The sequence below is a fragment of the Salvia miltiorrhiza genome, chromosome 1 (genome assembly GCF_028751815.1).
Source record: "Salvia miltiorrhiza cultivar Shanhuang (shh) chromosome 1, IMPLAD_Smil_shh, whole genome shotgun sequence".
In the NCBI taxonomy this organism is placed as follows: Eukaryota; Viridiplantae; Streptophyta; class Magnoliopsida; order Lamiales; family Lamiaceae; genus Salvia; species Salvia miltiorrhiza.
The window spans coordinates 47,565,911-47,637,999 of NC_080387.1; the positions used below are offsets into that span (position 1 = coordinate 47,565,911).

Below are 72,089 nucleotides of genomic sequence, written 5' to 3' on the forward strand. Positions count from 1 at the left end.
TGCGTACGGTGATGTTTTCCCACTATTGAGTGGTGTTGAGGTCCCGCCTGCATGCGAGTTGCATAATTGATTATATACATATACCTCTTATAACTTTAAAAAAAAAATCAAGGGCTAGCTATGTCTTGTTTGTTTTAAGACTAGGGGTTTGTTTGATACGGAACATATCGTTAGATACAAGAGGTAGCTCGTTATTTTTTTTTTTGATAATACAATATTAAATAAAAAAATTAAAAGGTCGCGCCACAGGGGATTTGAACCCAAGACCTTTGGCTTAGATATTTATTTGTGCGTGTTTGATAGGCTGGTTATGCATTAGTTAAGGCCTACTATTGACCAAGGGCCCGCATACTTTTTATTGTTACACTTTGAAATTGTAACTCTCGTCCCCCTAGTTACACTTACAAGCCTTCTACAGTGATCAATGTTAGTTTTTGAAATTACTAATTTACCCCTTCAATCGGTTCAAATCCTCATTTTTCATGCCCCGCCAAATTAAACAGTTGTTGTGGATTCGTCTTTTCCATCGTTAAGATCTGAATTGCGACCAGGTAACAGTCGTTGGAAGGAGATTAGCGATATTCCACCACCATCGCCCTCGTCGACCCCGTCCTCGCTGTCCACAAAATTGAATAAGAAATGGTGCGGAGATATTGGGGCATGGCGATGGCAGTGCGATTGGGGCATGGCGATGCAATTAGGCGGCGCGATTGAATGTTGTAATTAGGAGACGAAAGTGTTGGGGGGCGGCTTTCACCTATTGAGGGTGGCAGAGTGAATTTTTCTTCTGTTTACCCGATATATTTTGCTCGGGGAAGAAAGGGGGTGGGAGGGAAACGTGTTGGCGGGCAATGGAGTCGCCGAAAACGTTGGGGGTGGTGAAATCAACGAAAACTTCAGCAACAATTTTTGTATGCTTCATAAAAAGAAAGGGGACGGGGGTTGGGGTCGAGCTTGAAAAGAAGAAAAGGGGTGGGGGGTTGGGAATTTGGGATTTTGGACACGTTAGTTGATAGGTTTTTTTTTTTTTTTTTTTTTTGATTTCTTAAATTAAGGTCAAAAAAGTAATTTGTTAATTTTAATTTTTTTTGAATCAATTTGTTAATTTAGTCGTAATTTATATATTATCTACCAAACAAAAATATTAATAATATATCCTATCATACGGGGCCTAACTCCTAAGAGGTTGCAGTAGCCCATCAATATTTATTATTAATAGTACTATGAAACTCATGCCGCAAAAACAAATGGTCCTTCATGAAAATTTTATACTGATTTTTTGGAAAGCAAATATTTATATTGTTAGACGCCAACATTTGGAGTGTTTTATTTTTAAGGTCATCTGCATATTTTATAAAATTTTAACACACACACACACACACACACACACACACATATATATATATATATATAATTGTCAAAATATATATCATTATTTATGAATTGGATTAATTGATAACCAAGAATAATAACTATTATCTTATTTAAAAGTAATATATTACAATAGGGATATTTGCCGTAAAATACACGAACTTTCAGCAAATTCTGGTTTTTCCCATAACCTTTAAAATTTGAAAAAAAATACACCACCTTTCGATTTTTTCTGATTTTTCCCATCAGTATGAAATAACTCCAAATAGAAGTTGATTTTAGAACTTTTGACTTAGATTTGTTGATACCTAAGCCGATGCATCGACTTTATTATGCCACATTTATTATCCGTCATGTTTAGAGATCAAAAAATCTAAGTCAAAAGTCCTAAAATCAACTTTTATTTGAGGGTATTTCATACCCGTGGGAAAAATCAGAAAAAATCGAAAGGTGATGTATTTTTTTTCAAATTTTAAAGGTTATGGGAAAAACCAGAATTTGCGAAAAGTTCATGTATTTTACGGCAAATATCCCATTACAATATTATCATCTTCATGAGTATAATATTAAACTTAGTACTATCATATAGTAATAAATTAAATTATAAAGAAAAAAAAGTAAATTTACGATAAATTAAAAAACACAATTTGAGATTTTAAATATATATATAAATGCCAATTTAATATTAAATATAATTAAGAAAAGATAAACAAATAAGTTTATATAAATGAACAAATAATTATTACACAAACATAACTAAAAGTTAAATTAGTCTAAATTTTATTTGAAATTGTATTTTTTTAGATACATGAATCAATTCCTGTTTTTTAGATATATAACTAAGTATCCATCTACAAATTTATATTACAATTAATCTAAATTATTATTTTTAAAAATTTTAATCTTAAAACTAAAGAGTTCTAAAATGAACAAATATATATAATCCTTTTTTCCTATTACAGTTGAAAAAAATAGGTGTAACTAAACAACACAAAGATCAATATCTAACAAAAATACAGAAAATAAATAAATTTAATATAAAGTGGAAAGCAAATAGAAAAAAATTACTTTAATATTTTAATGAGGAAAGAGAAAAAAAAACATTAAAACCTTAATTTACCATAACTTATTTATTCCAAAATCATTTTTAGATGATTTTCCAAATTAAAGATCGTTTTTGAAACTTTTAGAAAAGAATGAAAACACAAAAAACAGAGGAGAAGGGAAAGATAAATTTATGTAAAAATGTTATACGAATTGGTGGAAAAATATTACCATTAGAGTTGTGTTTTTATATATTATATAAATATAGATAATTATTGTCAGATTTTTGCTATAAAGAAAAGAAAAGAAAATTCTGCAAATAAATGAAAAGAAACCAAAAACTAAAAGAACGAAAATATAAAAAATAAATTAATAAAAATGAAATAAAATCAAAAGATAAAAGATAATATGCAAAAATAATAGTAGAGAGAAAAATATAAGTTTGATACTTTTAACTTTTATAATATTTTTATTTTAACCTCATTTCAAACATTATATATTAAATTAAAGCTCTTGTCATGATCTTTAATTTAATATGTATATTGAATATTTTATTATTAATTAATTTATACAAATTTTAGAAGAAATAAAATAACAAAAAAATAACAGTAAAAAATAGAAAAAAGGTAAAGATTATTTTAGAATAAAAAGCGGTAGTCATTAAAAAAAGGGTTAATAGCCGGAAAATACACGAACTATTTTGAGATTTGCATATTGCACATTACCTTCAAAATTAGCCCCAGAATACATGACTTTTCAATTTAATCGCAATTTACACATGGCGAAAATTCCGGCAACTCTTAAGTTTGACCGACGATGGCATGGACAGCCACGTGGCTATTTTTACACACTGGCAAGCCACGTGAGAAAAACGACGTCGTTTTGATATTTTAAAGAATTTTTTTAAAAAAATCCTTGCTTTTCCGACGACCTTCTTCCTGCTCTAGGCGGTCCGCCACGCTGCCATCACCATTTCCAGAATCCGGCGAGCCATCACCGGCCTCCCCTTCCGATTCAAAGGCTGAGCAACATGACTCCGCCCCTTCGTAACACAACCACAACCACCGCAAGCACTGTTTTCCCTCACCTCCACCATAACCACCACCACAAAAATCTCCACCACCATTGTTTTGCCAAAGAAAATCAAATACCAAAACTTACCAAATCGATTGGGTCCGCGACGGCGCAGATGTAAAGGTTGGTTGTTGCGACGTTGACTGCACAGGGCGATGGAGTCACTAGTCAGTTGGAGGAGAGATCGACGACGGCGAGGCGGGGCGAGAGGAAGAGGGGGATGGCGTCGGAGAAGTTGTTGCGCCGCCTCACCTCCACCATAACCATCGCCACAGATCTCCAGATTTCCAAATAACCACCACCACCGTCCCTTTGAATCGAAGAAATCAAACATCAAAATCAAAGAAATCAAAGAAATCTCCAACGCCCCTTCGAGCATCTGCCTCTCCATCAGAAGAAACTCTAACCCCTTCTCCCCCCGCCTGCAACTCCGACGTCGACGCAGCAGCAGACCGACGCCCACCTTAGCCTCCCTTCTCCCTGCAATTCTGATTTGGGGGTCCGACGGTGATAGTAGCAAGCACAGATCTGATGTGCCCTAGCCCGAAAATCTTAAAATTGTGAAGTAAGAGAGAGTGGTGAATCTCGGCGGCGCGATTGGAGGAGCGCGGTGGTCGTAGTACAGCGCCAGAGCAGTAGTGGCGATGGAGTTGCTCGGCGTCGGAAATTAAGGCCACGCCTTTCGCGGTTGGCTGGGGAAGAAGGTGGCATTGGAGTGATGGAGGTGGGCGGAGAGGCGGTGCGCGGTGGTTGACGGACTAAAGCCGCTGTGGAAAAACTGGAACAAAAGGATTTTTCCATTTTTTTTTATTATTTTAATTTAAAAGAGCTTGACAAAACGACGTCGTTTTACTATATCAGAAAATCGTCCACGTCAACAAAATCCGACGGCCACATCACCACCGATCAAAGTGTTAGTCAACGCGGGTGCAAATTGCGATTAAATTGAAAAGTCATGTATTCTGGGGCTAATTTTGAAGGTCATGTGCAATATGCAAATCTCAAAATAGTTCGTGTATTTTCCGGCTATTAACCCTTAAAAAAAAGAATAAAAAGCGGTAGATGTGGTAGACTTTCCTATCGCCTAAAAGAATTTTGACTTTCCAATAGTGGAAAAAATAATAATAAAAATTTAATTTTCGTAGGATTGAATTAGACAAAATAGGCATTATTAGTTAAATTTTTTTTATCTTTTTTTTTTAAATGACGGTAAAAAAAACAGTCTATATTTTCATATATATATAAATTTTAGGATAGTTTGTAAGTTAAACCTATCTATTTTTTTTGCACAAGATTTAATTAGAGATGATGTGATGTTGAGATTCAAAATTGATTAAGGGCTTTGAAAGCTCTTCGCATGAACACTATCGTGAATTTCATCATCAAATGTCCAACGAGTGAATCTTAGGTACAAGGGCTGGTCTCCTGTGCGACGGTCGCACAGGAGTGCGACGGTCGCACAGGAGTGCGACGGGTTGACCCGGCCCAAACCCGCCCTCCTGACCCGGAACCCGCCCAAACCTGGAACCCGCCCAAACTCTTAATTATTATATTTGTGTATAACAATTGTTACTTTTAATAAGCATGATATATACATTTGTTCGCACAAATGTATACTTATATAAATATAGGTATTTTCCTTCATTTAATATACAGTATTATATTTTCTAAACCCTAAATTCTATAAACTAAACCCTAAACCCTGTAAACTAAACCCTAAGCGTGAACACTAAACCCTAATAGGTGAAAACTAAACCCTAAGCATAATATATACATTTGGTCGCACAAATGTATACTTATATTAATATAAATATTTACCTTCATTCAATATAAAACATTATACATATCAATATACATTTATATGAACAAATGTATATATTATGTTTATGAAAAGTAACAATTGTTATGCACAAATGTAATAATTAGGAGTTTGGGCGGGTTCCGGGTCAGGAGGGCGGGTTTGGGCCGGGTCAACCCGTCGCACTCCTGTGCGACCGTCGCACAGGAGAATTTGCGTAGGTACAATTGATTAAGGGGTTTGGCGCGACATATTTAAGGCTTCACGATGATGTTAACCGTTAAAGTGGATTAAACAAGATGACATTTCAAATAATAAGATTCGAAACAAATTTTAAATGAAGTGGTCTTAGGTACAATTGGGTGTACCGTACAATTGGAGCGACCTGAATCCAAATTCTGACCAGCATTTTGATCCGAACCCGCATCCTGACCCAAATCGTGTAATGACATTATTTGGTTATACAAATGACACTGTCTATAATTGACATTATTCTGTTATACAAATGACAATGCGTATAAATGATACTGTAACATTATAAATGACACTATGTATAATTGACACTATTCATAAATATAAATGTCACTTCCTATAATTCACACTATAAGATTGTAAATGACACTATAACATTTTAAAATGTTACAGTGTCAATTATAGGCAGTGTCATTTGTATAACCGAATAATATCATTTACACGATTGGGTCATAATATAGATTCGAATCAGAATGCGGGTTAAGGTTTGAGTGCGAGTTAACTTGATTGTACGGTACACCTGATTATACCAAAGTTTTTGTGATTTTAACTTTTGATGTCAAATGAATATCTAAAAGTTAACTATAATATCATAGAGAAAACTTGGCATGTCTAAATTACATCATAGGCTAATGTTAATCTTTATTAGTATTAAGTTTTAGTGCCAAATGTTTGATCTAAATAGCAAATAACCCCATATGTGTAGAGTACCTACAAGCAAAGGTGAGCAAAATACCCGAAATTTAAATATTTGATTTGAATCAAATCGAAATTTTAAATTTAGTTTTGAATTTTTCGGATCGGATTAGATCGAATTTTAGACAAATTTCAAAATTTTGGATCGTATCGAATTGATACTTTTAAAATCCAAAATCCGAATTATATTTCAAATATATATATATATATATATATATATATATGGTCGGTTTCTAAAAAGACACCCCCCCTTATAAATAGAATAGAAAATAAATCATATCCGTTGGTTCATTAGAAAATACACGGCTGAGATTAATTGCACAAATCAAATCCCGCAATACTCTCGTCCCTTTCTGTCATTCCACTTTTTGTTCAAAGACGTTTATGAACATACTTGTCAATCCATTGAACTTCTGTGAATGCGTTCGTGAACATACATGTAAGTTCAAAACATACATTAAACACGAATATACTCTAAGTTCAAAATAATGAAAAATGTTCACTCAACCATGTGTGCACGTTCGTAATATATACCAGAGCACAAATATGATTTGCGGGATTTGATTTGTGCAATTAATCTCAGCCAAGTATTTTCAAATGAACGAATGGATATGATTTGTTCTTTATTCTCTACACATTTAGATGTTTCTATTAAACCTTTGCACATGTATATATATAGATATAGGTATATAGGGTTAAGTTAAACAAAGAATGACCCTATGTATAGAGAATAGAGATTAAATCTCATCCCTTAAAATTGCTGAATCGTGCGGCCCAAATCAAATTCGCATGCAAATTTTAATTAGCATAACTAGTGTTCAAAAATATATTTAATTAGAATTAGGGCATTTGAGTAACTTTACAAACTAGTAAAAATGGCATGTCTGAAATTTACTCCCATTTCAATCCTATCGTCTCCCAAATTTACGTATTCACCAAACAAATCAATTCAGATCTCCTCCCCCCTTGCCGCTACAGCCGCCACCACTGCACCTCATTTCTTCCTCCACCCTAACCACCGGAGATCCAGCAAGATCATCGTCGTCGTCACGATTTTCACCATCCAAAACCTCATCTCCCTCTCTATTTCAACAGCGAGCGGCGAGAGTTGCCACCGCCCCCTTCTCCTTCGGTCTGGCAGTAGCGACCATCAACTATCATCGCCGCCGCGACGAACCACCATCACCACCACCTCTGATTCTCCCTGAGTCGCCCTCTCTTCTCCCCCTGAATAGACCAAACGACCTAGATCTTGAAGCATCGCCGCTGTTCCAGACATCCTGCCCGACTACTCGCCGAAGCCCCCCAACCAGCCACACCATCGTCGCCTCCTTCTTTGAGCCTAATCCGCTGAGCAGCGTCAATTAGAACCGCCACCCTCAATCCCTGACTCCCTCGATTCTTCCCCATCAACTCAAGCCCTGAAATTTTAGATCTGGAATTTGAGAATTTTAGGAGAATCCTTTTGGTGTGCATTTTTTCGTCTGGGGAATTTTGCTGTTTATAGTTGTTGTGTTCTTTTTGTAAATGTGTATGTTCAAATAGTTGTGATTTCTGTTTGAAATGTACTAATGTTGTTATCAAATGGAGTTTCATTTCATAGGTGTTGTTGTGTTCTTTAAGCTAGTTAGTCTGTTCAAATATTTGTAAGGTCTGTTAATGGTTTCGATTGAGGTTTTGAGGAGACGAAGAGACGAGTCGCCGGATGGCGGACCCATGAGAGGGGCGTGCAACAAAGAAACAGGCGGCGGCATCTCAACACTCCTGGGTGACGATGTCACTGAATTGTAGAGAGAGGGACGACGACTATTTGCGGATCTGCAACTCATCGGACCCCCTCTCCCCAAATCGATGACGCAGTCGTGACATTGGCTTCATTAGAGAGATGAGACGACATCACTGATATTTCTTGTTCTGAGCGGATTTCTGCGAAAGCCAGAGTGTGGACGGAGGTTGTTTTCAGCCATGACTTTGAATGAGCAATTTTAGAATTTTGCACTGATATTTTTTGTTCGTCACTTTTATTTTCTTTTCGACGGATTGAATGAGCAATTTTAGAATTTTGGGTGCGTCCAGTAAATCTGAATATATCTGTTCATTTAGATATTATGTTCTGTTCATTTATAAACTGTGTTATGTTCATTTATGTTCTTGGCGAATCGCTTTTATTTTCGTTTCCGCTATGAAATCTGATTTTTTTTCATTTTTTTTAATATAAAATATTTTGAACACGGTTTAAACAATTACGAACACCTAAAAAAACTATTTGAATTTATCTTACTAACATAAAATAGTTAACATAAAGCTTTTTGAACAAGCGTACAAAAATTACGAACACCTTAGTAATATATTTAAAGTTTTCAATGTTGTATAATTTTTTGAAGTTTTAAGAGACTAGCGTGAAAAAAATTTGGATCAAAATATTTCGAACAAGCATTAAAAAATTATGAAAACCTGAGTAATAAATTTGAAGTTGTCAATGGTGTATAATTTTCTTAAGTTTTAACAGATTAGCGTGAAAGATGTCAGACGTGGTTGCACCGATAGAAAAACTTAAAAGATATGGATGAATAAAATCTTTCCAAAATAATAGGATAATTAAATATTTGTAAATCTTAATTAACGGCTGTATAGAATTGTTCAATTACATATGTAGCCTTTTCGGCTATAATTATGGAAAATAATTAAAAGAAAATCGGACCCTTGGATTGGCAGATTTGGATGCTCCAGATTAATTCTCTATTCTCTACATATTTATCATTATCTGTTTAACCTTTCTTTAGGTAGATATATGTGTGTGTTCTTAAATACTTAACTATTTATAAATTCTAACTCCAAACACTCATAGTTGTCGATTATAATCAATGATTTATTAATTAGGACTTTAATTTGACCGAATTTGTCTAATTAATTGATTAGGCTTGTATGTATTTCAGATTTTTCGAATTTTGTTGATTTTCAATTTTTTTTTTCTTTTCATATTTCAATATTTTGATTCAAATACGATTTTATCCGAAAATTTTGATTCAGATACAATATTTTGATTCAAATACGATTTCAATAATATGACTCAGATTGAATTTTTTTTAAAAAATTTAAATTTTCAAATCAAATCAAATTAAATGAAAATTCAATTCGGAGTCTAATTACTCACCCCCGCCTAGAAGTAACCAAAGGCCTAGCCACAAGTTCCCAATTTCTGGGTCTTTAAGTTGCAAATAACTCTTAACTTTAGTATACAAGTACTTACATTAAAAAAAAAATAGTAATAAATTAGTCTAATCATTTTCTGAAATTTAAAGTCACCTTCCTAACCCTTAATTTTATGGAATTGTAGACATCTATACTCTATAAGAGCATCAACAACCGTGCACCCAGTCCAGCAATGGTATTGCATTCGTCCGGACTCAATAGATTTTAATTTCATTTTCTTTTTACTTTTATTCTTTTTTCAATTTAAATTAAACAACTTCAATTTTAACAACATAAAATTCATTCAATTAAAAATCCAAACATTACAAAAAAAAAAAAATATTTAAAACATCCAATTTTTGAAAAATTTAAAGCCGTTGTTGGACCCAGCGACTCCAAAGAATGCATGCCAGATCCGTTTAATTTTTTTTAATCCGTTTATTTTTTTTAATTACGGAAATGGGGCGCGTGTAATACACCCATCCCCTTCGCTCCACCTTCGCAGCAGGAGCGTTCCATCGCTCCACCTCCATTGCACCCGGGTGCGGCATCGGTTGCGGGTGCGATAGATCAGGATCGATCCCGGCTTCGCACCCACCGATGTTGATGCTCTAATATATTTAAAAGATAATTTTTAATTTAAAATTAATTTTAAAATAAGTGATAATTTTGTAGTTATATTAAAATGTTTATTTATAAATTATATTTTTTCTTTTATATTTTTCTTCATCTTCTTATTTTTTAAATTTATTTCTTTCTAAAATTATGAAATTCGACTAATTATAAAAGATTGAATATGCATATCAAATTAAAGATCACGATAAAAACTTTAATATAAAATATAAAAGTTATATTTATTTAAATATTAAAATTTAAAAAGTTCTCTCTCCTCTCTCATCCTTTTTGAATAAATCTATTTTTCAATTTTTTGTTTTTTTTTCATTTTCTTTACTTTTTTTTGCCTTTACACAATATCAATTTTTATTATTGATTTTTTTTCAATATTTATCTCAAATATACTTAGTTTTTTTTTTTTTATTAAAATGCGATTTTATTAAAAAAGGAAAAGAAAAAATCAGAGAAACCCTTGAAAGCACAGGAGAGGCAGACTAAGGGCCGAGCCTCGTTAAAACTTTTCTACGGAAAACTCATAGGGAAAAACCGTAGAAAGGAAAAAAGAGTACCCGTCTAAAAAAACGAAATGATGTGGGGTGAGAGCGGAGGGTTAATTTTCCGAAACTCCGGCCTAACCATCGTCCCCAAACCAACCCGGCTCTCACCCCGCAAAAAAGACCAAACAGAGGCAACTGGCCTGTGAGACGCCGTTGCCAAGTAGCCCAAAAATGAAAGCTATACGGCCGGTTAGACTCCGTCGCCGTTAGCTCGAACAAAGAAGACAAACAAAAGTAAGCAACACACCCGGTTAGATGCCTTCGCCGTGAGTTTACCACAAAACCACGATCATAGCTAAAAAGGTAAAACATCGGCCGGTTATACTCCGTCGCCGAGATTACCACCCAAACAAAAACCTAAGAAATAAAACGAATAGTTTCAGTCGGATTGAGGTCGTCGCCGGAAGCTAAAACGCCGTGAAAACTCCGATTGCGCGATCTGCCCAACAATCAATGACCACGGCAAAAGCAACTCCAAAAACCAAAGCCGCAGCGCAGCTCATCAATGCATCCCCTCCAAAACTCCCACGATCGCCATCCAAACATAAAATTCCAGCTAACCTGCGATCCGAATATGACTATGACAAGAAATATCCAGTCTAACAGCATCATGAATCACCTCAATCTCATGCGGCCACCAGCCCTCATGTCGCTCGTCTGCGGCTAAAATATTAGCCACTTTATTCCCCTCGCGATAGATATGAGAAATTTGAATTTGGAAATCCTTTAGGAGCAAAAGAATCCTTTTCCAAACAGCCGCAAAGCGCCACGGAACCGAGGTTGATCTCTCATGCAGGAGATGCACGATATAGGTTGAGTCAGACTCAATCCAAAGTTGACGCCAGTGTCTTGCATGAGCAATCTGAATTGCCGTAATCACAGCAAGAAGTTCAGCTTCAAACGCAAAACCGATGCCGCCTTTCACATGAAAGCAACCCCTAACCCAACTGAACTTATCTCTGAAGACACCTCCGACACCGATCTTGCCAGGAGCACCTAGCGCCGAGCCGTCGGTATTAACCTTAATCCAATTATTGACGGGAGGCCACCAATAAACATTGATAAACTCCGGAGGAGGAGACGCCCGCGGTCTGACCCCAATCTTTTTAACCACCAAAAGATCATCACAAGAATTATGCATTGAACCTAATTTAGTGAAATTATTCTCCATATCCAAAAAAGTTACCTTGACCGCCTGCAGGATACGCATATGGGCAAAGCTCTCAAATATACTTAGTTAAAAACAAATTTTTAATTATTTTTATAAATATGATAATTTAATTGGTACCAATTTTATAAAAATATAAAAGTATTTTATATGAATTGCACGAGGTGTAAATGCTAGTATATTTTTAAAAGAGAATATAAACTAGTACGTGTTCTAAAGTTTTGGAGATAACTATTTAAAATAAATAATCGCAATTTAAACATCAAATACCCGACCTTATTGTAAATTAGGCTCAAAATTTAAAATGTTTTAATATGAATATATCTATATCTAACGAGATACATAATAAATATAAGAAACATATATAAATTTAGACCACATGACCAAACAAAAATGAAAATATACTAACTTTTTGATTTGTTGTAAATTTATCAATTCCATGCACTTGCACGAATTTTAAATTGGGATCTAAATATTCATTAACATCGAAATTCAAATTTTGTTGAGAACTTGAAAGTTCATTGTCAATTTTATTTGTATTCTCATTGTTGGAGATATGGTGATCGAGTAATTGAGCTAGGATTCAAGAGTTGAGGTGTTCGAGTTAGAGCTTTTGATGTTTTGAATTACAATTTCCTAGCAACGAATAGCTTATAACAAATCGATTTTGTCTTCTACACATCCTTATTCGAATCGCACAATCTAACTCCTCAATAACAATAAATAGAGGATAATTCTAGTAATGAGCTTCAAAACTCTTAAATCAATTCTAAATTTTTCGATGTCATATGAATGTCTGAATTTAAGCTTAAAACACGTGTAAAAAATAGAAGAAACAAATTTAAATATTGATATTATTAAAATGCTTTAAAAATTAAATTTTAATTACAATAAGGTCCAAAATTTGAAATTTAAATTGAAATTTCATAACAAAAAACAATACTATTAGATTAGAAAATTTTAAGAGAGCATTCAAAACGTTTTAGAATGGAGTGTGATTTATATGAAAGGGTGCAAAATAAAATAATAGTAAAAAAACAATTTTTCTGGTGGGAGATGCTTTGTGAAATTTTGTTTGGATGTAGACGCAAAAGAGAGGATGAAATACAGACATACGATTTAAAACTCAGATATTTCTTCCTTAAATATATAAATATATAAAAAGATGGTTATTTAATGAAAACTTGGCGTCTGCAAGTCTTGCAAAAAAAATAAAAAAAACGACAGTACTTCGATCACATCAGCTTTCTCTCTCTATAATTTCTCTCACTGCCTCTCTCAGATTCAATCAATCAGAGTCAGAGTAGCCCTCTCGTTATTTTCACCACCCTCATTCTGGAGGTCGCCCCACAACCACAGTCGGCTCTGCTCATCACGGAGCCTCTTCTGTATTTCTGGATTATCTGTATAAATTTCTCCGAAGCGGTAATTGATACTCATTAGCATCCACAAACACACATTTCTCCAGCTGTGTGAGCCGAAGGATTGAAGCGGGATGGCGGCGTCATCGGTGGTGTGCTCGTGGCTGATGGCCGCATGCATGTCAGTCGCTTGTGGAAATGACTCCTCCATTTCCATGCTGTCGACGACGTCGTCTAATCCCTCGCGCCTCAGCAAGTGGGCGCTGCGTCGCCGGAGAAGGGCTGTCGCCAGCTGCGCCCCCCAGCTGTCCGGCATTCGCAATCTCATGAGCTCCTGCTTGGCCTTCGAGCCCTGCGATCGTTTCTGCGAATCCTCATCTGCCTCTGAATTTTTCTTTGGTTTCGGATCCAAGGATGATGCTCCGGGCCACCGCAGACGCCGGAAATCCCACCGTCCAGCCGTTCGTTCTGGTGATTTTTTTTCCTCATCTTTTTTTATGCGTTTTCGTGCTTGTCTGGACGAACTGTTTGTCAGTGGTTTTATGTTATGATTCCGATTTTAATTGAATGTTTATCTGATGGGCCTTGTTTAAATTTCGATGTGCCATACTTCAATTTTATTTTATTTTATATTAGAACAATTCAGATTGAGATTTACTGAGCCTGAATTATTGGGGACCGAGTTTTATACGATTATTGTTCACTACTTTGTTGTTTGAGCCGCTATTTGATGATTGATTACTCCTTTGTTGTTTTTGGTCTCTTAATGAAGCAATTGAACAGCTTCACTGGACTGAACAGTAATTCTGGTACATTTGTCGCATTATATAGCCTGGTCAAGTTATGCTCCTGTCTTTGATATTGTTGTTGTTGAGTTTTATCTGGTTGGGGGGAATGATCATTGGGATCGTACCTCAGGCTCAGACCTCATCCATATAAGGGACGAGTGATGCTGCTAGGGTTCAAGGCTAGTGCCTTTCGATTTTCGTTTGTATGGTTAGAAGATTAGTTTATCACCCATGTGCATCAGAGACATAAATGGGCAAATTTCACACCTGTATTAGTTTACAGAAGGGTGGGTGAGCTTGGATTTTGGTAGATTTGACATTTGCACTCTAAGTGTTATTTTTTCCTACTTTCTTTCTCACCTCCATCCAATGCTTTTCAGGCAATAGTCTGTCTTGAATAAATGGGTAATTAGTTTGTTATGACCTTATTTATCTGCTTCCAGTTATGATTTTTGAGATTTCTTTGCCATGCATCAGCAAATTGGAATGCTTTCGCCAGACCATGAAAGTGCATTGTTGCTTTCTCTAACTACATTAAATTTTAGGAGAAGCAATGGCCATAGCTGTGCATCCTATCATGGAAAGTACACCCAAGACAAAACCTCCAACCAAGCAAAGAAGAGTGGTTGTGACAGGTATGGGTGTGGAGACACCACTTGGTCATGATCCAGACGTCTTCTACAATAATCTGCTTGAAGGAGCCAGTGGCATTAGTGTGATTGAGGCTTTTGATTGTTCCCAGTTTCCAACAGTATGTTTTGCTCGTTGTTCTCTTTTCATTTTGTAAGGTTAATGAATTCAATTTCAACTTAAAGTGATTTTGACTTGAACTTAAAAACTGTAGAGAATTGCTGGGGAGATCAAATCATTCTCAACTGATGGCTTGGTAGCTCCCAAACTTTCCAAGCGAATGGATAGGTTCATGCTTTACATGCTGACAGCTGGCAAGAAGGCTTTGGCTGACGGAGGAATTACAGAAGATGTCATGGATGAGTTAAACAAAGCAAGATGTGGTGTGCTGATTGGTTCAGCTATGGGTGGCATGAAGGTACGACAAAATTATTCTTTGCATAAAAGTTAGTAGAAGAGGGTTATGGGCAAACAGATTACTACACAGAGGCCAGTTAATGATGGAGGAATTGCAGAGGCCAGGCATTGAGCTGGTTAATGCTCCTGTTTTATGGATTTGGTGTCAGTCCTCAGAAATGTGACTGTATGCCGTTTCTTCTACTTATCCTGTTCTCTTCTGTTACCAGTTACCACGACTAAATATTGGTGCATAGACATCTTTAGCACTTTCTCTATGAGGTTACATTGTTATACCATTTTTGAGCATCTGATTCTTTGCATGAAAGTGAGTATCTGGCTTGAGTTCAAACCCTCTTTAAATTGTAGAAATTCACTAGTGGATTTTAGCAGTATCTAATTGTTTTAGTCAAAACTCTCTGCTTTCTCATCATATTATATAGAGATAAATTTAATCCTCTTTTTGTTTTTTGACCAGGTCTTTCATGATGCCATTGAAGCTTTACGAGTCTCATATAGAAAGATGAATCCATTTTGTGTACCATTTGCTACTACGAACATGGGTTCTGCTATGCTTGCCATGGATCTGGTTATATAACTTCCTTCTTTTTACCATAGCAGCCTCATTAATGCACAACCTATTGAAGTCATCCTAAGCTCGATTAGTATATTACAGGGATGGATGGGTCCTAACTACTCAATATCTACTGCTTGTGCAACAAGCAACTTTTGTATATTGAATGCGGCAAACCACATCATCAGGGGTGAAGCTGTAAGTGTTGCCTTCTTCTTTCAAGCTTCAGACTAGTGTTTCAAATTTTACTTCCATTTTGTTCCATAATATTAGAAGAATCAACTGACAAATATCAAAATATACACCCACACCTTGTTCATTCGTCTTGCATGCTGATACTTGCTGAGAATTTGCAGGACATGATGCTCTGTGGGGGATCAGATGCAGCAATCATCCCAATTGGTACTAGTTTGTTTCTTACTTAGGTTTCAAATGGTCCTCCGGTTTCTGATCATAGACTCTGGTGCAGGATTGGGGGGCTTTGTTGCATGCAGAGCACTGTCACAGAGGAACACTGATCCCACCAAAGCCTCACGCCCCTGGGATAACGTAATGCCCTTGATTATTTTTTTCCTTAATTGGAAGTTTGGATGCAGTTTATAATCTAGATGACCCCACATATTTCATGTTTCACTGACTGAAATGCCCTTATGCTGCCTACTCCTGTTGCTGTCATTATTTGTTAGGAGTCAAATCCTGCTTTAAAGTATTATCTTTTCAACAGCCAGTGTTATGAATGAATTGTCTAAGATGTCCACTGAAAAATCTATGCTTAATCGGTAAAAGTAGATGGCAGCACTGTATGGCTGTTGATAACTTTGTGCTTTTAGTTGATATATTAATTCATATCATTATTAATAAACTGACTATATTGTCCACTTAACATTGTATGCTTTTGATCTAAAAGTCTAGTGAATATCTTCAATTTCTAAATATTGACATTTTTGTCATATACGTGATTGTGCTCTGTTCATTATATATGATCTGGGTTCTGGTTTCATATTTCTGGACTGTTTATATTTTATATCCTTAGGACCTTATGATTGGAAAAAAACTACTGACTAAAAATAACCATCAAATGGGGACTGTGACACTAAGATGAAAAGAATCCAGTTTAAGTTCCATGTTCAATACATGAACTCATAACTTCATAACACACACATACTGTCACTTCCCATGCGAATTAATTCTGGTTTTTGACAGGGTCGTGATGGATTTGTTATGGGAGAAGGGGCTGGAGTATTACTTCTGGAAGAACTTGAGCATGCGCAGGTGTCAAGAGAGTCCAATTAGTACTCAACTTTTTTATTTATATGCTGATGTCTTCCCTGGTTATTCTTGAACCGTAATCTTTCAAATTATTTATGAATGATCAGCAAAGAGGGGCTACTATCTATGCCGAGTTTCTTGGTGGAAGCTTCACTTGTGATGCTTATCACATGACAGAACCTCATCCAGAAGGTGCATCCCTCTTTCTTTGTACCTAGATTAACATGTTGTGAAGTGAAAAATAGGGTGTGCGAGGCTTAGAGTTAGGGCTGGTTTCTCTATTCCCTGTTAACATATGTCTGGATTTGCTTTAGTGCAAGAATGGTCTCACACCCTAATCCACCTTACAGACTTCCATAATCTGGTCATCCTTTATGACTTTTAGTTCCATTCTTGTATGATTTTATGAAACTTACCAAAATTGAATTTGCGAGAAAACAGGATTTAGCTGCTGTCTTGCCATCTTGAAAAGTTGGAAGATTTGTAGGGTTATTTTTTTTGTGTTTTGATTTCATTTTTCATTAGTGTCCTCTAAGCCTCTGAACTCGTATGCTCCAACAAAGATGTGATTATATTTTTGCTAAATAACAATTTACTATTATTTTCAGTAATTTAAAGATTTTCTTGTAATGAGCTAATGAGCTGCTGCTCCTGTGGCTTTTCTCTTGCAGAGGTAACAAGAAAGAAAGTATAATCTAAGAAACAAAAGAATCTAAATCCAATGACATTTCAAAATCTAAGCTCAGTTTAGCTAAATTCTTGTCACTTTTGGAACAGTTGACCAGTGAACTGTATGATTTAACTATGATCTGTTTTATGGCCAAAAACAGTTCTGCTCATTATAATTGCTTTATGGTAGTTGTGTGATTATTGCACACGCGACGTTCTCCATTAACTCAAACAGTTGTATTTTCTATTTCTTATTTCCTTTTTGACCAACTTTAAATTACGAAAATCCGAAACTGAGTAAATATGTTGATTGTGGTCCCTTCGATCATATGCAAAAACAGGAACTGGTATAATTCTCTGCATAGAGAAGGCCCTGGCTCAGTCAGGAGTTCCTAAGGAAGATGTCAATTATATAAATGCCCATGCAACGTCTACTCCAGCTGGTGATCTGAAGGAATACCAAGCTCTTCTACATTGCTTTGGGCAGAACCCTGAGGTTTACTCTGCACACATTTCCTCTCATTTCATACTATGTTTTTACTGCTGAAGGTTTCCTGAGCAGTTTGTGCCTAATTTGGATATTTTGCAGTTGAAGGTGAACTCTACAAAATCTATGATAGGGCATCTACTTGGTGCAGCTGGTGCTGTGGAGGCTGTTGCAACTGTGCAGGTGTGTTGTGGATATCATTAGTTTACACATTCAGAAAATAATTGTCATAATGGTCCACTAAGGGGAGGGTTGGGGGGGGGGATATGTGTAGGAGAAGTAAGGTATTTGATGGTCTTGAGTAACTATTGTAGGGTCACTCAATTCTTTTATGAAGGTTAAATTAGAATTTTAAAATGAATGGGATGTTTTAGTTTTAGGCTTTCATACTTGGGTGGTCAATTTCTGTTCCTTCAAGTTAAGAGTCATTGGTTCTAATTTGTTGATGATCCTTAATCATGTTCTTCATTAACAAGTTTTCCTTACTTCTTAGGGTGCGTTTACTTTGATGAATAAATTTATTATGGGAAAAGGAGGGTTTGGAGGGATAATATTATCCCTCCTTGAAGTGAAAATAAGGAAGGAAAAATGGTGAACTTCTCTTTTGTATAAAATGTGGGAAAAGAAAGGAGGCATTTAAAAGCATAATTTTTTGTGATCCCTCTTTTTCCCATGATAAATTTATTCATCAAAGTAAACGCACCCTTATAGTTTATTGGTTCATAAAAATAAATAACTGTGGTTCCTGTCCCTGACTCCCTATTAATATGTTATTTTCACTTCTCTAGAGTTCATGCTTTGTGGGGATGTGCACCTTACTATTATTAGCTAATTGTATTTGAATAATGATATTTATACTTAGTCCTTTATTAAAGTACATGTTGTCTTCTTGTGTAGGCAATAAGAACTGGCTGGGTACATCCAAATGTCAATCTTGAAAATCCAGATGATAGTGTGGTATGTCGTTTCGCTCTTAATCTTCAAACTTCATGCGCAAATAGATGATTTTTTTTTTCATGTTGTGCCTTTGTTAATCTGTCAGTTAATTATAAAAAATCATGGATGAGGAACAGGTGGACAAATTTGCTGTTGGCACTAAATGCACAATATAAAGATGATAATATGCATGAACCAAACTTTGAGTCCATCTGCATTTATTTTCAACATCTTTCTATAGTGACAATTGACAAGTGCTGGAGTTAATTTGATATTTTGGTTTAGGCTCTTTATTGGCCACATGAATCTGCTTAGCTTTTATGGATGACCGAATAATGTTTATAGTTAGTTAACCCATTACTGTTTTTTTTAAAGCTATACGCCTATATTGATGACCCGTTCTTGATCCAGGACACAAAGGTACTTGTTGGACCAACAAAAGAAAGACTCGATGTTAAGGTTGCTCTGTCTAATTCTTTTGGGTTTGGTGGCCATAATTCATCAATTTTGTTCGCTCCATTCAAGTAGTTTTATGGCGCTTAATTCTAAAAGGAATAACGATGGAGGTATATAATGTAATATTGTACTTGTTTTCATCTCAAATCTAGTAAACCTTTTCTATTAAGAAGCATTCCCCCCCTCTATTTCTTGTAGGTGGGGTTTTATTGCTATGACTATTGAACGATGATCCAAACGAAGTATTAGCGATCCTCCAAATTGTAGCTGTGTTACTCTTTTGCGTTGACCGGATACAGAAAACAATCTCTTCTGTAACTAATAACCCTTGATTAGCTACTTCCAGTATCCTACTAAAACAGAGATTTCAATCTTGTATGATTAAATTTTGATTAGAATTATCATTGATGTGATTGAAAAGGATTCTGCATCTGCAATTAACCGAAATTTTGTGATTGTGGGTGGACTTATTTGTTCATGACATGTAGTATATACAGTGTGCGAGTTGGAACTGAATTGATAGCTACTGTTGGAACAATAAAGTGGGAATAATTTTGAATAGTAATATTAGCATGTGACGTAACATTCTAACATTATTGTTGAATTTAAACTTCAATAATGTCTACTTGCATAAAAATCCGTATCTTCATCTTTATGTGACATTAATTATGGTGGGTGCTACAACATAATCAGTGGTTCTACTTCTACACGAGCAACTTTTGAGAATTAAGTAGCCGAAAATGGCAAAAGCGAGATTTTAGATGGATAGTTTACTTATTTAACACCATATTTTCATTTCGAGTCTCATTAAAGCATCCACATTGGGGTTACATGATAACCTAAATGATAGCTTACTTGATGAGGGGGGACCACATTGTGTAAAGTGGCTGCATTGGAATTACATGATAGCCTACATGATTTTTTTAGTTTTGATTTTTCCATTTTTAATTTAAGTTCAACTGCATAAATTTAAATCACACAATTTAATTCAAATTTAAATTGCATTAATTTTGAAATCCTAAAACTTGCATAAAACTTCACTTAAATTTAATTGCTCAAATTTAAATAACACATTTTACTAATAATTAAAATTTCATTAAAAAAGTGAGGAAGAAGAAGAGGAAAAAAAAAACGGTCAAAAATTGCACGAAAATCGAGGCAGTCAAAGCTGCATATTCAAATTCAATTTTTTTTAATGGCGCGTGTGAACCATGCATCGCCTTACACGATGCGAGCTCTACACGAGTAGGCCGCCATCGTGTAAGCGATGCGGATGCTCTTATTACCTTTCTTTTCTGGTTGTTGCCATTACAATAAATATTTATAATATGACATTTGTTTATTTTAGGCTTAATTGCACCAAATATCACCAATTTTGCCCTAATTTTATTTTTTCTCATAATTTTAAAAAATTTCATTTTTTTTATCACATATTGAATTAGTCGTTCATTTTTTCTCACGATTTTTTCCCTTCAGATCGGAGTTGACGTGACGCTGATGTCGCTCGCCGGCACACGCCACACACGTTCCACTCCGGCGATTGTATGATTTTATTATTTGAGTAATTTTAAATTAATATATATTCCACATCAATGTTATGTGTAAATTTAAATCCACATCAGCGCCACATTAACTTTCCGGTCACCGGAGCTAAAAATCGTGAAAAAAATGAACGATTAATTCAATTTATGATAAAAAATAGAATTTTTTAAAATTATGGAGAAAATAGAATTCGAGCAAAGTTGGTGATATTTGGTGCAATTAACCCTTTATTTTATAACTGATTAGGAAGGTGAAAAAGAAAAACGAGAAAAAGGCGTGCATACAATGTTTAGAAAAGACAAAGCTCATTTTGCTGAATGAGAGAAAGATAACAGTGACTACTTTGGATTTTGGAACCATATAAATATTAGTCATTGTTATAATAATGGCCCCCCAATAAAATAAAATAAAGAGTAATTTTATTCATAGCCTTCATTTTACACATTATAGCCTTCTACATAATATAATAATAAATTAATTATTTTATCCCTACAGCCCCTGAATTATTTACCTAGTAAATAAATTTAGCTTTCCTCTTCGATACCACAATTAAATAGCTTTTGAACAACTTATGGGTCATTATATTGATGTACAATATGATTAAGAATTTGTACAAGAGAATGGCTTCCAAGAAGCTGATAGTTTTGGCCTACAAATAAAAAATGTTTGCCGTGTTTGTTTCTAGAAATCCAGATTCAATTTGGCAATTCTCAATTTCTTATATCAAGTACGCTGCATAGTCGATGATATTTGATAATTGTCGTGCAAATTTTTTTAGGTATGATTATTTAGTAACACTGTATGTGAAAAAGTAAACTATCCATCTAAAATCTCGCTTTTGCCATTTTCGGCTACTTAATTCTCAAAAGTTGCTCGTGTAGAAGTAGAACCACTGATTATGTTGTAGCATCCACCATAATTAATGTCACATAAAGATGAAGATACGGATTTTTATGCAAGTAGACATTATTGAAGTTTAGCAAACTCTCCATCTCTGCTGTTTAGTTTTTCTTTGAAAAGTCGATTATACTCCCTACATAGTTGGTATTTGGTAACATCACATCCCACTTTCTGAGTTTTTTGTGTAATGATAATCTTCAATCTTGGAATAGTTCTCCCTTGGGGCTTCAAAGCAACGAGAAATTACTGGGTTTAATTTTGGGTAGAATAGTCAAATTTTTTTATTAAGGGGCTATAAGTGAATAAAATGGAGGCTATGTATAAAATCACCCTAAAATAAAATATAAAATTCTGACGGGATCCTTGTTATTTTGGCTAATCAGCCAATAAAAATAAAATACAGGTTTACGTCATAAAATCATAAAAAGTAGTATTAAAAAATAAGAGAAATATTATCATTTACATAAAAGTGATTGATTAGTATTTTTATGATTTTAAACTTACAGTTACTACCTATCTTTAAGCATGCCTAAAAAAAACTATCACTAAACAAAATGAGTAATTATCACCGTTTGCAAAAGTCTATTATTGGTTTTAAGTGTATTATTGATAAAAAAAAATATTTATTGATGAATAAAATAGTAGTAAAATGAAAAAATGTCTGAGCCCGGGTTCGAACCGGGGACCTCTAGTGTGTGAGACTAGCGTGATAACCAACTACACCACCCAGACAACGTCGTGTTTGTTTTTAGTTTTAATTAATTTTATAGTTTAAATACAGTATGAAAATATAGTAAAGCATGAAGATAGCAGAATGAGCTACTTCACTTTTTATCTTTTTAGTAAATAGGAGTATTAAACAGATTGAGTTGATCAACGACCAAAAAATTCAAAAGGTACTCTCCACACAAGAAAAACAGCAATTTATCGATTATTATATCGGGTGTCAATTGTAAATTAAATTCCAGTCTTTCATTTTTGTAAAAATGTTACAATATCATCCCAATCTTTCAATTTGTAGAAAATTATTTCTTCCTAATTTTGAACGAATTTGGACTTGAAAATTCATTGGAGGCTTTAAAGGACATTATCTAGGTTGCCCTTTTGTTGTGTGGTCAATTTCGTTATTGGACATTTTACAGTTAAATAATTAAGTCGAGAATTGGTAGATTGGTACAATGGAGTTAGGGCTCCCTGATAGTTTGAATTGTAATTTTGAATGTCCAATAATAAAATTAATAGCATGTATGGGTTTTCAAATGCCCTCGATCATTTTGAATAATTTTGATATTAGATGAAAGTCTAAATCTTAATTCTAAATCCGTACATAAATTTAGATTTAGAAGAGAGAATTTGCTACAAATGTAAAAGTTGAAACATTATTGCAACTAGGGGTGTAATCGAACCGAGCTGAACCGAATAGTGGTGTGCTCAAGTTTGGTTTGTTAAGTATCGAATCGAATCCCGAACTTTACTTACCAAATACTTTGAGGCTCACGAGCGCCTCACGAGCCTCATCGAGCCTATATGAACTTTCTAAATTTATATTTATATTCAAAATATTGATTATTTTATTTTAAAAATAAATTATTTTATTTAAAATAATAAATATATTAATTATTTTCTTATAACAAACAAAATTAATTAGAGATTTAATACAATTATTATTAATTTTAGTGGATAAATATAAGTTATGTGTACTAATAATTTATATTTTTCAAGCTGAATCACTTGACGAACATGTTCACGAGCTAACGAGCCGAATACTACTAAGCTCAAGTTTGGTTTGTTTATTTTACGAGCTTCTCTAAACGAACTTGAACGAGCTTTTTTCGAGCCGAGCTCCGAATAGTTCACGAGCGGCTTAGTTTGTTTACAGCCCTAATTGCAACATTTTAAAAGTTAAGTTTATTCTATAGAAACGCTAAAAGGTTGGGATTCAATTTGAAGATCTATCTATTTTTTTAATAGGGATAACAATATCTTACTATATGATATGTGTTATATTGTAGTTTACAACACACAGAAACTCCAAAATGCCCTTAAAATATTTCAAGACGACAAGTTAATCTTAATTCTTAGATATAGAAATCTAAGCTAGACTTATTATTTCTAATTGAAATCCGCTATTCACTTCTTGTCTGTTTCTCCTCTCAATCCTTCTCACACAACATAAATTTTGTCACACTCTTTTATCTACTCTTGGGATAATTGATTTTATTTACCACAAAACACAACTTTTTAAACGAAAAATAAGAAATTCCTACCAATCAACCCCATTGCAGTTGCGCCTAACTAGAGAAAACCGGCAACTTCGGATAAGCGAATCGATAAATCGACTTCTCAACTAAAATTTGACATTTGAAAATAAATATAATGGATTTAAAGGAATTTACAGTTTTAAGACTAAAATGTAGTATATAAAATGAGCAATAGTATTGATATAAGTCAAACTAAAGACTAAAGTGGTTTACTAAAGTTTAGAGTAACAAATATAACAAGTAGCCAAGAAACTAACGTACCATGAAAGAGACTTTTAATCATGTAAATTCATGCAAAAATGGATTTAAATATTATTCCATTATTTTCATATTATCAATTGTTTTATCTAATTTTTCATAATCATATCCGAGAAGGTTGGGAATTGTTAAGCGTGCGCTTACATGCCTTTCTTTTAATATGTATTTGAAGAAAATGTGCATCGTCACTGTTTGTTACTAATATGATTCTGCATCTAATCGTAGCATATGATACTGACGAAAGGAAAATGGAGAAAAATTAGGGAACTAACCTCAAGAATAAAATAAATAATCCAGATAAAGCAACCTGCTGACTCAACTGAAATTCCATTGCTAATCTTACTATAACTACAACTCTAATATACTAGAACAAACTAAATTCTGCAACAATCAAAACAGTATATGATAATTCTTTTGTTTTGCTTTTTTCTTTTCTAAGTTGGAATATACTATACTTAGGGCTGTAAATACACGTAGCTACTCAAGATTCAATTAAAAAAATCTTATTTAAAGCTCGATTCGCTAGTAAACGAGTCGAGCTCGAGCCCAACAGTACTCGGCTCATTAAGCTCGTGAACAAGTTTGGATTTGATTATTTGCTAACATGTTTACAAGCATGTTCAAGAACCTTAAATCGACCATACAATTGAACTTTAAACAAGTCGAATTCAACCCTAATAACATTAATTAAGAGAGGGAAATCTTTTTATAGCCCTAGTTCATAAATATACAAGTAAGATAGCCCTAGTTTTTAATATACAAGTTATATAACCCTTTTTTGCTTAAAGTACTATTATACCCTTATTTATTTTAGAGTTTACAAAATAAAAATTCAAAAAACTCATCCCCTCACAAATTTATCAAATTTTTTCTAACTTTTTAATAAATTTGAATTCGAACATCATGTTTACAAACATCTAACGAGCTGATCTCAAGCTCGAATTCAATATTATCAAGTATCACACAAGACGAGCTCTAAACGAATTCGAGCTCTATAAATAGGTGACGAGCCAAGCTCGATCAACAAGGCAGAAGCTCAAACACCCAAATATTTAAACGAGCAAAACTCTAACCTGCTAGCAATTCAGCACGGCTCAACCCGATTATAGCCCTAATTATACACTTCAATTTACATGATAATTAAGTACAAGGACGCTATAAGAGTCGAAACTAAACACCAGAAATAACTGTTTGCCTTCGGACTACAATACATTAACCCCAATCAATATGACATTCAAATTGAATGACACAACAATAATTCTATATGAGGAAAAATAGAAAACCTCAAAGAAGACCACAAAAACCTCACTACATGTTTCACTTCCAATATACTACAAAACTGTGAACCTCTCATCTGTTATACAAAACAATGCACAAATATTCATGTTTACTTGAGACCACCTTTCTTCTTGCTCTTTTTAAACATTGCTCCCTTCATGGAAAGGGCGTTTGATACGCTTTTCCCTTCCATCTTCTTGGTTAGCTTCACTACCCTTGCCATACCACTTCTGGCGGCTGCCCGGTGCTCCGGTCTTCGACTCACCATTTTGCGGTCAAGTGGCCAATACGCGTAAGGTTCGAGCTTGTCCTTCCTCTTCACATCACCACCAGCCTTTTTACTTGCATACTCCTTGCCTGTGTATGCCCACCCAGAATCTGATGTCTTTCTTCGCTTCTGTGTTTTCTGCGTGCTTGCAGACTTGTGGCTTCCAGCTTGACTCCTTCCATCGACCCCATCACCATCCGAGGTTGCCTCTCGTTTCTGTTTCCTGTCCGATTTACTATACTTGCCTTCCTCATGAATAATCATGCGGCCTTCAGAATCTATGCACGGTTCATCATCTGAATCAGACTTTATCTTTACCGGCGCTGATGATCGAAGAGCAGACCTCATCTTCTGACCATCCAGCATGTCAAGGGGCTCATCGTCTAATTGATCAAATGAGTCTTCTTCCAATTGTTTTGCTGCCTTGCGTGCTTTCTTGGATCTGGTTCGTGTTATAGTTGATAGTTAAATAGAAAGCAAATATTTTTCATGAGCACACTAATGTAAGTTATCCACTCAATAGTTGTAACAAACATCAACCAACTGACCGTAACAAAGTAGCTTTGGATTGCAGTCCTGAGGAATACTTGCTCTGCCTACCAGAAATACTCTTTTCGTTCCCAAAGCCACCGTCACTAATCCTTGTTTCTTCATCCTCAAAATCAGAAAAGATTCTTGTATGATTCCATTGGCTCATCCTGTGAAACATAACAGGTATTATTGGACCAACTAGATTAGATTATATGAACAGAGAAACCAAGGAAATCAGAGGTAAATCAAAGAGGAAGTCAAACAGCATATAGATATAGCAGATAGTAATACAAATAAGTTTGTTTCCCCAAATTTCAGAATATTGGATTTTTGTAAGAAACCACAAATTTGAAGTCCAATCACTTGTCTTTAAGTAGTTGTGAGCATGAGGTGAAAAGGGAATACCTGGTTGTAGTTGCCTTCGATAGCATGGACCTATCTTCTGCAGATTTATCAACCTGTTTCTTCTCTTTCCGCTCCTTGAGCTGCTTACAAAAAATATAAAGTGTATATTATAGTACGATAAACAAAGAAAAAGGAAAAAATCATGATCTGTAACGATCAAAACCTTTCTTATATTAGTTAGCAGCTTCATATGCTCTTCAGGCATGACTTCCTTGACAGCATCCAGACCACATTTCTTTACAAGCATTTCAAGAAGCTGTTTGACCTACAGATATAATTAAAATTACCAAAAGGTAAAATCTTCATACCAACAAAATTTCGATGTTTCATGGAGCCAATATTAACATGCAAGTTCGCCTTATTATGGCAGTCATAAACTGTGGGACGTTTCCCATGAATTAAAGCAGAGAATGTAAGTTACCGCCATTAAAACTTAAGAAACTCACTTTTGCTTTGAAATGGTTTTTGCCGCTATCTTGCCACTTAAGCATGCCTTCCACCATGCCTCGCAGGTGAGCATGCAGGGCTTCAGCTTGTGATTTGGCAACTAATACCTTCAGCAAACCCAAATTAGCCTGCAAAAATATACAGCAGAATAGTCAACAATGGATAGCAAGTAGTGACGAAATGAGGAGGTACTATCTCAAAGAAGTGAAGTGGACCTTAGTAATTTCTTTGTTTTTTCTTTGCAGGAGAAGAAATGTCGAGGGAAGAATATTATAAGCGGCAGAAACAAGGTCAGAGAACTCATAAGCCAAACGGGCTAAGCCTGTCATAGCAGCACTGATCATATGAGGGGTCTCCCCTGCCAGGCCCCCAGCAACCTATGCATAAAGAAAACAAGACAATTATAAAAAGGAGTTGGAAAAGAAAAATCCACAAGCTCAAAAGCAAGTACCATGGTGAAAAATTGTTGCAAGGTCTCCTTCTTGCCAGATTTCTCCTCATCTCCACATGCATGACCAATTTGGACAAGAACATCATATGCTCTATTTCTTGTTTTCTTGTTAGTCTAGCAAGATAATAACCAGTCAACAGAGACCACACAACACAAGTACACAGATATAACAAGCAAGGCATCAAACCACAGAAAGTCAGTATAGATTGCAAATAAGTTACATAGAAAACATAGTTTTCCATCTTTATACTTATAACTGCCTCAGAAAACCAGACACATAAGTGACGAACAGAGCAAGCATACTGCAGCTCAAAGATCTGTAAACATAATGGTTTTCCATAAGGTGCCGAATGATGAGGGCAGCTACTTTTTTTCCAACTTCTATTTGAAAGGAAAATGCAAGAGAGCTCAGAAACATGACAGGTCTCCAAACATTAACATGCAACAAATTAGTCACAGCAGGAAGAGCAACTAGAATAATAATAGACAGCAACATAATTAAGTAAGGTGCCATTCAGCAGTGACGCTTCAAGAATAGCTATTCTTCTTTTGCCTCTCCGAAAAATTCAATTCTTTTGAACTAGAAAAGTAATCTACCATTAATTACACCTGCATTTGACTGCAGACTGTACAATAAAATTGGAGGTATAACATACCAATACTCTTTAATGCTAGAGAAACATGATCCACATAACAAATGCAATAGAATGTCGAAGCTCAATATTATAATGAATCCATGTAAACATAACATCTACAAATGATACACCATAGACCATACCTCTTTTAGGGCAAGTATAATTTCAGTAAGGAAAGAAGCAGTAATGTCATGCCTCCTCTGTTCATATCCTTCCTGCAGGGATAGGCAAACAAATAAAATTAAAATGAGATAGTCCTTTACATAATAGTACAAAGTCATATCAAGTTGAGCAAGGGAGCTGGAAGGAATACTAATTAGTGCTTGATTACCTTAGAAATGTGAATGATCAGGAAGTATAAGCAGTCAAGTCTGTGACGTTTTGCAGCAAAATGACAAGAGGGCAACGCTTCAACCATCAAAGAGAGAACTTCTTCGAGTTTTCTTGAAATGAAGTCATCGGAGTACTGTCCAATAATTTTCATTCATGTTCTCAGCCCAAATCTCAACAAATTATGCTAAGAATAAGTATACTATGTAATAGTACCATCCAAACTCAATAGCAAACTAATATCTCATCAGTATCAATACAAAGAATGTTGATCAATTACAAATAGAAATACTATAAATTTTATAACAATGATGAGAATAATAATAGAAATAGATGATGCAGAAGGATTCTAAGCAAATAAGATGACCCCAATGACAATGACCCAAACACTACATAGGATAACATGATTAACTTGGAAATTAAAGTACCTGTAATATCAAAGATAGCACTCTATAGGCCTTCTTCTGGATCAAGCCATCAACATCCTGATAAGAAAATGTATTTAGTTGTACATTTTATTAGATCTAAAGAATGAATTATCTTCCATCACATGAAAACAGTCAAAATGCAAACAAAAACAAGGAGAACCTTCAATGCCCGTTTCATTTCCTCGAATAAAATATCAATTTCGGTGGAACCTAATCCAGGTAAAAGGGAAACTGCAACATCAAACAACTGTACCCTGTACACAGCAAAAGACTTTGATTACCATAGCAGTAGGATATAACATTAGTTAAGCAGGCAAGCTCACAAAACAGCTTACCTGGCAGCTGACAGTGAACCATCATTTGCTGAATTATCTATCTGCATGAGATCTGAATTCTTTGTGTTCTTTGATTTGTAGGCTTCCTTGGTAACCTTCACAAGCTTCATCATGGATTGTTTGAAAAATGAGGAGACCACCTCCTTATCCAATACCGAAGCAAGCTCACGGATTGTAGTCTGCAAAAATACGCAAACTGAGAAACTAACTACAACCCGCCTAGCACATGTAATTTTTGTTTACAATCTTTGATGCAATCACTTATTCAAAAATAAACAACCTACTTGCTTAAGCTATCTTTCCTAACTTTATTTTCCTTTCATCCAACGAAATTCCATAATGGATAATTTGTGGATATGTGAAAATTAAATTGAGATTTGCGTATGTGGAAGTAACTTCGGCTGTGACATAAAGATTGCTGTGCAGACAATAAGATCTGATAAGGAATTGAAATATATTAGGCAGTAACTAACATGAAGCAAAATCCTAATGTATCACAGAACATCATTCAGGAAATTGAAAGACACACAACCATATCTCGTGCTTCTATGACCTGCAACATGTCAATTCTGGTCGCAAGGCATGAGCGGAAAGAGAGTTCGAAGGTCATAAAGTGTAACGCATCCACGAAGATTATACTATTTAAGGGTCATAATTATTTATTAGAGCCAAAAAAAAATGAAAATGAAAATAAGAAGAAACGTTATAATTACCTGCAAAATTCCTGCAGTATCTTTAGAGCATTTGAAATAGACTCCAGCCAGAACACGCAACAGAGCCGATGATTTCAATGCATTCAAATTAAATTTAGCAATATCTTCAGAATACAAGGCAACAGCTTGTTGTTCTGCTACACTTATTTCAGTATCAACGGTATTCCCCTTCCCTTCCAGAATTCTCTTATTCTGCTGAATAAGAGTTTGTATGCTGGAACATATTATACCACGAAATTCATGTTCTTCTTGGAGAGTAGTGCATAACGCTCCCTCAAGACCCTTGAAACTTTCAGCAGTGTCAACAGGATAGTTGCAAAAGGATGGCAGTAGTGACCACAAGGAGTATACAATTCCATCAACACTCCTCGCTGACTGTAGTTTTCCTTCTTGTTCAAGCTGGGTAAATATTTTTACTGTTTGTTCAGCACTCGCAATAAAATTCAACAAAAGAAAAGAGTAAAGGGAAAAGGTGCAAATAGAAAAGTAACACTTTTGGGGGGCAAAATTTTACATAATAGCATTTTTGGGGGCAATTCTGGCTGACAAATATCAGCCAACTTCCTATTTTTCTCATCATCTATTTGTTTTTTACAAATTCCAAATTCTCATTAATCTTTTCGTTTTTTTATTTTTAGCAGGTTCCATATTAGTCTTAAGATTTAAGAAATAAGAAAAGAGACCTCAAAATTATTTGTCATATAAAAATCTGTCTATATAAATGTAAGAAATAAGAAAAGAGGCCTCAAAATTATTTTAGTCATATAAAAAACAGTTTCTGGAAAATAGAAACCTTGCCCACAATAACGCTAGGGGTGTATCTTCCTTAAAAAACATGCAAATAAAGTACTGTGGAAGATGCTTATACCATTGCTGACCTCCGCTTCATCTCTACAGCCATGGGTAAGATTGAATTGGTAAAGAAACTCAAACGAGCACCAACAATATACTGTTTCAGGATTGGAAACAGCCATAGATTGCTCTCGGATAGATCTGGAACACCCAAATTAAGAGGTAGAAGACTCAAAAAGTTCTCAGGTCCCATAGCGCCAAGAGCTGTTCCCACACACTCATGCAACTGCAAAAATTAATTTCAGTGCCCCATGAATTCAAATTTCTATTTATTAAAAAGAAAAGGGAAGATTTGGTGATGAAATTCCAAACCGCAAACCAGTGCCAAAAATAAAGAGCATTGGCTATGTTGAACTTCAGCATAAATTATTAAAAAGTGGAACCTCAATAGACAGTAGACACATACAAGAGAGAAAATAAATCACATTGAAAGGAATATAGAACCAAAACATGACTAACAAACTGAACAAAACAAGGAACAATCAGAAATATGCCCATAGAAGAGTAAGTCACATACACCAACAAAATGACTAGGAAACCCATGTTACCTCTTTCTTGAAACCAAAGTCTCCATCTGGCAATTTTTGCATATCAGCTAAACTCTTGAGTGTTCCCTTCATAAAGTAAACAGAATTTTTACCTGCAAGGCCAATACGCTTTCAATCAAATTACAGGGACAAATTTCAGAAGCAAAAACCAAATAACCTCAATTTTTTATGGTAGATATGAGTAGTTAACATGTCATGGGATGAAGCAACTTTCTATGCCCCAAGGATCCACAAAAGGAAGTATATCTCAATACTTGTGAGATGAACATAAACAAAGTCCATATCAGTTGTGCAGACTATTCATTCAATGTGGTTAAGCCAGGATGACCCAAGTGCAACTACCTAATTTTTCAAACATCGCAGAAACAATCTGAAACGACATATCCCACACTGCTTCATAATGATAATCAAGCAGGCTCTCAATTGTTGCACATATTTTTTCAATGACAGTTGGGCCAGATTTCCTGGTGACTGAATTGGCACTGGCAGTAATCTGATCAACACCCTGTTTAATCATGTTCTCATCTACACATGAATGTAGTAAGCTCTTGAATGTTGTCAAAGCTGCTACCAAAGCCTCCTCATGTCCCGAAGTCAAAAAATCTGAGGAAGGTTTCAAATAGAAATTTTAGCACATAGGATTTCGAAGACATGGCATTATCACACTGTCAAGAACGAAAAAAGGGAAAGGTACAGAGTGAGAATAGGCAATCTCGTCAAGAATTTCTCAACCCGGATCCTATGAACAACAGTAAAGAATAGAAGGAAAAAGTTTGACCTTTTAGTGCATTAAAAACAAGAGGAAGCTTGACGACACATATTTGCCTGTTTAGTGAGTACACTCTTTTCATCCCAATGTCTAGCAAGCGAATCGTTGACGTCATGCTATCAGCAGATGAGCCCTCTGGAGAGCCTGAGCTGACTAGAGAGCATAATAGATCAAGCAGTATTTCAGCAGATATTTCTGCACCCGGATGGAGACACAGGTTTTTTAAACCATCTGTTATAGGTATAGTGACAACGCGCTGTTTAAGCGTCAAGAGAGACCTGAAACGCTCCAGTATGTTTGATGTGGATTTTGATGACATATAAGGAAGACAAATTTTTAGAGCATCCAGAATTCTGAGAACATTCCGTGCTGTTCCAGACGCTTCTGAAATACTTTCATTTGATCCTCCAGCAAGCAGAAGAAACCTCACAAAGACATTTGTTATGGCTTCACTTGCAGATGCTAGTAAGTGAGAAAGCGTGGGTACTAACTGAAAATATTTCAATACATCACGTAGACATGAATGTGACCGTTTCCTTACCTGCATATACCATCCAACCATCATTGTCAATTGAAAACCACAATTGTCAATTGAAAGAATGTTGGTAAAGTAATTATCTGAAAGAGGTGAATGCTACTAGGGAAAGCTATCAATACAATCAGGCAAAACATAAAACATGATTTAAAACATAATTTCATGACTGTTTAAATCTACCAATTAAAATGATACTCATACAAATGGATTTTTCATAGCATACTGAAAGCAAGGAATAAGGAACCAAGGTGAAAAACAACAAAGGTATCAAAATTCGGACCATTGAACAATTAAATTAATCGCGTGCTGTAGACATTCAGAAAAAGTTAGAACTCTCCCCGACCTTGAAGCGATCCTCAGTGATGTAACCAATCAGAACACCATACAGCTCGGCCACATCTTCCCACGCCGCCTTCTCTCTCAGAATCAGCAATCGCGAAACGCAATTTAATCCAGGCACAACACCCTCAGCTCCAACGGATTTTACTCCAAGAATCTTAATCAGCAGCTCGGAGAGATAACTGTACTTGGATGTCAGAACAGCTGGTGGTAATCGGACGACGACGAGGGACAGAATCGTGAGCAGGGAGTCGAGGATAGACGCGGAGGAGTCGGTGCTCGACGAGAGGCGGTCGAGAGAGGAGCAGGTGGCGCCGAAGTAAGTGATGGGGGTGAGGGGGAGGCGTTTCTCCCGGAGTTCCTGCGACATGGCGCCGATGGTAGCGCAGACGTGAAGGTGGTGCTCGTTGGTGGAGTTGCTGAACTGGGAGAGCACGGCGGAGGAGAAGTCCTCGGAGAAATCTGGCGGCGACGCCTCCATGTCGCCTGGAATGAAGAGAGGGATTGAGGTTGGCGACGGGGGGTTTTAGGGTTCTTGCTGATTGGTTTAATATAGAATTTGCCTAACTAAATCAATTTATTTATTATAATAATAATATAATATCATCACCCAATTCGTAGAGTTGGATTTGAAATTTGATTTTATTTATATTAAAGCATGTAGAATTAAGGGTTAAGGTGCACATCTACCCCTGAGACCAACATTATCGGTTCCAAAAATGAGACCAGGTCTCTTGCCACATCATTAAAGGAAAATAAAAATAAAAAACAATTGAAGATGTAAAATTGAGAGAGGTCGACCATGAAAAAAAAGAGACCATGCGCGGTCTCTCTCTCCTCAAACATGGATTAATGGTATCTTGACACTTGTCAATATTTAATTGATAGAGTAAATTTTGTTTGGATAATTAATAAAAATTAGTATATCTTTTATATAAAATATTAAAAAATATATATATGTATATCAAAATTTATATTTTTTCATTCTCTATAAATAGAGACCACTCTTGCTATATTTCAACACACCTTCAAAATCTTCTATTTTTCCTCTCTACATATGTGGCAAAAGTTTGGCGATGATAATTAAATGCTAGTAGTATGTATTATTTTTTTTTTTTTTCGAGTTTGAGTTGTTGTAATTTCTATTTTTAGTTCGTCGTAATTTTTATTTTTATTAGTTTGTTATTTTTTTATAATATTTTAATATTACTAAAATTATTATTATTAAAAATAATAACAAAATAATTATATATAATGTTGTGGTTGGATGGTTGGGTGGTCATTGATAAACCAATAAAAATAGAAGTGGTTGGGTTGGAATGAATATTGGTGATGTGGAAGAAAGAGAAATTAATTAAATATTGAAGATGGTTGGATTGTTGGGTGGTTGGGTGGTTGCTGATAAACATAGTCTGAACTAGACCCCCCTAGAGCGTTTAGCTCCCCATTCTCGACCTTGGTGCAAAAACCTCCCCCATAGTCTAGAATAAGGGTGCATTTAAACCCATGAAGAAAACGGCTGTTTAACGCCGTTACCTTTATTTTTTTTTTTAATTTTGAAGTGGGTCCCACCATTTTCTTGTCTGTCCTCTACCACCGACCCCTACAACAAAGTCGTCGTCTTGTGGAGGTGGACGAACTCCAGGTGATCCAGCCCTACATCTGCCATCATCTCCGAGTAGATATCCACCACCTGCCCCCGCACCAGCCCCTACGCCCCGATCGACTTCGCCAGCTCCCCCAAAGCCCTTAAGATCCTCTCTGGCAGTGATCCCCTCGTCGCCACCGCCACGTACTCGAACGCCAACGACAGGAGCGCGACGGCGACTAGGACTGCAACGTCTTCGCCGAACACCTTGTGGTTCGTCGGCTTTCTGTGGCAGAGGTCGTCGTTGTCCTTGCAGGGGAGGTCGTCGTGCGTCAACGACATCGTGTGGATCTGGAACACCATTTCGATCTGATGGATTTATTTCATGAATTTCGTTTCTGTGATTTGAGAATCTGGAGATTGTGAAATGAATGTTGATGTATGTTGTGGTGGTGTTGGAATCTGATTTCACATTTGATCTAGTATTGTTTTATTTTAAAGTTGAATTTTCGCGTTTCCGCGCTTCTTGGACGGAGAAGCTGTTGGAGCGGCAGGGGGTGGAGGAGCAGGACGAAGAATCTGTTGGGGCGGCGGGGGGTGGAGGAGCAGGACGGAGAAACTATTTGGGCGGCGGGGGATGGAGGAGCGGCGGACCTGCTTATCCCAGGTGGCGCCGCTGCCGTAGAAGGCGGAGGAATGGAGGTGGTGGTGGTGGTGGGAGGAGGAAGAGGAAAGGGACTAGAAGAGAGTAGTTGATTTGTTTAAGGTGGGACCCACTACAAAATAAATGAAAAAAATAAAATAAAAAATCAAGGAAACGGTGTTAGAAGTCTGTTTTCTTCGTGGGTTAAGTTGCATATTTTTTTATGTACTATAGGGGAGGTATTTGCACCAAAGTCGAGTGTGGGGGGCTAAACGCTCTAGGGGGTCTACTTTAGGGACTAATCTGCACCTTTACCCTAGAATTAATGATAGCAAAACTATTTTTACGTCTTAACTATTTGATGTGTCTCCAATTATACAGTGAATTTATTTATATTTATTTTAACGACATTTTATTGATTAAAAAAAGTGTAATCAAATCGAGTCGAACTAAATAGTGGTGTGCTCAAGTTTGATTTATTTAATATCGAATAGAATCTCGAACTTCGTTTAACGAATACTTTGAGGCTCACGAGCTTAATCGAGCATATACGAACTTTCTAAATTTATATTTATATTCAAAATATTAATTATTTTCTTTTAAAATAAATTATTTCATTCAAAATAATAAATATATTAATTACTTTTCTATAACAAACAAAGTTAATTAGAGATTTAATATAATTATTATTAATTTTAGTGGATAAATATAAATTGTTTCAAGCTAAATTACTTAACGAACTTGTTCACGAGCTAATGAGCCGAATGCTACCAAGCTCGAGTTTGATTTGTTTATTTATCGTGTAACACCCTAATCTAATTAACGTATTAAAATATGAATGTACATAATTTTTTTTTGACAGCGGAAATATCATAAAATAAAGATTTGGATTTATTATCAAATAAATAAATTTTTAAATAAAATATTTTGAAAACACTTCAAAGGGAGAAAACCCTAAAAAAATTAAACTTTTAAATAATGTACTCAAAGGCTAACTTTGATTTAAAAATCGACAATCAACCTCTTATTTCAAAGCATGACATAAAGATGTCATCAAAATATCCAAGTATTAGGTAAAACTTGTGCTAAGCAAAACTTTAAATACTTAAATTAGTTGAAAATCAAATCAACTACTTGATAAATGTCTTGAATCTCGATGCGCCCATTCGACCTTCCACGCGTCTCCAACGTCAAAATACCTGAAATGTTTAATATGGGATGAGCATACAGAATATACTCAGTGTGAGAAACATGCAATAATTGTCCACGTTAATACAATGGTCAACACATACGCACTGCACTGTACTGATAACTGAAATTCGCACGGTGGCATACCAAGGACTTTAAAGTCCTGGACCCATTGAGCAGGCCCCTGGCGAATAGGTTGCAACCCTAACTGTAACATGAAATCGCATTGTGGCATACCAAGGACGGTGAAGTCCTGGACCCATTGAGCGGGCCCCTAGCGATATAACTGAATTTACAACACATATGGCAAACACATAATATTAAAATGGACAAAGATTAACCACAGCATGTACTGAAATAAATCCCACACCTGAAACTTGAACTTGATAACTGACTTGAATAGTTCAATGAAAAGTTATGTCCTAGTCGCGTCGCACCTAGTCAGATAAATTCAAATAATAAAATATAAGGGCCTAATTGAACTTTAAAATAATAATAATAGTAGTTTAAATCTTAAGAATTTATTATCATAAAATCATTTGGAAAATAGTTGGTCTAATGAATCAAAATATAAAATGCATGCTCTTATTAAAATTTGAGTTGGGATTTAATAAAAAATAATCAGGCCCAACTTAATAATGCAATTTAAAATATGAAGTCCAGCCCATTTAAAATAAGAGCCCAACAATTAAATAAAAACCAACCCTAGGCCCAAGCCCAAACTTCCAACTCTTGCCCTAACTTAAATCCTACAACTTCAACACACACTCCACACTCACGCAGCTCACTCCCTCTCTTATTCTCTCCCTCTCGGTGCCCTGCCGCCGCGCCACCGGACGGCCGCGCCGTCGTCGGAGGCCGGCGGCTCATACCTCCTCACTCTCCTTCCCTATCTTCCTATCTCCCTTCATCCTCCCCTGCCCCTGTCCTCGCCGTCCCAGCCACCTCCTCCTTCGACCGGAACAGCACAGCAGAGCCGAGACCGCGCCGCCGCCCCTGTCTCCTCCCTTCGGCCGCTGTGGCGCACAGCGCCGGCGGCGCTGTTCTTCAGCCATCCCCCCCTCTCTCTCTGCTTCCCCTCAGCCGAACAGCCATCGGGAAAGCCGATGCTGCGGCGCCTCCTCTGCCCCCTCCTCTATCTTCGACCGACCGTTGCCGCCACCGCCGCCGCGACGGACAGCAGCAGTTGGCAGGTCGCCGCCTCCTACCCTCTTTCCTGCTCGACAACAGCTGTTCCCCCAAAATTCTCCCATCTCCACTCTACCTCTATGTCTCTAATTTCATTTTATTGGTTTTAGATTATGCGTGGGCAGTTTACTGGGTTTCTGGATTATAGAACAAAAATTGTGTTTCTGTAGAAGCTAAATGAAGAAGAAAATGAAAGTAATAACTTTGTTGTGTCGGATTAAAATCATAAAAATTTCACAGGATAGCAAGGTTACCAGTTGAATGAGAAGAGCAGAATGAAGAGCAGAATGAGAATTGCTGGATTTACGGTTTTGAAATCTTTTCAATAAAATGGAAAGAAGTAAACATGATAAAAATGAGGCGGTGGAAATTTGTAGATAAACTTTAAATAGAATGAATTATTTGTGCAGAAATGATAGAACTTGTTTCCCAAGTAAAACATGTGGCTGAGGAAATAAGCTTTAGCTAAGAAGATTTAGAAATTGTGGTTAAAATTGATACAGATCTTGGATGAGAAAGAAAAACACGTATTGCTCTGATCTTGTAAGATGTTATGGGCTTTTATTAAATTTCAGCCCAACAAGAGTAAATAAATAGTTAAGGCCCAACATAACATTAAATAGCAAATAGTTTTATTTAGGCCCAAAATAAATTAAAAGTAATTGAATATATCCTTCTATTTCCATAGATATAATCTATAGTTCAAAATCATACATCTAACTAGGGGCACGACTAGACTAAATTTACGAACTTGACTTACAGATATATATATTAATAACTCGAAAATATAACAATTTCCAAATAAAAATCTACAAAGGAAATAAACGGTTTTGGGCTGTGACAAACCTACCCACTTAAAAAAAAATTTCGTCCTCGAAATTTAACTTAATAGGTTCTAAATGGGAATAATGAGCTAGGATTTCTCTTCTCATTCTCATGTAGTTTCTTGGGGTCCGTGCCTAGTTCACTCTATATTTGACTATCGGTGCTTCTTGACTTCGTAAAGCTTGTACTTTTGATCTAGTATACTGATTGACTTCTCTTTGTACGCTGATGAATGATGTGGCTGAAATCGTGCAAGTATTTCGCAATCCTCGAGACACACATTTGTACTGCTGACCGTTGTAGCGTGAAAGCTAGACGGTAGGCTACGTCATCCTATTCGTTCTCGAATTTTAAACGAACCTATAAATCGAGGTCTCAATTTTCGTTTCTTTCTGAACCACGGGACTGTATTTATCGGTGCTACTTAAGGAGAATACTTCCGCCAACCTTGAAATAGAACGTCGAAATAGAACTTCTTTCTTCTATCGGTCCCGTGCCATTTTGATCCTTTTGTCTCGCAATTACTTCGATGGTTGCTTTCACGATTTTTGGGCCTAACACTTATCGTTTGCCAAATACATCCCTAATGTAAAGATGACCTACACTTTTTCCTATATAATGCCTCGTATAGAGCCTATGTTGATAGTAGTTGGAAAACTGCTATTATTCGTGAATTCTATCGACGGTAATTGAGTTTCCTAACAGACTCAACTATCGTTTTCTTCTTTCATCTTTAACATCTTGTGAAGGTCTTGGTGTTTCCAGGGCGTGCCGTGTAACTCGTGCGATGCTCTTGAAAAAAAAATTTCTCCATCAGTTTAATGTCCATGGGGACCCGAATTCTGTCTACCTACTAAACATTCTATCACTTGCCAATATGAATATCCATATTATCGTCTCTTAAATCTCTATTCGTCATTCGGTGGAGAAAAGTCGTTGATTTCCTGAGCTTCCTTAAGTTAATCTTGTATCGTGAACACTAATGTTGCTAACTTAACTTTCTGAGTATTCGAAGTTACTACGTCGAGTTTCTACCTTTTGAATTCTCTTATCAAGGTCTCTTGTTGAGTTATCATCCAAGCGAGTTGTCTTTTATCTTTTCCTGCTAAGTGCCACGCCACCACATTAGCTTTTTCTTGGTAATGTTGTATGGTGTAATCGTAGTCTAACACAAGCTCTAGCCATCTTTTCTGTCTCCTGTCCAGCTCTTTGCTTCAATGTGTCAGTGTAGATACTGAGTTGTCTAATCCAGCTGGTATGGTCAACACTGGTACTGTCGTCAATCTTCTCTTCAATTCTTGAAATCATGCCCGCACTTGTCAGTCATTTGAACGTGACTGATCTCCTTGTTAATCGTGCCTTGATGAATCTTCTACAATAACCTGCGAGTCCTAAGACACATTTTACTCACTAGCATTTGTAAGCGTCCTCCAATTATTGATAGCTTCTGCTTTAGCTGGGTCCACTTCGATTCCTTGAGCAATTACTACGCGAGCGAGAAAGACTACTCGATTTAACGAAAACTCGCACTTCTTAAATCTACATAACGTTTCTCACTCGATAATGTTTCTAAAGCGGGATTGAGACGATCTTCATGATGTGCATTGTCCTGTGAGAATATCAAAATATCGTTGATGATGAATTTGCTCAGCAACAAGTAGAAAACACGATTTAATCAAATCCATAAACACCACTGAAGCTTAGGTTAAACTAGTGCCACTACTACAAATTCGTAAGCACCATCTCTAATATGAAAAGTCATTTTTTGGATATCGCTCTTATCTTAAGTTGATGGTAATCAGACCGCAAATCAATCTTTGAAATCAATTTTGATCCTTTGAGTTTGTCGAATAAGTCTTTTATCCGTGGCAAATGATACTTCTTCTTGATGGTAAGTCGATTGAGCGTGTGATAATCGATATACATATGCATCGTATCGACTTTCTTCTTGACAATTAAGAATGACGTTCCCTATGATGACACGTTTGGTCAATAGTAAACCTTTATGTCTAAAAGCTTTGAAATTGCGTTTTTAACTCTTCTCATTTGGCGCCATCCTATACAGTGCTTTGAAATTGGTGCAACTCCAGGTACTAAATTGATCGTGAACTCCACTTGCTTATCTAACGGCGGTATTCAAGCTAGATTCTCGGGGTAACGTCGAGGAAAAATCACGTACCACTGGCACACTCTCGAGGGAAAGTTCTTCGTCTTCTTTTCCTTCAACGTTTACTACACGGCCCTTCCTAGAATATTGATCTAATATCTTCATTGCTTTCATCACAGATATCGTCGTTGCTGAGTTCCTCCACAAGTTAAAAGATATGACAAAATACTTTCTATTCGTTGATACAATTGATGTGAGTGAAAACTCGTTCTAGTCCTCCAGCTCTCTTCGACTGTTAACAGCCTATCGAGTCTACTGAATCGAGGCGAGTTGTAGTTTCGAAGTCATTCAATAACATGATCCGTCGTGATATGAATTTGAGTTACTATAAGTCGCGTAGCTTGAGCTTGAGTTTGTTGTTGGATAAATCCTCGCAATGCATTCAAAAACTAACTCATAAAACCACGCCACTAGTTGGACGAATTTCTTGCTTCTTCTTCGTGATTCGAAGTAGTGTTCTCGGCATAGTGGGAATATGCACGTGATTCCTGATGGTTCTATAATCATGGCCACTATCGATTTCTAACTTACATATCCTTACAGAAATAAAAGAATATAGAACAAGGCCGTTTCTAGGAAAATTTATAGGTTATTCCTAATTCGAGGACTACGTTTAAAAATAAAATTTTTCACAACTCATACTTTAACATCATGGACTGTGAAATTTCAAAACAAAACTATAGTTGCAATAAACTTCAACATGATTACTTATAAAATGAACTTTCTCATAATATAACCTCAATTTCATAACTCATGCTTTGACATCAGGGACTGTAAAATTTCGAAATAAATTCATGGCTGCAATTGATCCTCAACATAATAACTTGTAATATGAACATGAACTTCCTCAAAATAACTTCAACAATTGCAGCAATTTCAATAGAATTTCGGAATATAAACAGTTTATACTCATCCCCATTAAAATATTTTGAAATACATTTACCTTTAAGTCGGAGCGCGCAGTGGTCGAATGGCTTTCTCACACAAAAACTTTAAGAAAATTTTATTTTGCAGAGTCTACAGGAAAGTAGACCTGCTCTGATACCATGCTGTAACACCCTAATCTAATTAACGTATTAAAATATGAATGTACATAATTTTTTTTTGACAGCGGAAATATCATAAAATAAAGATTTGGATTTATTATCAAATAAATAAATTTTTAAATAAAATATTTTGAAAACACTTCAAAGGGAGAAAACCCTAAAAAAATTAAACTTTTAAATAATGTACTCAAAGGCTAACTTTGATTTAAAAATCGACAATCAACCTCTTATTTCAAAGCATGACATAAAGATGTCATCAAAATATCCAAGTATTAGGTAAAACTTGTGCTAAGCAAAACTTTAAATACTTAAATTAGTTGAAAATCAAATCAACTACTTGATAAATGTCTTGAATCTCGATGCGCCCATTCGACCTTCCACGCGTCTCCAACGTCAAAATACCTGAAATGTTTAATATGGGATGAGCATACAGAATATACTCAGTGTGAGAAACATGCAATAATTGTCCACGTTAATACAATGGTCAACACATACGCACTGCACTGTACTGATAACTGAAATTCGCACGGTGGCATACCAAGGACTTTAAAGTCCTGGACCCATTGAGCAGGCCCCTGGCGAATAGGTTGCAACCCTAACTGTAACATGAAATCGCATTGTGGCATACCAAGGACGGTGAAGTCCTGGACCCATTGAGCGGGCCCCTAGCGATATAACTGAATTTACAACACATATGGCAAACACATAATATTAAAATGGACAAAGATTAACCACAGCATGTACTGAAATAAATCCCACACCTGAAACTTGAACTTGATAACTGACTTGAATAGTTCAATGAAAAGTTATGTCCTAGTCGCGTCGCACCTAGTCAGATAAATTCAAATAATAAAATATAAGGGCCTAATTGAACTTTAAAATAATAATAATAGTAGTTTAAATCTTAAGAATTTATTATCATAAAATCATTTGGAAAATAGTTGGTCTAATGAATCAAAATATAAAATGCATGCTCTTATTAAAATTTGAGTTGGGATTTAATAAAAAATAATCAGGCCCAACTTAATAATGCAATTTAAAATATGAAGTCCAGCCCATTTAAAATAAGAGCCCAACAATTAAATAAAAACCAACCCTAGGCCCAAGCCCAAACTTCCAACTCTTGCCCTAACTTAAATCCTACAACTTCAACACACACTCCACACTCACGCAGCTCACTCCCTCTCTTATTCTCTCCCTCTCGGTGCCCTGCCGCCGCGCCACCGGACGGCCGCGCCGTCGTCGGAGGCCGGCGGCTCATACCTCCTCACTCTCCTTCCCTATCTTCCTATCTCCCTTCATCCTCCCCTGCCCCTGTCCTCGCCGTCCCAGCCACCTCCTCCTTCGACCGGAACAGCACAGCAGAGCCGAGACCGCGCCGCCGCCCCTGTCTCCTCCCTTCGGCCGCTGTGGCGCACAGCGCCGGCGGCGCTGTTCTTCAGCCATCCCCCCCTCTCTCTCTGCTTCCCCTCAGCCGAACAGCCATCGGGAAAGCCGATGCTGCGGCGCCTCCTCTGCCCCCTCCTCTATCTTCGACCGACCGTTGCCGCCACCGCCGCCGCGACGGACAGCAGCAGTTGGCAGGTCGCCGCCTCCTACCCTCTTTCCTGCTCGACAACAGCTGTTCCCCCAAAATTCTCCCATCTCCACTCTACCTCTATGTCTCTAATTTCATTTTATTGGTTTTAGATTATGCGTGGGCAGTTTACTGGGTTTCTGGATTATAGAACAAAAATTGTGTTTCTGTAGAAGCTAAATGAAGAAGAAAATGAAAGTAATAACTTTGTTGTGTCGGATTAAAATCATAAAAATTTCACAGGATAGCAAGGTTACCAGTTGAATGAGAAGAGCAGAATGAAGAGCAGAATGAGAATTGCTGGATTTACGGTTTTGAAATCTTTTCAATAAAATGGAAAGAAGTAAACATGATAAAAATGAGGCGGTGGAAATTTGTAGATAAACTTTAAATAGAATGAATTATTTGTGCAGAAATGATAGAACTTGTTTCCCAAGTAAAACATGTGGCTGAGGAAATAAGCTTTAGCTAAGAAGATTTAGAAATTGTGGTTAAAATTGATACAGATCTTGGATGAGAAAGAAAAACACGTATTGCTCTGATCTTGTAAGATGTTATGGGCTTTTATTAAATTTCAGCCCAACAAGAGTAAATAAATAGTTAAGGCCCAACATAACATTAAATAGCAAATAGTTTTATTTAGGCCCAAAATAAATTAAAAGTAATTGAATATATCCTTCTATTTCCATAGATATAATCTATAGTTCAAAATCATACATCTAACTAGGGGCACGACTAGACTAAATTTACGAACTTGACTTACAGATATATATATTAATAACTCGAAAATATAACAATTTCCAAATAAAAATCTACAAAGGAAATAAACGGTTTTGGGCTGTGACATATCGAACTTCTCTAAACGAACTTAAAGTATTTTTTGAGCCAACCTCCAAATAAGTTGCGAGCGGCTTGGTTTATATGTGTGTGTGTGTGTATAATTAGATTACTTTGAGAACTTTATATTACAGTGAGAACTAAAATCAATCATAGATCCCAGATTTTTTTTTTTTTTTTTGGTAATTAGAATGACTTTTATTACAAAGTGAAGCATGTAAGCAAAACTTTACAACAAATAATCCAACAAACTACTCAATTCTATCATCTACTCTAACATCTGTGACTTCAAATACTACATCACTTTGCCATATGAATCCCCTACTGTGGCAATGAATAATTGACATTGTTTTACCACTCTTTCCATTGTACTACTCTCATCACAAAACTTTATTATATGTCTCTCTTTCCAAAGCCAATACAACCACTGTCGATACAACCAATCTGTAAATGAATTGTTTACCAGATTTGGTTGTGCAGTGGGTCTTCACTCTTCATCTATTCCAGCTCATCCTGGCATTCATATACATGAGTATGCAACCCACACCAATCAGCAATCTGTCTCCACACCATCAAAAATAAAGAGTACTTAAAGAACAAATGGTCATGGGACTCATTTTCTTGTAAACAGAGACAACATTCTTACTCACATTGAACCCCAAACTCTCTAAACAATCACAAGTAAACAATCTTTTCATAATTACCAACCAAGTTATAAACATGAACTTGGGACGAACAATGTTTCTTGTAATCATCATGTGCCATGTCACACTTGGCGCTTCTCCTTGCATTTCCAGATATAGCTTCCTGGTGGAGAATTTAGCTTAAAACAAAGTATTAGAGCCAGTAGTATTGTTAAATAAATGAGCTCTATAACTCAGGATTTTTTGAATTATCCATGAAGCTTGAGTTGGAATCTGTATTGTATTGATGTTCTAGCCTTAGATGTAGTATTCATGGACCCATTTTATCCACATACAATCATTCTTCTTGGCTAGATTCCAAAGGAGCTTACTCACTAATTTTTTTAAATTCTACGGGATTTTTTCTACATTCTCATGTTTTTTGGGTGGAAAAACTAATCCAATGAAATCCCAAAAATTACGCCACCTTCCATATTCAATTAGATGCCAAATTTATTTTCAATGAAATTCCTGTGAATAAATATCAATTGGTCTTGAATAACACAATAAAATAAAATGAATTTTGCCCAAATTCATTTTCAATCAAATTTCCGTAAATAATTACAGTGTTGAGATTAAATAAATATTGATTGACTGTTAAAAATCACAATATTTAATTAAGATTAGCCATAATTAAAATCACTAAGAATCCACTTATTTAGGAAGGGAACAATTTATAAACACTTAGGGGGGTGTATTAGTTCAAGATTTATGTAGATTTTAAAAGTCCGTGGATTTTAAAAGTCTATAGAATTCTCACGGATTCTTCATGATTTTGAATGAATTTTTTGTCAGATTTTTAATGAATTAGCAAGAATTTGGCGTGATATTTTCGGACTTGAAATCCACAAACTCAGCGAGCGTGGAAATTGAACGAGCGCTAGACCCACTTCCAACGGCCGCTAGGGGCCCATGATCGATGGATACCCAGCGACCGCTGGGTTCCAGCGACCGCTGGGCTCGCTGGAGACCTAGCGAACGTTATCTTCCAGCGATCGTTAACTTCCCAAACTAATACAACTTGATATACAAGATAAGTTGGCTTAGCATATCATGCATGCATATAATAATTAGCCTAAGCCCTATTTCATGCAGGAACCCACAAACTTTATTATATCAACATATAATAATGCTTCTCAATTTGCTTCGCTTTGTTATATCAGGATAAGCTCGCATAGTATATCATGCATGAATGTTTTAATTAACCTAAGCCCTATTTCAATAATTGTTGTCAACGAGCGCTAGGGTAGTCCAGCGGCCGCTGGCTTCTTCAGCCGCGTCCGCTGGTACCCAGCGAGCGCTGGAAACTCTCAAGATTTGAATTCTCGTAGTCCGAGGTCAGATTTGTTCATGTGTATTTTTTGAGTGAAATCCATGTAAATCAGTTCAATGTTAAAATCCGTAGATTTTTAAATACACCTAGATTTTCATAGACTTTTAAAAGTCTTGAACGAATACACCCGAATTTTTATAGACTTTTAAAAGTCTTGAACGAATACACCCAGATTTTCATAGACTTTTAAAAGTCTTGAACTAATACACCCAGACTGTAAAAGTCTGCAGAAATCTATTAAAGTCTTGAACTAATACACCCCCCTTAATCTTATGACAAATCAATCGTCAGAAAAAGGCCCAACGAGGGCTGCCAGAGAAGGGATCGTGTGATTGGGATTGAAACTCTAAGGTTGGGGCCTAGGAGTTCAAAGTTCTTTTTTCTTAGTTTAGTTTCAGTTTTAATTTTTTTAGGTTATTAATTATAAAATATAACTATATGTTGCATAAATAAAAAATAATTCAATTATTCAAGTATACTGATAATCGCTCGGGTATACTCGATAACCGATAATACGTGGGGTATAAACTTGATACCCAAACCGAAATCATGTAATGTTGTTATCGGTTACCCGACCCGAATAACGAAAACTTTTTTGCCATCCCTACCTACAAGTGGTCTCGCAACCATTCCTGAAAAAAGAAAGACCACTGAGTATTCGTTGTGGACTGACGTACACTTGAAGAGTGGAAGAGATAAAATTACGTTTTAGATCCAAGAAGAACGGATCTAAAAGGACATAAATACCCATCTGCATCCCGATTTGAAATGATCAAAATGCCCCTAACTTAGAATAGCCTATAAATAGAAGGAAAATATTTAGAGCTGTCAAAATTAATCTGGCCCGATGGGCCGGCCCAACCCTTCCAGATTTAGGGTTGGTTGGGCTTGATAAAATAGAGGCCCGAAAAAAATTGGGCCTAAAAAGCCCGCCCAAACGGCCCGCTGGGCCGACTAGGCTTCGAGGCTAAAAAGCCTGCGGTTAATGGGATTTTTGGCCTGCCCAATTTTTTTAATTATTAATTTATAATATTTACTTTATAGTTATATATTTTGAAGTTAAAAAAAAGAATTAAAAATAGATTCATGTTCAGATTTCACTCTTATGTTAACTCATTAATTGAATTTTTTTATCTTATGAACCCTTCATGAATGAATTAATTAATTAATTAATTATATATATATATATAATCATATTTCATTCATTTAAAGTATTTATTTTATGAACCCCTTCATGATATAATGAGTATTACCATTTTTTTTTTACTTTGTCGTGATCGTGAGTTTGCCTTTTTTAGAATAGACTTTAATTAGTGTAGTATTGACTGTGTATGTGTGCTTTCTTGATTCAAATAGAATTCAATTAATTGTGAGCTTGTTGAATATATTTACTATTAGTACTTAAATTTATTTAAATACTTTGAAGTGTTATTTAATAAACCATCTATTATAAAATATTTATTTATTTTTTGTTGTGTTTTGATTTACAATAGTATAATTTGAAATTTTTAATTATATTTGTGAATTGCTGATTTGATTTGATATGTTAGTCAATTTAATCTAATTTATTTTATTTTTTATTATTTTTATAGCAAAATGATTAGAATTTTAGGAAAAAAAAATTATTGGGAGGGTTTGGCCCGACCGCCCGATGGCCCAATAGAGATTGGGTTGTGCTTGCTATTTTGAGGCTCGATCATATTTCGGACCAGTCCGACCCAACCTGATATAGTTTGAAAGTTCGATGGGTTGAGTTGGACTGGCTTGACCCGACCCATTTGACAACTCCACTCTATTGTATTCACGTTTTCTCTTTATAACAAATTACTACCAAAATCAATACCCCATTTAAGCTTCTTTGTGTCGGTTATTGTTATCATTGCAATTCCACACATCAAAATTCAAAATCTCATCCATGTCACTATTATTTTAAGAGGAAACCCAATGTTCGTGTCCGTGATGAACATCATCGGAGCTCTTTTCCAACAAAGATCCATTTTTCAAATGTTAAAGTTAAAGAAAAATTGGTAATTTAAAAACTTAACATGTTACATTTTTCTCTCATTTTATGTGAAAACATTAGGATTTGTTTAAACCACCTTCAGTAAGAAAGGTTGAAAATAGTTTTCCATTTTTATTTTATGTAATACTTCCTCAGTCCCTGAAACATCTTCTTAAGGAGAGAGAGACAGATCGAATTTTAATAAAAGTTAGTTGTGTGTTTGATGAATGGAGAATGAGTCTCACAAATTAAAAAAAAGTGATGATAGAGACTAATGGACCAATTAAAATAATAAAAAAAGTGAGTCTATTAGTAATAATGTGTATAAATATGTGAAAATTATAAAGGTAATAATTAGTGAAATTATTTAAAAAATGTATTAAAAAGATATTTTAAAAATAAGACGAAAAAATAAAATATTTCAGGAATGGAGTAATTCTTATCTTAACCTCTCCGTGTATATATATTAGGTCCGTTCTTATCTTAACATTGTAAAAAGCATAATAACTTTTTTACGATGGTTATGTCCTTGATAGTCACGTTTTTTTCTCTAAAATTGATGGTAAAAGAATTATCGTATGAATTTCAGTATTAAATAAATTATTAGTTTGTTATCATTATTTTTTCATTCAAATTTATTAAAATGTTCCATCATGGTCAACCATTATGTATTAATGTGGCAGCATACCTTTATTATTAGTTTAATTAGGAGACAAACAAAGGTCATATATAAGGACTACAACGAGAATTTTGTAGTACAATTATGAAGCAATCTCATGCGATATCCCACTGCTATTTAACTTGGCTAATCACGTGATCAACAACTTTTAATATTCGCCTTCCAATTGGCTGACAGATTCCGTCAACCAACAGTATTAGTGTCGGATCTACCGCAATATTCACCAATGCCTTCCCAACATCTAATAAAATCGTCACATACCAAATTTTCTAACCTTTTATTTTATAACAAATCTCTATAACATCATACGTATATACCTTCAGAGCATGTAGAATGAAATATTCTTCACTTATTAATGAATTATCTCGTAGAAAATGTGGTATTAAATTAATTAATTAAAGTCCGTTTTTTTTAAGTTGTGATAACATTTTGTAATTTAAGAGGCAAAATATAGATGGATCCAGAGTATGAGTAAATTAACATGACATTAGAGGTAGAACATATATAATACATCACTCTGAAATATTTATATTTAGAATAAGTTGCAAACAGGGTGGAAATTCATGAGCTACATTATGCACACAAACGCAGAAGTAACAAGAGAATAAAAACTAGATCATTATCGTTCTTATAGTATATGTAGAGAAAGAGAGAGAGACTAATCGTCGAGGAGGTTGATGAGATAAAGCGCGTTGCTAGTAACCCTAGCGACATTGGTGAGCTTCTTCCTTACATCGGAGCGCACCTTGCCGTCGATCTCCTTGAATCCGTCGAGGCACGTGTCCTCGTTGGTGAGCGCGGCGCTCACCCACGTCTCCGCATTGCTCATCTGCCACCGGAAGTCCGCGCCGCGCCGGAGGTGCTGGAGCGCCGACATAGTCTTGCTCAGCTCGTCCACGGTGTCCGCCATCTGCTCCACGCAGTCGTTCAGAGCCCCCTGCTCCCGCCGCCCGGTCCCCTTCAGCTTCGTCAGAAACTCCGACGCCTTCCGCACGCGCGCAAGGCTCACCCGCACCGCCGCCTGCGCCAGATCCCGCGGCGTGCTGGCCGCGCCGCCGTACGACGACAGCGTCCGCAGGCACACGTCCGGGTAGCTCGCGTGGACGCACGACCGCCGCACCAGGTCGTGCTTCGGCGCGGCGGCCGCGGCCGTTGAGAGGAGGAGTAGGAGAGAGAGAATGAGAGGCGTCGTCATCTTCTACGGCGGCTGTAATGGTGGTTGTGGCGGTGGCTGGCCTAATTATTAATTTAGGGCACTGAGTTGGTAGAGAGAGAGAGAGAGGGATAAGTGATAAGAGAGGGTATGGGCAGTAGGGATGTTTTTATACAAGTTTGGCCGATATTTTGCGCTTGGTAGACACTGATTAGTGAGATAGATCGACGCAGACATTAATTTGTCGTCTATTTGGACGTAATTAAGATAAACTAACCTTTTTCTCGAAAGGGAAATTGGTTAGGCAGATTCTTTAATTTGGGGCCATTACTACTAATTAATACGAGATTTAGTGTTAGATTTTCGATTATATATATATAAGATATAAGATTGGTATCGACATTATAAATTAAGATGCGAAAAATCTAGGCCGAGGAAATGGCCAGTAATTGTGGTGATTTAAATGTTGGTAGTTTGGGCAGATATGTAACTTAAATATTGATCATGTGAAGGAGCTGAGGTTTTTTTCACATTTGGAGGAATACAAGAGAGGCGGATCAGTAGCAGTACAATTACTATTTGGCAGCCAATACATCATAGACACTTGTCAATCATCAAGTCCCCACAACAAGATTTACAACCCAATTAAACTCTCCCTTTTATAAATAAATTCTATATTTAAAGTTGATCCACAATTGAGGATTGTTTTTTTTGATTTTGATGGGAACTTGAGCAGTCAATTTTGGTGAGCAACATTAATAGTTGGGATTCGATTGATCTCAAGAATACTTACGCTTCATAATTAATTTGAGAAAATTATAAACAATAAATCTATGCAGCCACATTGTGGCCACCCACACACTAATATAATAAGGATAATTTTGATTTATTTTATTTATTTTTTAAATAAAAATAGGATTTAGTTATTTTATTATATTCTCTATATTGTACTTATTTTTTAAATTTTTTTTTGCATTTTTTATTTTTAATTTATTTTTTAATAAAAATAAAAAAGTTACCAAAAAATTGCAAAAAAATTACTATAATGTAGAGAATATGATAAAATGACTAAATCTTATTTTTATTTTAAAAAATAAGTTAAATAAATTAAATTATTTTCTACTTAAGTAAATTGTGGGCAGCCACAATGTGGCTGTTTAGCATTACTCAATTTTAAATCTATGTACACATACTATGTATAGATATATATCAATTATATGTGACAGTTGAATCAATTAGTATTTTTTTAATCATTTTTCCTATATTATACCCATCATTTATTATAATTTTTCCTTTTTCCATGAAAACGCTGAATTTAATTGCTATGTGTCGCATAATCAATGGATTTTTATAGTAGTATATAAGAATTTTAGAACTTGGCGATGTAAATTAATGAGTTGGTTGAATTTGGCACAGTTGGGAAAGCAAAGGTGATTATTGGAGAGGATTAGCATTTAGCAACGTGGTTGCCTAGTTAGGTAAGGCATGCAAACTACGTATTAATTGTCCTTTTCCAGCACACATGATATTTCAGCCTTTCAAAAGGTTGTAAATGATGAAGCTAGCTTTTGATGATATATATTTGCCTATGTTTCAGATGATCATATATAATGTCACAAACGAACTCCATACTGTGCCAAATTTATAAGGAAGGCCAAAAGATTTATTGTGGTCTCTGTGTTACATTTTCTCATTTTAGGTTTAATTGATACATTATAAATGGTTTGTTCTATAAACAACAGAAATTAACTCTTGAAAAGGTATAGATTCTATTATTTTTAATCAATTTATATATTCTCCTTAATTCTCATATTTGAAAGTTTTGTGCCACTTATAATGAGGCAAAGGAACAAAGAAGTATAATTGCAATAAAAAATATTGTACAATATTATATTATATAATAAAGGATCCGGCTTGCATATATATGACCAACTAGTTTAAACCAAATTCAATAATTGTGGTTTCAAATTTTCAACCTATGACAACACCCGAAAACAACAAAATATCCAAACTAAGATTATTGTTTTATGCAAAGAAGAAAAAACAAGACTTTTATCGTCACTAATTAATTCATAAAATCGAAAACATTTATTAATCCTACTTGTTAACCAAGAAGGAGATTATTTGGTTGCCACTTGCCACTTCAATTCAATTCTGAAAATGATCGTCCAAGGAACTCTGGAGAAGCTAATGTGATTGAATATTTCCAATACTTTATATAAATAAATCGATTTTCTGGACATGTTGAAATGATGAATATTTATTATATTTTTAATGTAGAGCATATGTTGCATTCACGTGGGGAGTGGCAATACAGGCTGTAATCTATTTTTGTTTGTCTCTTCAACATATGCGAATTATCGAATATATCATGTTTAATAGTAGAAAAAGGAAACAAAACACCTTTTGAAAAATATAATTATTCAGGAATTTTTGTTCAAAACATTTATTATTGTTTTTTGTAGGACATAGCTTTGTATCATGTACATATCTCATTCTCATATATGGGAAATTCACAACCACTCAAAGATTAAACTCAAATCAAAAACAACAATTAATCAGTATATTCCCATTAAATATACAAGATAACAACACCATTAATTCTCAATCCAGAATATGATTTGATATATCATCGAGTAGGTCTAGCTCAAGCAACAAAACTGAAGCATTAAAGACTTTCTCTCTTTCAAACGTCATTGGAATTCAAGTCCCACTGACAATTGTACTTTGTTTGAATATTTGGTCTAATTGATCAGGTTGTAATTTGTTTGAATATTTTGCAATTAAAAAAAAGATATGAGTATCATAGTATAACATACACATTCTCATAGATACTACTATATGTATGTTATCATATTCACACACACTAGATGTGAAGATTAATTGATAGTGCCAAGTCGGAAAAAATGGGGCTTAAATAATTGGCTCCCCTTCAATGTGGAAGTTCCATGGGACAAGTCGGCCATTATACATCAATGCTTTGCTGCACCAAATTATGTTGGCATTTAATTTATTTCTTACTGGAGTATTTTTCCTTGAGCCCAGCCAATCAAAAGTCAGCAAACAATTCACATTTCAGTTCAATATTATTTGGAGGGAAAATAATTGTATCTATAGAAAAAGGGCCCCACATTTGACGATAGTTTCTAATTTTACAAAGGAATAGAAATGTGCAGTCGACAGTAGTAGCCGCAAATGGTCCTTGAGTCTCTCCCCCACCATTTTTTCTTGTCACCATTGCTGGAAGCTACTTCATATGCCATACAACTTCCCACGTTCTCACTTGTGTCATTGATGTCGAAATATTTCACCGTCTGCAATAACTATTTTCGGTGCGTATTGAATTTGAATATTAAATATATGTTCTTATAATATACATTCTGTAAATCACACAAGACGGATAAATCATATTTGAAAAATCCGGTGTAACAGATTCAGACACATCTATCGGCGTACGCTTGAATTCGAATGTCTTATTGTAATTTGTAGTATAAGTATAAGAGACCATATATTGTAATTTAATAACTAGAAATTATGAGTTGAGCAAGAGAATGATTAATTAATTATTGGTTAGCGACTAGTGAGATGACAGTTGGCAAGGTTCAATAGTTTGTACAACTGCAAAATATGTAAACCTTTCAGCATCAATGATATTAATATTGTCATTTGTCACTATTGAGCTCTGGTTTTGATTTAGCAGATGCACCATAGTTTTAGCTTTGCAAGGATATGATGTCACTTTACTATACGTACCGATGATATATATAGATCGATAATAATTTTGTTACAAAGTATTTTTATTTATTATTGCAAAAGTATTATTTCTGCATGCGTTTAAATTTGTTTTTTTTTTGGTTAAAAAATATTACATGACGGATATATAGGAATAATTGAAGAGACGAGGTTTCAATCTGGCGTTCCCTAGCTCTCTCAAGTCTTCAACCAAAACAATAAATGCTAGCTTAGGTCCACAACTTGTGGAAGAGGTGGAAAAAGGCCTATAAATTGATTAGGATCTAATGTTTAAGATTTGAAACACTCGATCTCACACAATTCATTACCAGTAGATGACAAAGTAAAAGTTGACAAAAAACCTCAAAGAGATTCACTCTTGAATTTTTTTCTCACCCATTTAGATGCATTCTGCCGACACCTTCCAATTTAACTTGAGCTCAATTTCTATATTTTTTCGACCGATTATATGCTTGATCAAATGCAGATACAAAGCTCACGATAAAGCGCAACTCAATTAATAAGACGTTTTCTCTCTAATTAGTATGATCTAGGTTCAAGTCACTCGTCCCTAAAGGGGCAACGGGCGGTGCGAACTCCTATCTACGAACATTGAGATCTAGGGTTCAAACCCCATCACTTTCCCTCAGCCAAAAAAAAAGAGAGTTCAAGTCACTGAGTGTGCATAAATGTAGGTGAGTAACGTTCAAAATATTGGAAAAAGAAAAGAAACGGCAGAAAAAGCCAACTCCAAGAAAAGGAAAGAAGACTAGAGAAAAAGGCCCAACCCAAACTTAATTACTTCAGCCTAAATTTCAAGTCGGGCCTTTGGATGTATCCATCATCCTAATTCGGCCCGCCAGTAACCCATTTCAAAAGTTTTAATATCACGTGGTGTAAACATGCCTTAGAATCTTATAAATATGTATTGATTCCTGTATTTTATATTCTGTTGTCCATTTTAATTATAAAATATAGCTACATTCTGCGCTACAATTTATCCACATTTCTCTTCATATCCGCTAGTACATTATTTTCTCTAGTTAAGACGAATTTTTTTGCTGTGCAACTCTTTTCCCTCCTTTTAACTCCAATTGTGGATAATATTATTATGAGAGGTTAGTGTGTAACATTATTATGAGAGGAAACATTGGCGTGATAAGCTTTTTTTCCACCTTGCACCACATGGGATAAAAAAAAAAATATAGAGACCACTAGAACATTATAATTATTTCTCATCCTTCATTTTCTCATGATATATTTGCAACTAAAATAGAAAAGATGACGATGAAACATATGTTGATTATATTGGTAATGTTGGTCTTGCCTTTTTCCCTTTGAAATTGCAAGTTATTTCCTTCAAAATAAGATAGATCCATATTTTAAAGATCTTGACAATAAGTCTTTTTCAAAATTGACTATTTATTTATCTGTAAGAGGTGTTCTAGAAGTGTTTTGCGAATAATACATAATTTTACAAACGAATGAATCTTATCAATTTAAAAAATGAAAATACTTCTACAAGTTTTATGGTTCGTCACCACTTTTCGGAGATCTATAATTAAATATGAATATATATCAGTACATGCATGTGACTCATATTGATCATACGTGATAATAGGTCAATTTAAATAACCACTCTTTATCAAATTTATAATTTCGATATAATTTTTAGAACATTAATTTGAATAAACATTTGGTTTTGTAACAATTTCGACATCCATCATGTCATACAATCACTATTAACGAGTGTTCGGATTGTAGTTCGATCTATAAATTATTATTATGGTTTGATTTTGTGATCGAATCGTTGCTCCACCAATTAAATCTGTACCCATATTTTCATGCATTCACACCTGGTTGTATAATTTGATTTGGTACGTAATCGTTAACTTTTAGTATTTTGATATCTTTCTCAAAAAAAAAAAAAGCTAGTACTTTGATCTTCATTGCTAAAATTGTGATTGCTCAACTTATACTCCTATTTCCATTTTCGATTCTTGTGGGACATGTGGAGTGAAATAACGTATTAAATGTTTCCTACCTAATAAGCATTACTTAAAATGCACCTTAATTATTGGCACGCCGCACATCTAGACATCACTCGATTCATAATTAATTAATTGACATAACGTTATAGCAATTCCCTATTTTGCCAATATGAAGTATTTGCCTAAATTCGAAATGCTTTAAGATTTTTTATCATGTTCTACCGAAAAATGGGTAGGTTTTATCCAGTTTAATGTTGATTGGATAGATTACTTAACGCTATTTAACCCCATAAATTGATTTATTAATCGTTTGAACGATTACATGATTTGGTAGTCGAATTTTACACCTAACATTTTCATTCGTATAAATTCATAGATTTTAAAAATTGAGATATTTCATATCATTAAAACGACATCATTTAATTATGTGTTCATTTTACGTGAAATACCTCACATTTTCACGTCATTAAATTCATATGCCTCAAAAATGCTACGCTAAATCTAGCGTACAATTGGACCTTCCGACATCGAAAATCACTAACGGGCTAAAACTGTTCCTCAATCAATTTATAAGAGCATCTAAGATGGCGTGTCGGATCGAGCCGGCGCTTAGGGCTAGTACAGCTCGTGCTGGGCGCGGCCGATGGAACCAGGCACGGAGTGTTGAATGTGTGACAGTCACGCGCAATTTTAAAAAAAAGTTAAAAATCTGACTGTTGCCATTATTTTTCGATTTTTTGTGTTCATTACTGTTGACAACCAACAGCTCTCCCCCAATTTTTTTATTTCCTTTTTATTATCTATAAATATCTCATTTTTTCTACTTCAATTCACACATCTTATTTTTCTTTCCTACTTTTTTCTTCTCTCGTTTTGGTCCGATTGAGCCATAAAAAAATTGTTGTAATTTTAATTCTTATTATTGTATTTATTTTATTTTAATTTATGTATTGTTGAATTTTAATTGTAATGAAATATTGAATTTTAAAATAGAAGAGTAAAAAAAGTCTAAATAGAATTAAATAGAAACAGAGAATATAGCGCCTTTTATAGAATTAATGCACTCGAGAGCGGGTGCCCTAAAGTGGGGACCGCCTTTTGGCGCCTTCAAATGGAGATACTTTAAAGGTAAACAATTAGTGTATTTTACTAAAAAAAAATGGAGGCGCTAAGGTGGGGACCATCTTTTAGCACCTCCAACTGGATATGCTCTAAAGCTAAACGATTAGTATGTTTTTTCATTATTTTGTTTAGTTCATACATTTGTTTGCCGGTGTCAGATTTTGTAATCTGTGATACCAATGTGATCATCTCCGTATATCAATAATTTCTTATTTTAAATAAAGCTTTATTCTGATTGAGTATAGTACTTTGGTTTTGAAGTTTAAAATTTTAAACAAATGTGACCTTGATCCGACCCAATTCATTTGCATTTTCAACAATTTATTTAATGCATAAGCAACGGTCACTGCCAAAACTTAATTTCGTAATAATTTAATTAGGTTTACGTTTATAACGCATGATGTTTTGAACAGATATGGATACTACCACACCGGGGGAAGTCTGCCTACGATTCATTTTACTATATTATGCACTATTGCTATTATAGACTTGTAGTTATAGTACATTGCATTTATAAATTTTCATAAATTCAGTTCCAACTGCATTTATATTCAAACATTTATATAGCAGGTTCGCAGATTTTTTTCTTTCTTTCTGGAAAAGAATTTATAATCGCTGCTGTAAATAGTCAATATTAACTTCCACAATCAATCAAGATGAGAAAAAAAGTCTTATATTAGGCACACCTAGCTAGTTGTAGATTGTATGATCCATTAATCCTTACTATATATGTGTGTGTGTGTTCCTCTAAAAATAATAAGGATTCAATTCTGAATTGTCAATTTTTGGTGACAGCACCAATAATCAAGATTTAATTAATGGATTTCGTGGGAATTAGGCTTACCAATCTATATGATATTTGGTTGGATTACTAATGGGTAAAAACCATATAGTGGATGAATGGACTTTGGTATAAACGTATAATAGATGAATTTATTTATTTTAATAATGGTGTGTGAATACAATGAATGGACTCGTATTGTAAATGTGACCACTAGTTCAATTTTAATTTAAGCTACATAAATATCACACGTATGTGTACTTACACGCAGACAAGTGTGCGAGAACTTCCAGATAATAGACAATCTGGCAGTTGCTGCTGAAATGAAATTTTCTCTCATTATTTCATGCAAAATTTTCCTGCCATGCCAGAAATCTCTGCAAAATACTAACAGTATTTGTTTGTTTGCCGTGCAACAAACAAATTAATGCCGAATATTTGATTTAATCTAAATCATACAGTATAAACCAATTGGAAGGCAAACCATTATTAGGCAAGTAATTCTTGTGAATTATTATACGTTGTCTAAACGCAATTAGAGCTTTAATTAATTATCGAATTGAGAACAAGAGAGGGCAGAAACGTAATTCTGGCATTAAAGAAGTGCTGGTGAGAAAAAGACGACGAAATAAAATATATTTACAATTTTAAAATCTTTCTGAGAAACCTTAAACAACTATGGAATCTGAAGCAACCATAATTTTCCCTCCAACCACATCAATGTCATACATTGCATATATACTAATCTAACCGCCACCTACCACGCGACGCCGCCATCCACCACCAACGCCGCCGTTTGTTTCCGCTTCCGCCCTTCCCACAACCGCACCACGTTGCCGTTCAGCACCGTCCTATCCTGCCACCTGTACCACCCCATATCCCCCATTCTCAAAGCAACCACCGCCTCCCAATCGCCGCGCCACGCGTCAACCCCTAGACTCGCCGCCTCCGCCGCTCCACCGCCGCACTCCTCATTCTCGCCGCCTTCATCATCATCATCTCCCCGTAAATCCACCTCCTCCTCCTCCTTGTAATACAAACTGAACTTCATTTTCGTGCTCCCTTGCCTCTCCAGCACGACGCACGCCGCTCTAGCCGGAGCAGAAGCCGGCTCCGCCGCCACACTCTCCGCCACCCGCGCCGATGCCGTGGACGCCGCAGCGTCGTGGCTCCTGCTGCTCGGATCCGTCGTCGACGACGACAAAACCCTAATCCGCCAGAAGCTGACGGCGGCGGTTACGACGGCGATCCACGCCCATATATTGTTGACGGCGGTGAGGAAGCCGTAGGTCAAGTAGTTGAAGGCGAGAGCTTCAAGCGGAGAATCCAATGCCGCATTCATTTTCTCTTTCTTTCACTGCACTTTCTCTCTCAAGGTTGTTTTGTATGTACGTATTTGTGTGGGGAGAGAGGTGGGATTATATTATAGAGGCGATGGGGAAATCTGGAGCGTTGGATCTGATGGGAGGAGGGATCGAAGAGTAGATGCCGAGAATCGAGAAGGGAGATGCTAATTTGACAAAGGTAGATCCAAAAAATGTCCGGAATTTTTCTCCAAGTAGGATAGACGGGACACGTGCAGTCATATGATTGGCTGCCCTTCTAGTACCGTCCTCGCCACAATATTGATTTTCGCCACTCACTCATCACTCTCAACATTCCGAGTTATGTTTCGACCCGAGTTTCCAAAATTTTCCATTATAATAAACGTTTTTAATTTATTTCGCATTGAATATGTGGTAATTATGTGTTCGTGCATATACTTTATTGAGAAACATTTCGTGCATATACTTTAATGACAAACATGTGGTTACGGTACAAAAAGAACCCAAAATTAGATAATTAGCTATATATAATTCAAGTTGTTTCATAAAATCTTTCATAAATATTGGCCCAAGCCTATATGTGAGCATTTAGAATTGGGTTCAATGTTTCACCCACCCCTATTACAGGAACATATTTTTCAGATCAACTAACCATAAAAGAAAAAAATAGCTCATTAAATTCTTCTTCAATTCATTATCATTTTGAAATTTTCATCTGTTATTTTCTCTACTTCTTGGTTTAATCCAATGTAATCATATTTCCATGAAGATTTATAATCCGTTGTTAAATAACTTAATCGAATTGAACACTCATAAATTCAAAAATTAAATAAGATATTCAACTAAAAGCACTCATTCGAAATTCACATCACTATTTAAGATTCTTGTGCATATTTTGTTGAATATGGTGGTATATAGCTTTGAGCAAGTTGCTACATCTGCAACATTGATTATGAAATTCCTGGTTCTCAAAAGTTGCTACATTAATTAGTGATCGTATTGCTTTGCTTTTATGTCGTCAATTTATTCAAGAATAAAAAAAAATCAATAAAAAAAAATATATATATTATTGGAAAGATGGGAAACATAGAGATTAAACTCTTAGAACTCATCTTGGAGTTCCATTGCCTAAGCATCTACAAATTAAGGGACAATCGACTTATTGAAAATTTGAAAAAACACATGCATGCATATATATATGTGATTAATTGTGTTTTCGAGTTCTTGTTTCGATTGTGACTAGTTTGAGCCGGGATTGTTTTGGGACGATGGTTAGGCCGGAGTTTCAGAAACTTTCCTTTCCGCTCTTCTGGTCGTGGTCTTTGTCTTTTGACGAAAACTCTTTTTTCTTTTCTGGTTTTTCCCTCGGGGTTTTCCATGAAAGGCTCGGCCCTTAGTCTGCTTTTTTGTGCTTTCAAGGGTTTCTTTGTTCTTTTTTCCTTTTCCCATTTTTAATAAAATCATATTTTAATAATATATATGTGATTAATTAGCTTATAATAAGTTTTGCTGATTATAAAATATAATCACAAATATTGACCATAGTCATTCAAAAATATTTTCAGGCTATAATTGAAATTTGAAGCCTTCCAGAAACAGAGGCATGATAACCCTAGTAGGAGCAAACGAGGTTTTTTTAGCCCTTATTAATATTCTATTTATATTTTACAAAAAGAAAAGGAAAAGAAAGAGCAAACATACAACTGTGTACAAGTACTTTTTTGCTAAACCGTCTAATAAGAGCCCCACTCATCTCATTATCTCATATCAGATTCTCTCAATTTTATTTGATCTAAAACCTTGTTCGGCTCCACATGATAGGATTACTAAATCAACAAAAATTCGAGTACTTGAAACTAATATATAGTACTATAACAGAACTTAAATAAGAGCGAGATAATTTGATATATATGAGATGCCCATATGGAATAACACATTAATAAAATAAAATAAACGAGTAAATATATCTGCCAATTCTTTTGGTCCATTACATATAGATATGTCATGTGGTATCTACTCTTGTGGTCCTATGATTAAAATCTGAAAAATCTAATGGACATGAAATAGCCTTTCTTTTGTTAGAACAAATAGTATAATATATTCGCATAAAAATCAATATATATAGTCATTAAAATATTATTCATGCGCATATTCCCCTATGCATTCGTCCACATGATGTGAACCACTTACATATTTTAATACGACACTTGTAATTAAGTCTTATTAGACATCCTATTATTAAAATATATGAGTTGTCAGTACCACGCGAACGTCTGTATATGAGACATCCTAATATTGAATTGTGCTAGAATATATATCTTGTATCTAAAAAGATAAAGAAGAGAAGCACGGCATTCATATTTGTAAGTGATTACAAAAGGAAATGTAAAACCTATGGGCAATAATTGAAATTAATTAATTAAAGGGGTGGTTGGAGCAATTATTGTGGGTGGCATCGTCTATTAAATTTGTGGTTAGGTGTGGCTGCGCATTCCAAATCAGAAAGGCCAATTTTACTATCTGTGGTTCGTTTTTTCTGAATTGGAATAAGACAATCTCAAAATACTTCTGCTTCAATGCTAGTGTCTTGTTTGGGAATTTTTATTTTGTCTTATTATTTGTTTGTAAATACAACTATATATATGTACTGCTTAGAATAATAATATCACTATATTTTAATTTGTAGAAAGCCTAAAACTACTTTTTCTTATTAGATATAGCATGCTTTCGTCAATCGTCAGTGATATATATGCGAATAAATAGGTATATATAATTGAACTGAGCAGAGCGAATATTACTTAAAAGTTCTTTTATAGTTCTTTTATAGATGTATTTATTAGCCAGTGAAGTCCAATATACTTCAGGGAACTATTTATACTTTAATAGAAGTATTATAGAACTTATATGAGTTTTATAATCAGATCTTCTATATTAAAATTTAAACCATTCAACGTTTAACTAGGAAAATATAAGTTATATACTCTCAAAAGTATATACACTCTATTCACCAGAATCCATGTTTTTCGTCCTATAAGGGTGTATTTGTTTTTTATCCCTCTAAATGGAGGAATAATATAATGAGGTATAAATTTATCATTTAAAGTGGGACCACATTTTTTATATCTTACTATTTGATTTGAAGGATAATATATTTATCCCTACTTATAAAGTGGTATAAATTATATCACTATTTCTTAGGTATAAAATTATTCATTTTCCATGGGATAAGGAGCTACCCAAAAAATTATACAATCTGCCCAAATTTTTTTATACATCAAATTAAACAAACGAGGTACAAGATGGTAAATGTAGCTTATCTCTTACTTATACCTCAAAGCAAACACACCCTAAGTCTAACTAGACATTTCAATATTAGATGAAGTATATAATTTATACTATAAGAAATCTCGAACTAGATGATATAATGTTTTAGAGCATTCTAGCAAGTTGAATACTGGGAGGTTTTAATTTGTTAATTTATTTTTCCTAATTTTCATATTACATTGAACAAATTCGAGCAATTCTTTTGAAATGAGATCCAAATAGCTTCGAATTATAGCCTAATAAAACATGAATACGAATCTCACATTTTTCTGCCATGATAAAATTGTTGATGTTAATAGGGGTGAGCAGTCGGTCCGGACCGGACCGAACCGGACCGAACCGACAAAATCGAGGACCGAATTTCTAAAAATTTTAAGACCGAACCGGACCGACAAAAACACTGGGACCGAACCGAAATCGGACCAAAACCGCCGTCGATTCTCGGTCCGGTTCGGTCCAAAACCGAAATTTTGGGCAGTTTGCGAAATAAACCAAAAAAATACATTTTTACACATATAAAACCTGTTTAACAACAATAATTCAATAATACCACAAAAATCCATGAAATGTTAATAATATTAGGGTTTATGAGTTTTAGAATTTTAGAAATAATTAATAATATTAATAAAAATAATAAATATATATTAAATATACATATATTCGGTTCGGTCCGGTTTTCATCGGTTTTGCCCTCCTCCGGACCAAAACCGAACCGACTATAATTCGGTCCAGTAAATTTGGACCGGACCGGACCAAAATCGGCCCAGACCGAAAAAACCGACCGGTTCAGTCCGGTTCGTCGATTTTGGTCCGGTTTTGCTCACCCCTAGATGTTAAATGTCTTTTTTGAGATCGATACTTATAAGTTACAATTGTCTAATAGAGTATGCTGACTTTTGGGTCTTTTTTAAATCGAATTTGAATTCTTTTGTCTTTCTTTTAAGGGGTGTATAACTCCTCTGTGTTGTGTCACGCTGCAATAAATATGCCCAATATGCCGTTGATTTTTAGCCTTAAAAAAAGTTACTTTGTTTAATAATTGTCGACTTGTCGTTGTTGTAATTAGAGTTGAGATTTCATCACCAAGCAAATTTCATCACAACCCATAGAAAAATTAGTAATGTGGAAGATAAATGAAATTAAGAAATTATTGAATGTAATGAACTGCAACATAAAAAATTAACGTGTATATGATAAATATTTATCATATACAAAATTAATGCAACATAAAAAAAAGACCAAAATTTATATGTCATATCCCATCAACCAAGCGTATATGATAAATATTCAGGGTAAATATCACTTTTTGACCCATGGTTTGAGCGTTTTCTCGAAAATGTCCCATCCTAAAGATAATTACAAAATAATATCCATCGTTTCATTTTTTTCTTGTTTGTGGCGCAAAAATAATTCGGTGATCGAGAATTATCCTGCTCCGGCCAATTGCCACGTTGTCATTACAAAAAAAGAAAAAAAAAATACACATCAGAAACACATATTTCAATGCATCTCTTAAACTTCCACAGAAACGCATCTTTCAAACTTCACGTCGCCAAACCCATACTCTTCCCTCCCCTCCACCACCACCACCACCACCACCGATGGAGGCATATGCAAAGAATCATAAACTCTCCTCATTACACATCACAAGCCATGACTCGAAACTTGTAGATACAAGGAAACAGGAAATCATTGTGTTCCCCACACCAATTATAGGGAATAAAGCAACACAGTACTACAACAGATATACAATTGTGAACATATATATTTATGTTTCCTCAAACTCCAAACAATAAATCTATTATCTAAATCAAATACGAAGTCGCAGTTATGTAGGAAATCCATCATAACCACACACAATTAGGGACCATAAACCAATGATGCCATAAATTAAACTTCACCAACTTCATATTTGTGATAATGCGATTACAGTATGAGGAGTGTTGGCCCAATTCTCATTAATTCCCTTAAGCCCAAACCCAAGCCCAAAATCCCTAACCCTCATATACCCCGAACCCACTCAGCCTTACCCTAATTCCCTCTCTCTCATCCTCCGCCGCTCTCACCTCTCTCCCCCGACCTCTGGTCTCCCGATCTCTCGAGCTTCCCCCACCATTAATGGCTGCCCCCTTTTTTCTTCCCACAAACCATTTACTCCACCCCTATTTATCCCCGCTGCATAGCTTTCCGTTGGAGTAAGTTTCACACACTGTTTGACTCAGAAGGCTCTGCTATTCCTTCTTGAAGTGTCGCTGGATCCCTGTTCGTGGTTTCCTGATTGGTGACTGTGGGTGTGAACTTCGCTCCGATAGATTGCGTGTATCGCTGGATTCCTGACCATCGGATTCCTGTTTGGTGATACACTGTGGGTTTAGTGGCTGTGCAAAGTGTGTTTTGAGTGCCGATCTGTTCTCCTTGCTCCCCTGAGCCTTGATCATTGAGCTGCTGGAAGAGCCGAGCCTACTGTGGGAAAAATTTGAGCCAAGTCCCGAGGACACGTTTTTCCCACTTGAAGTTCCCTCTGTTTCTCTTCTTTCGTTTCTTAATTAAAGGTTTTCTGTATCTCTTTTACTTGCTGTTTCTTCTTGTGTTTTGCAGGTACTAAGAGGTGAAGAAGAAGGAGGAGAATCTTGAAGAGGAACTTGACACTAGAGTGTCGAGTGAAGGCGGCAGGACGGTTGGGAACCAAGAGGTGAACCCTCGGCTAGGCGAAGATACCCAACAGTGGTATCAGAGCCACGGGGACCTAGCTGGGGCACCCTCCGATCGCACCTCCTTTACCCCGCCGCCTCTTCAGGCTGCGCCAATTCGCTCCCGACGAGCAAGGAACAAGGTAGGACCGGCCTCTTCCCTTCCTGGGAGAGGCGGCTCTGGTAAATTGGCTTAAAATTGAAACTCCTAGATCCTAGGGTTGGTGTTCTGTGTTGCTTTTCGATTCTTTGGTATCTTGCGATCCTGTCTTTCTTTGTGCTTCCGCGTACTTGCCTAAAAACTCGATAAACCCTTGGCATTCCAAGCCAAGTGAGTTCTCTCTTGTTTTGGTCCAGTTCGTCTGGATTTCCTTTAAAGGGTCTCCTCGTGCGAGTATCCTGGAAAGCAAGAGAGAGAGGGGTTTATCCAGAGTGGCTTTGTGTGCTTTTTTGATTGCCTGCTCTGCTGGTGTGCTTTGACTACTTTGGTGGAATTGTTTACCTGCTAAACTCTCTCGGTGTGAGAGTTCTTCTGTGTTCTCTGGACTAAGATAGTCTGTTGGAACTTCTGGGGTGACCAGTGTGAAACCTTGCTCCACAGATAAATTTGTGCTGAGAACTGGGCTCTCCACTGCTCCTTAACCCAGCTGTTTCCTCCTTGAGGTCCTTGTGACCTTTCTGTGGAGCTGTCTGTTTTGTGCTTTGTTGGTGTGCTCTGTCTTGATTGCATCTACATTCATCATGAACAACTTGCATATGGTGCCATTTAATGGCAGGGATGATTTTCAGGACTGAAAAACCAAAATAGAATGCATTTTGGTTAAAGAAAAGGTTAATAAAGCTTTATTAACTAAGATTGACAAATCTGTGACTGATGAGAAACTGCATGACATGAATGATAATGCTAGAGCCACAATTTTATTGAATCTAAGCAGTACAATTGTTAGAAAAGTGTCTCATCACTTATGTGCTAAGGACTTGTGGGATGACCTGAACTCCATTTACTCTACATCATCTGAAGAGTCTGCATGGTCATTACAAAATCAATTTATGAACTTTCAAATGGATCATTCTAAGGATGTTGACTCCAACTTGGATGATTTTCATAAATTATTGCATGATTTAAAACTTGCTGAAGATGACAACATTGAAAAGTATGCTCCACAAATCCTGTTAGGGTCCATTCTTGAGACATTTGCTGAAGTCAAATCTGTATTAAAATATGGTGGGTCTAAAGTAACATGTGATATGATTGTGAATGGCTTAAAAGCTAAAGAGAGTGAGCTAAAGATTCATAAAACAAAGCCACTGCATGGTGAGGTCATGTTTGTTAACAATGGTAACCAAAGAAAACCACAATTCAATCTCAACAAGGGTCAGAACTCTGAATATCATAAGAACTTTAACTCTGATGGGCAGAAAGATGAAAAAGAGTTTGATCAAAAGCCTAAAAAGCTGTGTTGGAACTGTGGTAGCCCTGGTCATTTTATAAGTAAGTGTAAACAGCCTAAGAAGAACAAGAACTATGTTCCTAATGAGCCTGAACAACATGCTAATAATGTTTATGAAGATGATGTTGTCTATATGGTTCATGACTATGATTTTCAGTACATCAACTATTCAAATGATGTGTCTAAAACTGTGAGTTCCATTGAGTGGTTGATTGATTCTGGTTGCACATTTCATGTCACACCTTTCAAACACATGTTTCACAATCTGGAGTCTGTCAAGTCTGGTCATGTGGCATTAGCAGATGGTCAAAGTTGTGACATTTTAGGCAAAGGTGATGTCTGTCTAAAGTTTGAAAATGGGAATTTACTAATCTTAAACGAGGTCAGATATGTGCCTAACCTGAAGTTCAGTCTTCTATCTGTGTCTAAAATTGCTGACAAGATGTTAAATGGCTCTGTGAATTACTTGAGATTTCAATTTGAGAAGGATTCTGTGTTGTACTTTTCTGTACCAAGAAAGAGTGGTTTATATGCTGTTTGTGCTGAGTCAGTCCCTTGCTTGCTTGAATCCTCACAATCTGCTGCTCCAAGTGAGGTGGAGAAGCTGAAACCCTTTGATCATGAAAGGAATGAGTTTATATTTAACCCCCATGTTCCCTCTGAGGTGGATTCTCAACCCAATGAGCAACATGAACTTGAAAACCTGACTGAGCATGTTGAAACTGACCCTGATCCCATTAATAAACCCAATGTTGATCATTTTGAACCAAGCTCTCTCTTTGAAGCTATGAACACTGAAATGAACTCTTTGCATAATAACAATACTTGGATTCTTGTTAAAAAACCGGATAACTGCTCTATTGTTGAATACAAATGGTTTTTTTAAGGATAAGAATAAGTTTTGCTGATCTTTGGGTCCATGTCTGTTCCTTCTTGGTTTTCCTGTTTTGCTGGCTTATCTTCTTGTTGTTAGTCGTTTATGTGCTTCCTGCTGTTTCCCTTTGCCTGTTGTCTTTGTGTGCTCTTTGTTGTGTCGTGTCTTTGCTCTGTTGTGCTTTGAGCTCTGCTCTGCACGATCTGCCTGCTCTGTCTCTGTCGTGTCATCGAGCTCTGCATGTCAGCTCTGCATATTTAGCTCTGCTCTGCATCTTTCCTCTGCTCTGCTCTGTGTCTGTTTAGCTCTGCTCTGTCTTTGTGTGCTCTGCATGTTTTCTTCTGTTCTGTTCTATCGTCTGTCTTCTCTGCTTTGTTTAGTCTGCGTGTCTGTTCTGTTGAGTCAGTTGTGTCTTCAATGATAACCTTCTTCATGTTTGAGAAAGTGGTGATTTCCCTTGGGTTGGTCTCTGGTGTTGAGATTGATATTAATATGCATAATATTTCTCTCACCCTCTCTTGTCTTGACTTCGTGGCAGATAAGAGTAAAAATGGCTGTGATGATAAGCTCAAAAGAAAGGCAGGCTCTTCCCTGGTGACTTAATGATCATTGTGCCAAAGGTGGATATGTGGAGTGTTGACCCAATTCTCATTAATTCCCTTAAGCCCAAACCCAAGCCCAAAATCCCTAACCCTCATATACCCCGAACCCACTCAGCCTTACCCTAATTCCCTCTCTCTCATCCTCCGTCGCTCTTACCTCTCTCCCCCGAAACCTTAGCCCTCTCCCTCGACCTCTGGTCTCTTGATCTCTCGAGCTTCCCCCACCATTAATGGCTGCCCCCCTTTTTTCTTCCCACAAACCATTTACTCCACCCATATTTATCCCCGCTGCATATCTTTCCATTGAAGTAAGTTTCACACACTGTTTGACTCAGAAGGCTCTGCTATTTCTTCTTGAAGTGTCGCCGGATTCCTGTTCGTGATTTCCTGATTGGTGACTGTGGGTGTGAACTTCGCTCCGATAGATTGCGTGTATTACCGGATTCCTGACCATCGAATTCCTGTTTGGTGATACACTGTGCGTTTAGTGGGTGTGCAAAGTATGTTTTGAGTGCCGATCTGTTCTCCCTGCTCCCCTGAGCCTTGATCATTGAGCTGCTGGAAGAGCCGAGCCTACTGTGGGAAAAATCTGAGCCAAAGTGTCCCGAGGACACGTTTTTCCCACTTGAAGTTCCCTCTGTTTCTCTTCTTTCGTTTCTTAATTAAAGGTTTTCTGTATCTCTTTTACTTGCTGTTTCTTCTTGTGTTTTGCAGGTACTAAGAGGTGAAGAAGAAGGAGAAAAATCTTGAAGAGGAACTTGGCACTAGAGTGTTGAGTGAAGGCGGCAGAACCAAGAGATGAACCCTCGGCTAGGTGAAGATACCCAACACAGTATGACAATTAGAACAAACTACCAAACAATAGTAACACCAACACAAGGGCAAAACGAGATAAATAAAAACAATAGCAGGCCGAGCAGGAAGAAGGCGAAGACTAGGGGCGGCAGATTGGAAATAGGCCAAGAGCAGGGCAACGAATTGCAAGAACAGGGATGGCGAAGAGCGGTGGTGGATGATTGCGAGGAGACAGAGGATGATGATACATCGAGAGCTGTAGATGCACCGCCGATAATGGTGGTGGTGGTTGGTAGGGTTTGGCGACGTCAAGTTTGAGTCTTTGAGAGATATGCGTTTAAAGATAATTTTTTATGTGTATTTTCTTTTTCCTTTTTTTTTTAAAAAAAAATTCCACTTGTAATGACAACTTGTCAATTGATCGGAACACGTCAATTCTCATTCGTCGGATTATTTTTGCGGACCATAAACAAGAAAAAAATAAAACGATGGGTATTGTTATTTAGTTATTTTTAGGGAGGGACATTTTTTAGAAAACGCTCAAACTCATGGACTAAAAAGTGATATTTATCCAAATATTTATACTCTCTTCGTCCCACTGATAATCGTCCCATACGTTGATAATGACTCAAAATCTAGTTTATGTTGTTCCATTTTATAATGAAATACACTTTATGCCATAATATACGTGTTCAAAATACTTGAATCATACTTAGTAGAACGGAGTTTCACGAGCACAAATATATGTACAAAATACTTGAATCATACTTAGTGGAACGGAGTTTCACGAGCACAAATATATGTACATGCCAATATTAGTTGTTTGAATTAAATGGAGAACACTCTCGAATATAAGATGCAACATATATTGATGTATATTGTTGGACAAAATTCAAAAGAACAAAGCAAAAAGGAAATCATAGCGTAATGTCCGGTAATGGTTTTTTTGCAGTGATTGGGCTCTATTTATCCATTCAGAATTAAGCCCAAAATACTTTCACCAAGAGGCCCAAAGATGGAACAGTAAGCCCAACAACTTATCAACATGAAAGATCTCTCTCTTTTAAGCTGAATATTTGTAATTTAATATGATCAATTACGAGATCATCAATTTCGAATGAAACGGTTAAATTAGATAATGCATAGATTTTCCCTCAAAAAAAGAAAGAAAAAGATAATGCATAAATTAAAGCCACACAATCATTACTACAAATAACCTTCAACATTTCTTAAGAAACATAAATAACTAAAAAACACAATAACACCGTCTCAAAAAAAAAAAAAAAAACACTAAAAATAGCTTAGTGAGAATATTTGCTATTTCGTCTGAATGAAATATTTTAAAGAATTATTCTATTTGGTGTGAATTGAAAGAAAAGATTGTGTTAAAACTACATTATGCAGTTATGTAGAATCCACGAAAAAAAATGGTGCTATATGCATTGAAGATGCTCTAATTTTCGTAATTAGGTGGGTTGGCAATTTAGTCCTCAGTTTTAAGTTAGAATTTGTGTACGTGTTACCGACAACTTCTGCCCAAACATTCCTTTTCTTAGGAATATCCAAATACTATCAGGATTCTTTCGCAACTTGTTAGTATGATTTTTCATGCTCAAAATTTCTCCACAAAAAAGAAAAAGAAAAAACAAAATCGATAAAGTGTAGTGATTATGGAGGGCACCTAAAAGTTGCCTTTTTAATATTTCATCTAGGATGATCGTGTTGGGAATAACACAATGTTTTTTTTACATAACTTTTAAAACGATGTCACAATCACAATATAATCTTGTAATAATTTGCAGTTACAACATATCCAAAACAGTAACAAAACTATACATATCGATCGTGTCATGGATAAAACAATAGTATATACCATTTCAGGATATAGCATCGAAGAAACTAGAGATTTAAGAAATTGGAAAATTCAATCTAATGGTCAATCCATGCGTGCATGTGCCCAATTTAATTTTGTATGCGAGCATCTTCAATTCATGACATAATAACTATTCTTCTCGACGTAGACGTAAATATGCAAGCTTTAGTTGATTTATGTTACTGTCATGAACCTTATTAGAAGAGATTCTTTGGAATACTAGCTAGTCTCTTTCTTTGGAATACTGAACCACAAGACTATAATATCACCTTTTGATTTCCACAGTATTTAGAAATTAATTTTGAGTGAGGGACACAAATATATATGATTCTTTCCCTTAAGAAAACTAAAATAAAATGAGATGTAATTTTCTTTTTTGACTTGTGGGAGTTGGGGAGGGGGAGCAGCGGGACCTCACTGTTCACACACAGGAGGTCGCACCACTTGGTATCCCCTTGGGGGACAAAATGAGATGTAATTTATTGTATTAAGAAAAAGTTATTAATGAAAGAATCCGATCCACATATTGTAGGTGATTGGCACGTGATTAAATAGGTGTTTTGTTGGCATGCATGCCGCTAGCACTAGTATTTGTGGAAGAAAATAAAGAAGCAATCATTTTAGAAATAGAAAAAGTAAGAATAGTATGTGAGTAGCTAGCTAGTGACATTGGAAATACTATTCTTCGAGGAAACACATGAACTTAGGCTAAGCCAATCCATTCGCCAAATTGGAATTCTCGACTGATTGAATGATAGTTGTAGAATGCATGTCTCAATAATTGTATAAGTTAGGTAAGAAAACTCTTTCATTAATTCTTATAATAGGAATCGAATAATTATATGTTACGCAAGATAATTTTTTTTTACTTTAATCGCGTGTATTTATGTATTGAATTTAAACAGTATTGGTGAAATTTGAATCCGAAATAATTCAGATTGGCACCCTAGAAAGAGTTTTACTCGTTTAATTTGGTTAAGGATTTCCCATTACATGTACAAGTAGCTAGAAGGTTGAAAAATTGGAGTAATTAATTAGAGATGATGTACTCCAATTACTTTGGATTGATCCTATATATTTCATCGTGGAAAACTCTCGCTGAAATTAATATGCATGATTGCAACCGACCCGATGATACGTGTTGTTTTCAGTCAATTTTAGATTTTATTAATTAATTACAAGCAATGCATACTTTTTTCACCATATGCTTATATTATATCATGTTGGACTATTATATACTCCAATAAACAGACTGTATACTTTTTAGTTTTTACATTGCCCGTTCTATAAAATTTAGTTGTTAAAATTTCACACTATTCACTTAGATGTAGAAATCCTGCATGTTTGTTTCCACTACGGTAACATAATTTTTGAAGTATTGTAAGATTTATAAATGTTGTTATTATGACATCTTCAGATGTGTAGCTATTATGCGTGTTACAAAAATAAAAGCATGTCACAAA

At 35.7% G+C, this 72,089-nt stretch overlaps 4 protein-coding genes, 1 long non-coding RNA gene and 1 other non-coding gene across 6 annotated transcripts; 1 reads left to right on the forward strand and 5 right to left on the reverse strand.

Moving 5' to 3' along the window:
* The first annotated feature begins 12,927 nt into the window (after nt 1-12,927).
* On the forward strand, nt 12,928-19,780 carry LOC130987955 (3-oxoacyl-[acyl-carrier-protein] synthase II, chloroplastic-like). Its single transcript, XM_057911678.1, has 14 exons — nt 12,928-13,599; nt 14,462-14,667; nt 14,761-14,964; nt 15,421-15,531; nt 15,619-15,714; nt 15,873-15,918; nt 15,986-16,065; nt 16,720-16,788; nt 16,893-16,977; nt 17,796-17,950; nt 18,044-18,124; nt 18,839-18,898; nt 19,289-19,443; nt 19,532-19,780. The coding sequence occupies exons 1-13, from the start codon at nt 13,263-13,265 to the stop codon at nt 19,403-19,405; spliced, it is 1,647 nt and encodes a 548-aa protein (XP_057767661.1). The 5' UTR covers nt 12,928-13,262; the 3' UTR covers nt 19,406-19,443; nt 19,532-19,780.
* A 2,653-nt stretch (nt 19,781-22,433) lies between these two features.
* On the reverse strand, nt 22,434-22,507 carry TRNAV-CAC (transfer RNA valine (anticodon CAC)). Its single transcript has one exon. It is a non-coding gene; the product is annotated as a tRNA-Val (tRNA).
* A 2,890-nt stretch (nt 22,508-25,397) lies between these two features.
* LOC130987961 (uncharacterized) lies at nt 25,398-33,709 on the reverse strand. Its single transcript, XM_057911690.1, has 18 exons — nt 33,163-33,709; nt 32,294-32,825; nt 31,858-32,118; nt 31,516-31,607; nt 30,984-31,193; nt 30,116-30,514; nt 29,403-29,581; nt 29,228-29,321; nt 29,068-29,124; nt 28,641-28,775; nt 28,453-28,524; nt 27,675-27,788; nt 27,439-27,600; nt 27,223-27,351; nt 26,940-27,041; nt 26,777-26,856; nt 26,389-26,538; nt 25,398-26,282 (listed from the first exon to the last, which is right to left on the reverse strand). Exons 1-18 carry the CDS (start codon nt 33,637-33,639, stop codon nt 25,682-25,684), a joined length of 3,846 nt encoding a protein of 1,281 aa, XP_057767673.1. The 5' UTR covers nt 33,640-33,709; the 3' UTR covers nt 25,398-25,681.
* Nucleotides 33,710-36,393: 2,684 nt separating this feature from the next.
* On the reverse strand, nt 36,394-42,978 carry LOC130987967 (uncharacterized). The gene is made up of 3 exons (XR_009089894.1): nt 42,565-42,978; nt 36,682-37,014; nt 36,394-36,588 (listed from the first exon to the last, which is right to left on the reverse strand). It is a non-coding gene; the product is annotated as an uncharacterized LOC130987967 (long non-coding RNA).
* A 6,403-nt stretch (nt 42,979-49,381) lies between these two features.
* On the reverse strand, nt 49,382-50,222 carry LOC130987970 (pectinesterase inhibitor 3). Its single transcript, XM_057911708.1, has one exon. It carries the CDS (start codon nt 50,106-50,108, stop codon nt 49,572-49,574), a length of 537 nt encoding a protein of 178 aa, XP_057767691.1. The 5' UTR covers nt 50,109-50,222; the 3' UTR covers nt 49,382-49,571.
* An 8,043-nt stretch (nt 50,223-58,265) lies between these two features.
* Nucleotides 58,266-59,483, reverse strand: LOC130987981 (uncharacterized). The gene has a single exon (XM_057911718.1). The coding sequence runs from the start codon at nt 59,032-59,034 to the stop codon at nt 58,450-58,452; it is 585 nt and encodes a 194-aa protein (XP_057767701.1). The 5' UTR covers nt 59,035-59,483; the 3' UTR covers nt 58,266-58,449.
* Nucleotides 59,484-72,089: the final 12,606 nt, after the last annotated feature.

What these genes read in the sequence shown, in the direction of transcription:
- LOC130987970 (XM_057911708.1), bottom strand. Translation starts at nt 50,108, where the DNA reads ATGACGACGCCTCTCATTCTCTCTCTCCTACTCCTCCTCTCAACGGCC.
- LOC130987961 (XM_057911690.1), bottom strand. Translation starts at nt 33,639, where the DNA reads ATGGAGGCGTCGCCGCCAGATTTCTCCGAGGACTTCTCCTCCGCCGTG. An exon ending in TGAAGCGGAGGTCAGCAATG is followed by an intron (nt 30,515 to 30,983) that starts GTATAAGCATCT and finishes ATATTTACCCAG; the next exon opens with CTTGAACAAGAAGGAAAACT. An exon ending in TGCAACAATTTTTCACCATG is followed by an intron (nt 27,601 to 27,674) that starts GTACTTGCTTTT and finishes CTTTATGCATAG; the next exon opens with GTTGCTGGGGGCCTGGCAGG.
- LOC130987981 (XM_057911718.1), bottom strand. Translation starts at nt 59,034, where the DNA reads ATGAATGCGGCATTGGATTCTCCGCTTGAAGCTCTCGCCTTCAACTAC.
- LOC130987955 (XM_057911678.1), top strand. Translation starts at nt 13,263, where the DNA reads ATGGCGGCGTCATCGGTGGTGTGCTCGTGGCTGATGGCCGCATGCATG. An exon ending in CCGTCCAGCCGTTCGTTCTG is followed by an intron (nt 13,600 to 14,461) that starts GTGATTTTTTTT and finishes ATTAAATTTTAG; the next exon opens with GAGAAGCAATGGCCATAGCT. An exon ending in CCTCACGCCCCTGGGATAAC is followed by an intron (nt 16,066 to 16,719) that starts GTAATGCCCTTG and finishes GGTTTTTGACAG; the next exon opens with GGTCGTGATGGATTTGTTAT.